Source organism: Malania oleifera, chromosome 1 (genome assembly GCF_029873635.1).
Source record: "Malania oleifera isolate guangnan ecotype guangnan chromosome 1, ASM2987363v1, whole genome shotgun sequence".
In the NCBI taxonomy this organism is placed as follows: domain Eukaryota; kingdom Viridiplantae; phylum Streptophyta; class Magnoliopsida; order Santalales; family Ximeniaceae; genus Malania; species Malania oleifera.
Genome location: NC_080417.1, coordinates 37620080 through 37692168, shown reverse-complemented (window position 1 = coordinate 37692168; position 72089 = coordinate 37620080). Strand labels below are relative to the sequence as shown.

Here is a 72089-nt window from a genome sequence, read left to right as displayed (position 1 = left end):
AGCAAACTCTCTCCTCTCTCTCCTCACTTCAGTCCTCTCTCTCTCTCTCTCTTCGATTTTGGGCCGGATTTACGCCGGTTCGACGTTCTGAAGTCACCACGACGCTCTTGGGGAAGTTCTCTCCAAATCTGCCGGAGCGGATTGTTGGTGAAAGTAAGTTGGAAATCATCCCTGAGTTGAGGTAAGGCTTTTTAAACCAAATTTGGTCTTATGGTCGTTATAGGAAATGATGTACACATGGAAATACTGAAGTTTAATACTGGAAGTTTTTAGTTTCAGAGTATTGATCAAGAAATCCTATGGGGGTAGACCAGGATATTTTAGGGGCTTTCTCAGTAGCCAGGTAAGGGAATAAACTAAAGTAGTTATTTTTCCACACGTATTATTATTATTATTATCAGCAAAGAAATGTTCAGTAAATATGTATGATTTTTGTACACTACTGAGAAAATGTGTGTTACTGGAAAAATATTGCTGTTGTACGAAAACTGGGATTTAAAAATGAAAATACATGATTTACCCAGCTTGTGTGGCATGAATGTTATTTTTCAAGAAAAATATTATGATATGAAAGATTTTATGAGTAAAGTATGTTTTCAGGAATTACGTAATAATGCAGTAAATGATAATTTTGAAATACAAGATAAATGATTTATTTTCAAAATGATATGTAGATATGTTTGGCACGAGGCCGTAATTATGATATGTTCGGCACGAGGCCATAATTATGATATGTTCGGCACGAGGTCATAATTACGATATGTTCGACATGAGGCCGTAATGATGTTATATATGATCATGTATTATATGTTATCAAAACTCGGATGTTAGTTTAAATCAGTTCAGGGGCTCGGTACTATAGCTTTTAGATCAGATGTTTATGATCAGATTAGTGCTAACCACCCCATGAGGGGGTGGGAGATGGATAGTCGATGTGGCTTTCAGTAGAGTGTGGACGTCCACCTGGCAATCCGGACCAGGGTGTGGCGGGCCCATCGTACTTACAGACATATTTGACTCGGCAGTGGTCGGCCAGCCATTGTCGGGTCTCGCCTTCGGACTGCACAACCCATCATGGGGGGTAATACATGACACCAGCTAGCTATTCATCCTGGGTATGTTTTCAGTATTATCGGTTATAACAGATGTTTCATGTACAATATGATTTTTTAGTAAATATGAAAGTATATGGTTATCCAGTATGATGTAATGAATGTTTACAGAAATATGAAATGTACAGTATATGTATAATTGTATTAAATATTCATGTTGCCACACAGCTGTATTTAGTTTATTTTCCCTTACTAAGAAGTGTTTCACCCCCGAATATTAAGTGATTTTCAGGAAACCCAGAGAGACCGGTGGGTTAAGGCCGCCGTTGAGTGATTGGAGCTTCCCTACTAGAAGGATAAGCGTTGAACTAGGATCGGGAGATTTTTGTTATATGATCCTAGTGTTATTTTGACTTTTTGGAGGTTGTATATAGTAACAGTATTTTGATGATATAGTAAACTCTGGTATTATGCTTTATGGATGGATGATTAAGATTTTATACTTGCTACTGCTTAGGTTTCCGCTGTGATTGATAGGTGTCCCCGTTACCCACGGGTTCGTGTCGACTTTTCTATTTATTACATTTCATTTTCAATTAAGGAATTTAAGGTCGTTATAGGATCACATGTGAAGGATATGGAACATACCTCCTAAGCATGGACACGTGAAACACATCGTGAATCCTAGATAATGCGGGAGGTAATGCTATCCTGTACACCACTGAACCGACTCTCTCCAAAATTTCAAGTGGTCTGATGTACCTAGGGCTCAGCTTGCCCTTCCTACCAAACCTCATTACCCCTTTCATCGGAGCAATCCTAAAAAATATAGCATCACCTACCTCAAGCTCTAGCTCCCATCGGCATGTATCTGCGTAGCTCTTTTGCTGACTTTGAGCTGCTTTAATTCGTTCTCTAATGAGCTTAACCTTCTCCGAGGTCTACTAGACCAACTCTGGCCCCAAAATCTATCGCTCACCAACCTTATCCCAGTACAATAGAGATCGAAACCTTAGACCATACAGTGCCTCATATGGTGCTATCCCGATATTGGCCTGATAACTGTTGTTATAGGCGAACTCAACCAATGACAGATATCTGATCCAATTGCCACTGAAATTCAGAACACACACCCGTAGCATATCCTCTAGAATCTGGATGGTCCTCTCTAATTGACCATCGCTCTATGGGTGGAACGCAGTACTGAACATAAGTTGAGATCCCAACGCTTCCTGAAGACTCTTCCAGAACCGAAAAGTAAACTATGGATCTCTATCTAAGACAATCAACATCGGTACCCCATGTAATCTAATAATCTCCTAAACATAGAGCTTTTCTGGCTTATCCATGGAATAAATGACTTTCACCGAGATGAAATGGCCTATCTTCGTCAATATGTCAACCACAACCCAAATCGCATTCTGCTCGTGAAGTGCTGATGGCAACCCCTTGACAAAATCCATGGAGATGTGCTCCCACTTCCATTTAGGAATGAGAAGTGGTTACAACGGTCCCGCCGGCCTCTGGTGCTTGGCCTTCACCTACTGTCATGTCAGGTACTGCTCTACGAAACGGGTGATCTCTCTTTTCATATTAGACCACCAGAAATATTTTTACAAATCCCGGTACATCTTCGTACTCCCTGGATGGACTGTGTAGAGCGAATGATGTGCCTCATCTAGAATGACTAGTTGGATCTCGGCGTCGTTCGGTATGCAAATCTTGGTATGGAATCTCAACATCCCATCATAGGAGATATTGAAATTCGGCTTTAAACCATCCTAAACCCCTTCCATAACCTCTACCAGCTCTACATCTTCCTTCTGAGCTGTTTTGATCCTCTTCCGCAAGGTTGGCTGTACCACCATGCTAGTGATGTACGTCTGGTGATTTCCTTCCACTACCTCCACGCCTAACCTTTCCAGGTCCATGCTGATCTGATGTTGAACACTCACTGCTGAAACTGATGCATCAATTGACTTCCGACTCAGAGCATCAACTACCACATTAGTTTTTCCTGGATGGTAACTAATGATATGGTCGTAGTCCTTTATCAGCTCTAACCATCTCCTCTGCCTCATGTTCAGCTCCTTCTGGGTGAAAAAGTACTTAAGACTTTTATGATCGGTAAAAATCTTGCACCTTTCACCGTATATGTAGTGCCTCCATATCTTCAATGCATATACTACCGCTGCTAATTCCATATCGTGTGTTGGGTAGTTCTTCTCGTACTCCTTGACTTGACGAAAAGCATAAGCAATTACCTTTCCCTGTTGCATTAGAACACACCCGAGACGATTCTTAAAGGCGTCACTATAGAAAAAAAATCCACCATCCCCTAACGGAATGGTCAGAACTGAAGCAGTAACCAGCCGTTGCTTCAGTTCTTGAAAACTCTGCTCACACTTATCGGTCCATTTAAACTTTACGTTCTTTCTTGTGAGTCGTGTCACTGGACCTGACAGTCTGGAGAACCTTACTATGAACCATCGGTAGTATCCTACAAGACCTAGAAAACTCATAACCTCCTGAACATTCTTCGGTCTCGCCCAGTCCACTACCGCTTCTATCTTGCTCGGGTCCACTGATACCCCTTCTCTAGACACAACATGCCCTAAAAATGCAACTTGCTCTAACCAGAACTCGCATTTCTTAAATTTTGCAACCAACTTCTTCTCCCTAAGCACCCGAAGTACCAACCTCAAATGAACTGCATGCTCCTTAGGACTCCTCGAATAAATTAGGATGTCGTCAATGAAAACGACCATGAATTAATCTAGATACTCGTGGAACACCCTGTTCATCAAGTCCATAAATGCTACCGGAGCATTGGTCAATCCAAAAGGTATAACCAGAAATTCATAGTGGCTATACCTAGTCTGGAATGCAGTCTTTGGTACGTCCTTCAATTTCACCTTTAACCGATGATACCCGGATCACAGATCGATCTTAGAGAAGACCTATGTGCCTTCTAGCTGGTCAAACAGATCATTAATTCTGGGTAACGAGTATTTATTCTTCACTGTCACCTTGTTAATCTCTCTGTAGTTGATGCACATCCTCATCGACCCATCCTTCTTCTTCACAAATAGAACTGGTGCTCCTCAAGGTGAAACACTCGATCAGATGTAACCCTTATCTAATAGCTCCTGTAACTGCTCCTTCAATTCCCTCAGTTTTGTTGGAGTCATACGATACAAAGCTTTCGAAATAGGTGTTGTGCCTGGAGTCAACTCTATAGAGAAGTCCACCTCACGATCAGGAGGCAATTCCGGCAAGTCCTCTAGAAACACATATAGGAACTCACTTACTACGGGAATCTCCTCTAACTTAAGTTCTTCTCTCGGATTTTCTTTCACAAACGCCAGATACCCCTGGCATCCCTCTAACAGTAACCTCCTAGCCTGAATAGCTGAAAGGAAATGTGGTGCAGAATACACACACAACCCTACAAACTTGAATTCCCGCTCCCTGGGAGGCCTGAATACTACCTCCCTCCTGCAACAATCGATGCTGGCATAACTGGCTGCTAGCCAGTCCATCCCCAGAATGATATCGAAGTCGTGCATTTCAAACACAATCAAACTGACTGGTAATACTCTCCCCCTGAATCTCGACTGGAAAATCCTGAATCACCCTACTACATACGACTACTAACCCTGACAGTATAGCCACTACTATGTCATCATCTAATAGTTGTGCTTCTAACCCACATAATTTAACGAATCTTTAGAAAATAAAGGAATGTGTTGCTCCTGAATCAAATAACACCACAACTTTATTTGAAAGCATATAAATATTACCTGTCACCACATCTCCTGTGTTCTCTACGTTACCAGGAGTTAGGGAATACACCCTCGCCTGGGTCGTACCCCTCTGATATCTGCCACGTGGTGCCTGAGCACCTCCCCGATGTGACTCCTATGGAGGTGCATTGCTCCCCAACATGCCACACTCATGCGCCATATGCCTTGGTTTGCCACACCGATAGCAAACACTTGATCTCCACATACACTTCCCTAAATGCTGCTTGCCACAAGTAGGACAAGCAGAGAAAAATGAGGTACCCTGAGCTGTACCACTACCAGTCTCTAGCCGCTGGCCTTCGCCACCACCATATTTCTTCCAAGTGCCCTTCCTTGTACTTGAATAAGAACTGGAAGGTGCTGGACTCCTCTTCAGAATCTGGGCCTCTGTATCTTCCTTCAGGCTCTCCTCTGCCATAATGACTTTATCCACGAGAGTAGAAAAGTCATGAATATGTAGTATCACTGTCTACTTACGGATCTCCTTATTAAGACCCCTCTCAAACTTCCAAACTTTCCTCGCCTCATCTGGTACCATAAACAGAGCAAAGCACAATAACTCATGAATTTGGTGGCATACTGTTAAACTGTCAGCTGCCCCTGAGTCAGGACTATTAACTCCTCCATCTTTGCATTCTTAAAAGTGACTGGAAAGTACATCTCAAAGAACACCTCTCTGAAACAGCCCCATGTCATCGCCACCTATACTGGCCTCTGCTCCTCTAACATCCTTACTGATTCCCACCATCTCTCCGCCTCGCCTATCAACTTGAACGTCACATAGAGCACCTTCTGCTCATCCATGCAACGCAGAATAGCCACGATCTTCTCAATTTCCCGAATCCAATTCTCTGCTCGGATTGGGTCTATACTTCTTGTGAAGGTAGAAGGCTTCAATCTGGTGAACTGATTAATAGAACCTCCCAGCTTAGCAGTGGGATAGTCCTACCCCCTAGAATTTCGCATGACCTCCACCATAAACTAGTTGGCAAAGTCACGAACAGCCCCCTCTATTGACCTTATAAGTCATATCCCTGTTTTGATTATGACAAATACTCATGTATTGAATGGCTATCTAGTTTATGTGTAGGAATTCTAAGTGAGAAATCATGATGCAAAAAGAGAAGATCAAAGATTGAAGACCCAATTTCTGTTGTATTGTATTTCATATTTATTTAAAGGGTCTGTAATAGTAAATAGGTTCTTTGGTTTGTAATAATTGCATGCATCACCTGCATGATCTAATACATAAGCTCAAACCAAGAATAACTAAAAAGCATCTAGAAAGACCTTAGGGAAGTCGACTGACACCAGATTTTTTCGGTGTCTTCAAAAGGACCTAGAAATGACCCTAGGACACTCACACATGCTTATACATGAATAGTCATTTGAATAGGGTAAATGTATAAGGGAGTTGGAACCGAAATGCATCAAAAATGCATGTTCGGTCGACCGAACTACAAAGTTCAAATCCTCCCGGTCGACCGAACCAGGTCCGAGTCAACAGTTTGACCACGATCCGGTCGACCGAACCAGGTAGTTCAAAAAGCCCCAATCGACCGAAACCCCTTGGGTCAACATTTTGACTATCTGGTTGACCGAGCCACTTTTGTGCTCCAACTACTTGGTCGACCGAGGGTCCTCGGGAAAAATCCCAATGGTCTGGTCGATCGAACCAACTAGTTCAAAATGACCCAGTCGACCAAACCTTGGAAAAATGGAAAATCGCCTTTGGAAAGGCACTTTCGGTCAACCGACCACTTAGTTCAAAAATGCCCTAGTCGACCAAACCATATGAGATCTGGTCGACTGAAACCTTTCTGGTCGACCGGACCTCTTAGGTTTCCCTGATTTTTACCATGGTTAAACATTTTTAAATAGGGTTAAAATGATTTTAAACAATATTAATAATACCCTACATGTCGTAACGGCTATAATTCTTCCAATGTCTATATATAGCCCCTCATTTGCTAAGATTAGCAAGAGATTAGCAAATTTGATTAGGGAGAATTCTTTGAAAATCCAAAAACCTATAATACTCATTTTTTAGCCTCCTACACTCATACTTACCTTCTCATACTAATTAAACCCTCTGTAAGTTGATTGAGTGTTAGTCTAAATCGGTTTGCTCACCTATTTGTATTTGATTGATTCAATTTTCTTGAGAGCTAAACCTAAGTATTCTTAGGGGGCTTCGTTCATAAGCCTATCTTAGGAAGCTTGTATTTGTCTTTGGGTTGCAAAATCATTTTCAAAACATACTCAAATATCTTTTGTGATTTATATTGATATATTTGTGAAAAGATATTTGTGTTTGTGATATTGATCTTTGTCGCAATATTCATTGACTTACATACTATTTGTTGATACAAAGATTAAATATATTTTGCAAACCAAGCATATATATTATTTGATATTTGCACGATTGAGATATTATGTTGATTGGAATATTCAAGACTTGATTGACATCTTTGTTTGAGCATTTAGATTGAATATCTAGTGATACAAAGATCATATAAGTTTGCACTCTCACGTACGCATTATACTGATAAAAAATATATCTGAGAGTTGAATTATTTTGACCACACTGAGTTTACATATTATATCATTTGTGGTGTATGTAATTGCGCGTATTTGGGTACATATCTGCTTTACACAAAAGAACAATAACTGTACCATTTTTTGTATTTCTAGGCACGGGCCTGAAGAGGGAGACTAGCCATGGAATAGTCCCGGATTGGCTTAGACTCGGTTTAGAAAGTTAGGTGCGTCGTCCTGTTAAGGCGTGTAGGTTGAGGTCAGCCCTGCTAATTGACCTGGTTAAGGTTGAGGTCAGCCCTGTGCTAATTGACCTAGTTGTAATCGGTGTTGCTCCACCCTTAAGTGAGCTATTAGTGGAATCCTCGGGCTTGCGAGTTAGAGGTGGGGACGTAGGCACACTTGGCCAAACCCTGATAACATATCGTGTATTTGTTTATATTTCTGCATTGTATATTTACCGCACATGTATGTTATGGGTGAATGATGCGTATGACTTAATTTTCACATTATATTTATCTACGTATTTGGAAATTGCATAGACTGACCCTAGGCTGTGTATATACTTTTGTTGGATAGATTTACCTAGGAGAAAAAGTTTTAAATTCTAATTCACCCCCCCTCTTGGGAATACACCAATTCTAACACCCTCACTGCTATTGCCTCCAGCATTAGCAGTATTATCCTTGGACTCCATCCTGAAGAGACAATTGAGAAAATTATTTAGAATCTTGGTACTTTACATATCTGCTACAGCTACAATACTATAAAACTCATCTTAATAAACCAACGTCCCTAATGACCATGTACTCAACCAACCTAAAACCCTCATTCTAACTCAAGTTCCGCCCCTCCACTCGAAAACAAAACCGTCAATAGATTGCCATGATTTTCTGAACCCGTCAACTGATCTAGAAAAACACAAAAATCTGCTAATGGATTTCTATCTCTAGGCTTACGAAGCAAAACTCGAAAGTCCTCTCATACCCATTCCTATCCTTATCCTACTTTGACACCTATACTCTAGTAAGATCTTTTAACCCGTCTAACCAAGTCTATAAAACCTAACAACCTAGTTAACTCTGATACCAACTGTAGTGCCTCGATCCTCTAGGTGGGCTCGGAGTGCCACTAAACATACATAACATACATCTCTCTGATACCATACATATACAACTTGCCTAAACAAGGGAAAAAAGGGTGTTCCATATTGAACTGTATAAACATACATAGCGAAAAACATACATTCTCTAAAAAGTTACCAGAGTATCTAATTGTTTCCCATATACATCCATACATAAACAAAAACATAATTTGCTATTACAATCCCCAAAAGAGATAGACATTGTCTAATATCTTACTAGCTCTGGCAAGGACTATCTACTATCTAAAATCTGCCCAACAGAATGCTAGGCTCGATCCCTCGGAGGATCTGAAACAACATTTGTATGCTAGGGTGAGAGACCTCTCAGTAAGACGGATTATATTATCATCAGTGTGTGACTAGCATGAGATTTCATGTGTACATATACTGCTAACAATTAAATACATTTAAATGGCATTTTAAAATCTATATTGCTCTGTAAATCTGAAAATACATACTGCTAGCTCAATATAGCCCTTTCTATAGTAAATATGCTCATATATGCCTAGAAGATACAACCTGGTATGTAGGACTAGCGTTGTCACGTCATCACATACACGTGCGACATACTTCCCCTTATGATGGGTTGTGTGGCCTGGAGGCTAGACCTAGCAAATAACTGGCCGACTAATGCTAAGTTAAGCATAAAGTAGTACGATGGTGCCTACTCAATTTTTACCCGAAGACCGAGTCATCCGGAATTACTCCATCGGATGAGGCCTTGAAATTTCTGCTTTAGGGAGTACTTTACGCAAGCTAGCAATCGCCTTTCCCATCCACACTCTATCTAAGATGTGTGGTTGCACCCCTACATACATATAGCTATGGTACCGTGCTCTAGTCATGAGATCATTATAACAGGGCTCTACTATCATATATGGGAATTTACATCATAATAAAACTAAAACATAATTCATTTCATAAAACTGTATACAACATAATCTATACATATCTTTGTAAAATATCTATTGGATACTGACTTGGTAAAAATCAGCGTATCATAAACTTGACATTTAGCCGTCATATCTCATATCTCAGCATATAGCCGTCATATCTCACATCTCGGCATATAGCTGTCATATCTCACATCTCGGCATATAGTCGTTACATCTCAGTATTACACAAAACCTGCTCATTTAACGCCAATTAAAAACTATACTCATGCCACACAATTTTCATCTAGTAACTCATAAATAAATCATCTGCTTGGGAACGTAAATACTGTTGTTAAAACAGGGGTATGAATATCTCCAAGTTGCTATATTATTAAATATAGATATATAGCTAAATATGAAAAAAATGGAGACAATCAACCCTACCGTCTTTGGTTGGTTTTAAAATAAGCTTATGGTTTGAATGAACAGTTTTCCAACCGGTGAAAACGTTCATAAGGTCCAAAACTACACTTAAAAAAATATCATACTTAAATTTTAACAGTTGGTTTCGAAAATAAGGTTAATTAACCGAATCCTAGGCTCGGAAACCCTAGAAAAGTTGTAACTATTTTTCTAAAAACCGTTTTAACATTTCATTTTGTTAGAACTCATAAACATAGCTGACATGATATAATCCCCTTACCTATTTCTTGAAAAATGACTTGAGATGCTCGAAAACCGAACCCTAGCTTTTTCCCAAGATCAAGAATCCACTCCACTAGACTTGTAGATATTTGCTCCCTGATCCTCGGGGTAACTTCCGATCATCGAAACGGGCAACGATCGGCAAAAAATCGAAGAGAGAGAAAGAGAGTGTGGGCGTTGGTTAGAGAGAGAAAAAGAGAGAGAGAAAGAGATATTTTAATTTCTTTACAATGAAGCAATTGAAAATCTATTTATAGAACCTTGACCCGGTCAAATCTGTCGATGAAATGGCACCTTCGTCGACGAACTACAGAAGGCCGTTCGTCGACAGAAGAGGGGCTTCATCGACGAACCCTAAGCCTGATTTTTTTGGTCGTTTTAGATCTCTTCGTCAACGATGCTCTGAATTTCGGTGACGAACCACATAAGGGTCTTCGTCGATAAGAACATGAACTTTGTTGACAAAGCCTATTGAAATCTCTTTTTTCCTTTTCTTATTAAATTTCCTTATTTTCCTTGTTCAGGTTTCTACATTTTGTGTGAGTAGAAAACCTCCATTAATTTATCTTTAAATAAAACTGCATTTATAAAACTGTAACTCACACCTATATAAATAAAAATACACATTTTCCTTTAGATAATAACTCTGGCTCAATAATAGCCCCATAACTCTGGCTCAATAATAGCCCCATTTACATAAATCTACAAATATGCATAGAAGAACTCCCCCTTTTGGACTAACGACATGTTTAACTCCCATAACAAGTTGTGTGGTTCGAAAACTGGACTTAGTCTTGGCTAGCCTACCACCAAGTTAAGTCAAGTAATTGTCTGCAAGTACGATTTGCCTACCGCATCCTAGTCCGGACATAGGAGGGTATACAACCCTTCTCAGGCCAAATTGACTTTTCACCACCTACACTTCCACAACAATGTGATTGCATTGGTAATCTCATTAGCTAAGGTACCGAGCTTTCATCACACCTGGTCCATCAGAGTTCTTAAACCATGTATTGCAATTTGCATAATAAAACAGATAAAATGATCTCATTTTTTCAACACATGATTTGCAATAGCTTTTCCACAATTTTTTTGAAACCAGCAAGCTAAGAGGGGAGAGAGACGATCAAAGAGCGAGAGGGAGACTTGAAAGAACGTAGGAGAGAGAGACACGAGTGAGAGTGAGAGGGGAGAGAGAGAATGCCTAAAACCCTAAAAAAAAAAAAGAGATGAGAGTGTTTTTTAAAAAAAATATAAAACCTCCCCACTTAAAGACCCTCGGCCGCATGAAACCGTCGATGGTTTGGTCTCATACCAAACCAATTTTTCCGTGTTCTTGCATATAGGTTTTCGGTTGTCTGAAACCGTAGATGGTTTCCCTGAGCTCCCTGAAACCGTCAACGACTTGGTATTATACCAAACCAAATTTATTATTTTATGTTATTTTTCCGGGTCCTTACAGCTGCCCTCATGTTGATGCTTTACTATGAAACCAAACTTGGTCACTTGTTCCTTCTACACCGGCTATGAATGTTATTGGTTGTAAATGAGGTTTTAAAATCAAGAGGCATGCAGATGGTTCAATTGAGCGACCTAAAGTATGATTAGTTGCAAAAGACTTCAAGCAACAACACGACATTGATTGTGCTAAAACACTTAGCCCGGTCATCAAACCTCATACCATCCGTCTAGTGCTCTTTATGGTCATGTCTCGAGGTTGGCCTATTCGTCAGATTGACATTCAGAATGCATTTCTTCATGGGCTCCTTGATGAACCTGTCTATATGTCACAACCACCAGGGTTTGTTCACCCTTAGTATCCTAAGCATGTGTGTCAACTTTATAAGTCTCTATATGGTCTCAAGTAGGCTCCTCGGGCCTAGTTTTCTCACTTGAGTTCTCACCTACTTGAACTTGGTTTCGAGGCTTCCAAAGTGGACAATTCCTTATTTATGCTTCATGGCTCTCACACTACAATTTTTGTTTTGATTTATGTTGATGATATATTGATCACGACCTCTCATTCTTCTGCCATTGATTTCTATTGTCATCACTAAAATTTAATTTTGCAATGAAAGATTTGGGCACCTTACATTATTTCCTTGGCATTGAGGCCATCTTTACTTCTGGTGGTCTGCATCTCAGCCAACATCGTTATATTCTAGATCTCCTAAAGCGCACCAACATGACTCTAGCTAAAGCTGCAGCTACTCCTCTCTCTCCATCTTCCCCAATCTCCCAGTTTGATGGGGATGCATTTGAGGATCCTTCTTTGTTTTGAAGCACCGTTGGATCACTTCAGTATGTGCTTCTCACTCGGTCAGATCTAGCTTATCCTGTTAATCATGTTTGCCAGTTTATGCATCGCCCTACAGTCAATCATTGGTCTGCTATCAAACGCATCTTGTGCTACCTCCAACATACCTCTTCACATGGTCTCTTACTCAAACTGGGCTCTTCTCCACTTCTTCATGCCTTCATGGATGCAAATTGGGCTAGTTGTCTTGATGATCGTCGCTTCACTAGTTGTTATTTGGTTTATTTTGGCTCCAGTTTGATTCATGGAGTTCCTACAAGCAAGCTTCCGTTGCTTGGTCCAGCACTAAAGCAGAATACAAGGCTTTAGCTAATGTCACGACATAATTGATTTGGCTACAAGGGTTGATTAAGGAGCTTCGTATTTTTTTGCCTCATGCCCCAATTTTATGGTGTGATAATATAAGGGCTACATATTCATCCGTTAATCCTATTTTCACTCTCGGACCAAACATGTGACCATTGATTTTCACTTCGTTCATGAACGTGTTGCTCGTGGTGAACTCTATGTTCATTTTATATCTGGCAAAGACTAGTTTGTTGATATCCTCACTAAGCCTTTGATGACAACTCAGCTCTCTTTATTGCATGACAAGCTCAACGTGTCTGCCTCCTCGTTGAGCTTGCAGGGGCATGTTAAGGTAAATCCCAATATTCCCATAAATAGTGCTCCACAAGATCAGCAGCTCCCCAATCCATGAGATAACATTGCTCTACACTATCAGCAATTCCATCTAATCCCACAAGATCAGCAACTCCCTAATGCACGAGCTAATATTGCTCTACAGATTCAGCCACTCCCTATCTCACAAGCTATTTGACAATCTCAACATCGGCACATCCCACAAGACTTGGGCTGAATTGCAAACATCTAGATCTTCCCATAATTACTATACATCTCATTTAGTGTAATTTTCATCTAATTTTGTATATAATATATGGTTGCTCTCATGTTAAGACAAGCAACCACATAAAAAGATTGATTTGGATAATATGTGGTTGCTTGTCTCAACATGAGGGCAATGCGCGTGGGAGATTCCTAATTATACTAAAATATACAATGAATGATAATCTTTTACCACTTATTAAGCTCCTTGCACGACCATATAAAAATATAATATAGGCATTTGGGCAAAAGACATTAACCTCCCCTTAGGTTTAGTAAAAAGATAAGGACCTCCCTTGATGTTTTAAAAATATCACATATCTCTCTTGACATTTGAATTTTGGGATACTTACACTTTTTAAAACACTTTTTTTTTTTTAACATTATATAAGCAGGAATTTGTATCTTTTTGGAAAAAACTCAATAGAGATTTGTGGAATTCTTGAGACTTTAGTGCTGGTAAGTATCATTTTGCCAAAACTAATAAGAGAATAGTGTTTTGCTTATATATATATATATATATATATATATTAGATATATACATACACACATACCAATTATATTTGTAATAATCTAAAAAAAAGTATATTTTAATATTAAAATGTATTTATATAATACCTCAAGTATAAAATATTGTTTTTTAATTTTAATTAAAAATAAAAAATATATAGAATAAAAGATAATGACCCCTTTTCTAACGTTTAATAAAATGATGCTGACTTTTCGTTAGATTTCAAAAGTTTAAAAGGATCCCTAAACTTTTAAAAATTTAAAATTTTCCTTAAAATATCAAAACTCTCACAAATCTCTTCTCATATTTAATTTTTTAAAACACTTACACATTTACTATTAGATGTAATGTTAGTTTGTCAATTTTTTAAAATCAGAATTAAATCGATACTTTTTAAAAATTGAACCCTCAACAAAATGGGAATGCGCGCGGCCTCTTGGTTGAAAATATACCTGCGAGGAGCGAAATGGGACTCCGTGCCCTGAGGATTCGAGCGGGTCCACTGTTTAGAACCCTAGCATGCCGTATCTCGCCGGGGCAGGGACCCGAGGTCCGGTGTCTCTTCGCGTCATCTCACCTGCAATCTCCGAGGATGTCGGCTGCTAGCTATTTTCACAATTTGTCGGACACTCGATTTTCAGAGAGAAGGCCCAGCTGTGAGCCTCGCATAACGAAAGCAAACTTAGGAACAGTGGGTGTGCTCCCCGACTCCTATATCTCATTCCACAAGCTATGGTTTTGGGTTTTCGTACTTTATGGGCTCATGCCTGAATATTTTTTCGTTCCGATTGTGATATATGTATGAAACTTTTTTGTTTTTAGGATATTTCGCGAGGGCTTTCGGAACTGAGGCAGAAGTGGCAGTGGGAGGACAAGTGATCAGTTGCCACACTCTGGAGGCCTGGAACGAACAGCTGCAGAAGGGCAACGATTCTAAGAAACTGGTATTTCTGTTGTTTTTTTTTTTTCTTGGTTATTTGCTCTTCGGTTTTTATGCCCCTTCTGCTGATTGATTTATTTATTTATTTTGGTTTTGCTTGGTCAAGTTTTAACAGTGCTCACATAAATTACTTGATTTTGTGTTGGTCATGAAATTTAATTTTTCTCATTTTGATGGTCGAACTTTCCTTGACGATCCATTAAAAACAACATAACAGTGATTGGGTAAATTATTTTGGCAGCCACTGAACTTGCTATTTTGATTCTATTATTATCATGTCACTTTAAAATTTAACTATTTCAATTATTACTTATGAGTGCATTGATGTCATCTACATGCCATCCATGGCCATCATAATGCAGGCAAGGCATCATTGAATCAGTAGTTTGTTCCATGCGTTTTTCTGTGCCATGTGATCTTTTGAGATGTCTTCCCTATCAGAAAAGCATTGCTGCAGAGAGGCTGTTTCTCTCCTTTTGATTATTTATTGATATCTCTCATGAATATATATACAATCAAAAGAAGGGAATCACAGCTTGTTACACAGTTGGAGAAAAATCAGAAAAGAAATAGAAAAGGATTCCCTAACAGACAAAGCAGTGCAGCAGATTCCCTTTCAGTTACAGACTTACAGAGAACTAAAAAACAAATTTTACAAAATAATGTCCCCCTGTGTTAATATTCCCCCTTTTTGAATAAAAAAATGCCTTCACTAATGCTAGCTCAGTGGCCACACGCCATTCACCTATTCATTTCCTCTTGGAAAATCCCAAAGATGCCCCCTACAAATCCATGTGTATGGTGGAAATTTGAACCCATGTACATGGATATTACTTATTGGTTTCACTATGAAAAATGATCTCCATTCAGACCCTAGATTTTCCAATCATTGAATCCTTCAATGGTGTCCTCATCTCTTTCTTGCTAAGAGCTAGAGCAATCTTAAGAACCTATGGAGGAGGTTACTGCTCTTTCCTGAAGGTTGGTGCGCACAAGAATACGAAAGAGAAGAAACATGACCAAGAGAGCCTGTTCTTGCATATTTAAGAGCACAAAATTTTTTTCTTTAAATTGAAGGTATGGCTTTGTTCTTACCTTCTGTAATGACTATCACATGGAACTTGAAGATTTCATCCTATTGTTAATCCTTGCTGCTGATTTGAGGTGAAATTACTTGTTGATTGGTTAAGGGAGGATTCCAATTGATGCAATCAACACCTGGTACAAGGAGGACTCAACCTTGTCTATTGAGCAGTCGCATGACAATGCATAAGCATAAATAATTGATCCACCTTGGCGCTGTCCATTTATCCTCTCCACACACTCAAATTTCCATCAATCGTAAGTCATGATCTTATCTAAGAGGATCTTTTGGCTGCAGTTCCTCTCTTGACAATCTCTTACTCTTAACCTTGGGGAAAAGAGTGGTAACCACTTCCATAGGTTGTTGATGTTGCTCTTGCTCTTCAGCAATTTTTGAAGTGGTATTGTTTGGAGATGAAGATGCATTGGAAAATTAAGACTAGCAAATCTTGAGGCTCATTTGAAGATAAGTTTTCACACGACAATAACAAAAGCCTATAAAATATCCATTCACGTGACTTCAAACTGCACCTATTTATTTGTGGAGCATTTGTAAGGGCATTCTTGGGATTTTCCTATCAGAAACAAATAGGCACCATGTGGCAACTGAGCTATCATTCAGTGGAGACAATTTTGATTTTAAAGAGAAAAAAGGCTTGGCAATAGACTACATGATGCTTAAGGTGTTGGACAAATGGATAGCTATAAAATGGACATGTTTTATTGTCTTGCAGTTATAAGGGAAGAACATGTGCTTGAATAGGAGTCATAAAAATTCGTCATTGCATGATGCAAATACTATATGCAACTAGGCTTGACCTAAAAAAGAGAAGAATAATTCTGGAGACACCAATTCTTATTTAGTTTGAGTAGGGATACTAGTCTTGTAGGGTAAGTATATTGAATATAGTAGATATTTGCTCATCGAAAAAAAAAGTAGATATTTGGTTCTAGGTAGAATTCATTTCCTTTGTTTTGACTACTAAGACCAAGTCTTGTTACAGTACTCATGATTAGACTGCCATCAGTACCACTCCACACTCCCTATGTAATCTTTGGCCATTGCAATGACAGATGCTATGCCTTTGTGAGCCAATTAGTTGAGTCAGTTGACAACCACAATGACTACCATAGTCATGACCATACTTCTTCACCTTTCAGTCATTGACACCAACCTCAGTTTTGCCACCACTTGATGCCACTCTTTTCACAGTCATCATTCAAATGGTTGTCATTAAATTTGTCAGGATCATCTCTTAACATTCTGAGAGTAACTACGCAGCTGTCACTACAGCCAAAACCCCAACAACCGTTTACAACCTTCATGCTAAATGAAGGCAACATACTGATCTATTCCTGAGGTGTAATTTAAACCAGGTTCTTTATTGATCATGGCTGTCATTTGAGTCTGCATTGTCACTTCACAACTACAACTTCTGTTAAAGCAAGGCAATATACTAACTCTATTCCTGAGGTGTAATCAAAATCAGACAACTATTATCAATCATGGGTATCATTTGAGTCAGCACTGTCACTATGCACCTGAGAAGCAATCACCATCTCTGTGGTCCAAATGCTTTGTTTCTTTGTTTCTTTAGTTTAAACAAACCCCAAATGTAATTAAGGAAGGAGGAAGCATGCGTGGTGCTTGGTTCTTCCCTCCACTGGCATCTAGTGGGCTCCTAGGAGCCACATAGGCACCAAGTAAAAGCCATGGTAGGTATTTTTTATGTTCAATAAATATATTTTAATGGGAAAGACATGATTAACACATTTATGTTGTTTTTTTTGGGTCTTTGTTTGGCTTGTTCTTAACTTTATTTGATTTGCTTTCTCTTGCATTTATAATATGTTTGTGATTGTTATGGAGATTTGATAGATTTTAATGGGAAGAACACAATTAACACATTTATGTTGTTTTTTTTTTTTGGGGTCTTTGTTTTGCTTGTTCTTAGTCTGATTTTTTTTTTCTTTCTCTTGTATTTATAATACGTTTTTGGAGATTGTTATGGAGGTTTGATAGCTCGTTAACTTGCTTTATTGATCGCGTGCTTTTTTATTGATATATGAACAATGGTTTTGCATTGCACTGACTTTCAACTTACTGTGTGGTGTGGGAATAGAAATGGTACATGGTGTTTGTGGTGGGGCTTTGTGATGCTTAGTCTTTGTGGGCATTGGCTTTCTTGTTTCTCTATTTTAGGCTTGAGACAGAGATATGGGTGAAAGGATTTTTATTACGTTTGTTTGGTTTCAATTGATGACCAAAGATTCTTGTCTCCTGAGACTCCCATCGGTGGGGATTCATGAAAGTTTATTGTTTGCTCATCCTAAACAAGGAAACAAATGTGGAAAATGAATAATGCATGTGGTTCAATTAGGCTATGGTATTCTTCTTCTTCTTCTTCTTCTTTTTTCCTTTCATTTACTTTTGGTGCATTATGCAAGGTTTCATTTGAAAGCCTTTGAATGAGAAAAGAATTGATTGCAATTGAGTTTTTTTTTTTTTTTTTTTAATCTAATTTTGGAGTTTGAAACAAAAAAATTATAAGAAGTGAATTGATTTAGGAATAGATAAATAAGAATTTTGTTCAAAAAACTAATCTGACCAAAACAGGCCTGATTTCGTTTTGTGATAATTGATTTAATGGTTTTTGAAAAAAATTTCTTTTCCAATTCCTCTTCTCCTTTCCCTTTTCAAGAATTTATTTATTATATATTTTAAAATGAATTATTAGCAAGAGATTGATATGAATACTATCTTAAATTATTACGGATGTTTTGGTTTGATTGTTCCGTGCTTGATCTCAAAGCTCCATCTCGCAAGCCCTAGCAGCTTTGACTGCTCCTTCCTTGTTCTCAAAGCTCCATCTTGCAAGCCCTAGCAAGTTCAACTGTTCAAAGCTTCATCGTTGAAGATTCTACTTATTTTTCTTTGTTCAAAGGTCATCTTCTTCTAAGACTCGAAAGCTGTCCTTTGAAGGCTTGTTCGAAGTTTTACTAGGGTTTGAAATCGAAACTTCTTCTTCTTATCTTCAGCAATTCCAAACTTCAGATACTATTAAAAACTAAGGATGGGTCTCTTTTTCTTTAGCGTAAAAACTCTCTCATCCTCGGGTGAACACAGCTATGTCTGTGTTAGCAGGAGGTGACGTTAAAGCGTTTGGTGCAGATTGAAGGAAAATCATTGGATAGGGGGGGGGGGGGTCTTTACTGTGTGTGCTTGAGAATAACGTTTCTTGAAATAAGTGGGTTAAATTTGCAAAGGAGGCAATTTCCTGGCTCCCTAATAGTCTATCAACTTTCGTTCGGTTGGAAAGTGGCTTCAGAAGTGTTCACGAGGGATACCTCCATTGGTGGATGGCGATGAACTGGATGAGGGTGGGGAAGATTTTGGAATTAGGGCTGAGGGGGGAAGGGTAAGAATTATTTGATGTTCAGTCCTGGAGGAGTAAAAGGAATTGGATGGCAAAGCTTTGGGAATGAGTTCTGTAAATTTGTGAAGGAAATTCGTCACGACTTTGAAGGAGCAGGCATTGCGAGCACTTCAGTTTCCAGATCATGGAGTAAGGTGGTGATGGAAGGAAAGATAGGCGAATGCTGCTCAAATAGTCCACAATCAGAAACATTGTATCTTAGGTGCAGGGCTGATCTGTGATTGAAGGAATCATGGGTGCTGTTACCAGAGTACAGTGTCGCTAGATTGGACGTGAACATCCATAAGATGCAGGGAAATAGGGTTCGAGTGGTTGCTGCTAATATTGCAGAGGCAACTAGGACTGTTATAGGGGTGATGAGCCCTAAGAAGTCGGACCTGGTCATCTGGTACTCATCCTGGATTTGGGTCTTTGCAAGAAAGGTGGTGCTTCTTTTTTAACACAGTTCAGCCATTTAGTAGAACAGGCCCCGTGTTTTGACAAGAATGCGATGGGCCATTCTCTGGATTCAAAAGAAGTCTCTTATAAACTGGGGCTTTCACAGGCCTCGTATGTAAAAAGGCCCAGGGCGAGGATAGGCGTTCAGGCCCTTCCCTTGCATGAACCTGTTTCTGAATGAGCCCACTTTCCTATCCAAAATTTACATACAGAAGAGGTGGGTGTTCAGCAAGATGTTAACGAACTGCAAAATCTCTCTCCAGCTCTCCAAAATAAACATGGAATGGACCAACTTTCAGAGTGTATTCAGGATGATTTTAATTTGGTTTTGACATCAGTTTGTGAAGAAAATGATGATAATAATATAAGTGTCAGTTTGGCTGTTGATTCTGGTTTTGCAGAGGGATTAGAGGCTGGTGTTGACAGGATTGATAAAAAAGAAGAAGATGGATTGGGTAGGAAATCTGGTGTTTCAGGATTTAATTCTGAAAATCCTAAGGGTCCTAAGGTGTATGCTCGTCAGAAGGCTGCAATGATTGGTGCAGAAATGAAGAAATTATATGAAGCAAAAAAAAGCATTCCGGTGAGATAAGGCCAACGATTATAAAGAGAGATTCTAAAGGAGAGTTGAGCATTGTGGAAGATACATTTGCTAAGATGAAGGATATAGCAAGTGATGGAGTTAGCAAAGGAAAGGAGGCTAAGAAATGGGGAGATTTTTCTCAGATAACGATAATGATTATATCAGTGAATTTGACTGTGATGGTGGTTTGTTGTTGGATAAGATTCAGGAACAATATGATATGCTTCTGATTCCTGTGATGTTCTTGGGGACCTATCATTTGTACAACCTGCCCTGTTGGAAGGATTGGAGGGGGTTACTCTTTTCAAGAATAATGGGTTGGGTTATAAACTGCAGTGCAATGATGGAATTTTTTACCTACAACTAATGGAGGAGATTTCTAGGAAAGACTGAGAAGCCCAAGATATAATGGATAAATTGGATTTAAAAATGTGTGATGGGGGTAAGTATAAAGTGAAGAATGGTCAGAGGGAGCTTGCGAATCTAAAGTGTTCGGTGAATTATGACGGAAAGGGATTGAAAAAGGGTTTTCTTGGTTAGTAGTACTTTTTGATTATTATTATTTTTTGTTGTTTTTTTTTTATTTTATTTTTTTCCAGATGGACCTCTTGCCCCCTTAGGTTGTAACTTCTCTTTCTCAATCTTATATGCCTTCTTTTATTACCTAAAAAATACTGGTTTAAATTGTGAGGGGTAAGTCTTTACTCTTTATGCATTCAGTGGGACTCACAGGGCTTCCTTAAAAAATGGGTGTTGATTTCATGTAGTCTGGACAAGATCCTAGATAACAGCCTTGAAGGTTTCTTTTCTTATTGATCACATCAATGGTTACAGGAAAATAGCGAATAGAAAAAATATTGGAGAGGGTCCATTTCCCCTAGTTCTGAGAGAAAATAAACGAATTTTTCCCGTTCCTTATCACTGCTAGAATTATTACTTCATTGTCTGGGAAGTATTTAAATCTAAGAAATAGCAGGGCAGAAAATAAATTTAAGGCCATCAAGGCTACAGTTCTACCTATATTTGAATTTATTTGCATTTATGTCTACTGGTAAAGTGTTTTTTTATGCCATGAACAAGGAGAGTGCATAGGTGTTTATTTTTGGCTATGGAAACTTGTTTTTTGTTTTTTTTTTTGGGTTTTTTTTCTTCTAAAATTTAGCATTTTGCTCAGAGAGATTTTATTATTCTCTTATATTATTTCCTTAAAAATATATTTCTGTGTATTTGATACAGTTGGTAGTTGATTTCACTGCTTCATGGTGTGCACCATGCCGTTTCATTGCACCATTTTTTGTAGAGTTGGCTGAAAAATTCCCCAGTGTGACGTTCTTGAAGGTGGATGTAGATGAATTGAAGGTAAGAATAAACTAAACTTTCTTTTTTTCCTCACCCTAAAAACTATATTTAAAATAAAAAAATAAAATAAAAAATTAAAATTCTTTAAAGCAGACACTGCCAGTTATGTGTGAATTTATATTCTTGTTGCAGTCAGTTGCTGCTGATTTGGATATTGAGGCAATGCCAACTTTTGTTTTCATGAAAGAGGGGAAAATCTTGAGTAGAGTTGTGGGAGCAAAGACAGAAGACTTGCAACTCACACTTGAGAAACACCAGTCCACTGCCTGATTAGGATAAGCTTCTCATATTGCTTATGGTGCAGGATAAAAGTATCACTATGATGCTATTAATGTGGACTTGAGTTTTGTATTTATTTTGTAGTTGCCAGATCTTCTTGTGTGGATTTGTTGTTTCTATTAAATAAAAGCTCATGCTATGGTTTGCCCATTTGCCTCTTCTATGGAATAACATTGTTTATTTGTTTATTTATCTTTAATTTTTTGCTTTAGATGTAATTGGATGGCGTTATGTGGTGCTATAATTCCTAGGAGCAGTGGAATGTACGTTGGGCCTGCTGCTGCTTCAATTTTTATTTGTTTGAGCCGGCTTTGTATAAGCATATGTTTTATTGGATATTTTATTGGTTTAGGGTTGTCTTGACAGGGATTTGCTGCATCCTTCCACACATGAGTTTGAAAGAAGCTGCAGGACTAGTTCCTATGGTCCAAAAATTAGGGGTATGGACAAAAATCTTAGTTCTAACTTGAATTTAGGTTGAGCTTGGGCTACTCTAGCACTGTTACGATTTGACTGGTCTGAGTATTTTATTTAGAAGATTAAGCACCTACAAGCACCTAAAGTTACTTAAAACAATGCATATTAGATCAGTGTGATCATTGAGCTTTTAATTTAATTTGTTGAATGTAGTAATTATTGTTTGGTTTATGTTCAAACAAAGTTGGTCCGACAAGCCTAGGGATGACTCTGCAAATGTGGATTGCAAGGCTTAATGCAGTAAATGCCACCAGACCTCAAGCCCACCATAAACTAGGTCCAGAGGTTTTTGTATTATTTTGGGCAACTTGGGATGGTAACCAATGCATTTGGGGGCACCTATACTCCATGCATCCAGAGTCATTATTTTCATTGCCCAAAATTCTTTCTTGCACTGAGAGGTAGAGAGGGAATTATGGGATGCAATTCTTTGAGGACCTTAGTTGGTCCCCTGCTATGGACCACTGTGTGCCACAGTTCTTGTTCCTGGCTGGCAACGATTCCCGCAACCTTATTGGTCTGATCCAAGCTCTGGATTTCTTCTGGTCATTTCATCGTTAATTTTGTTAGACGCTGGCTGCAAGCTATTTCCACAGTTTGACAGAGACTTGATTTCCAAAGAGAAGGCCTGGAGATAAGCGTTGCAGAAAGAGGGCAAGCTTCTGACCACCAGGTTTGTAAAGTGACTGCTCTATTTCTCTCTTCTTTAATCTTTTCCACAAATTGGGGTTTTAGATTTTGTTCTATGTTTCTGTGCCTGAAGGTTCTTAGATGTAAGTTGTGTTTCAAATGTTGTTTAAGCAGAACTTGTTTTGTGAATTTTATTAAAATTTATTTTCTCCCTATGATTTTGCTTAGTCAATTAATTCATAAATAAGTTAAGCCTACAATTATGATATTGCAGCACCTTTTGCTGCAGACAATTCAGTACTTCTGAATGGGCCTAACAAAGGAAGTGTTAAAGCAAGGAATCTTAGAAGAAGCGGATGAGGCAGTGCCAGTCATTCATACTGGTGTGTATTCTCTTTTCTATACAGCTCTGTAGTTCCATTTTGATGCCTGGAGAACTTTATTTTTCTCATAACCTTCTTGCCATGTATGTGCAATGCCTTCCAATAATAGGACCATCATGACGCTTCATATCTGTAGGGCCTGAATCAAACAAGCAGTTAAAAAATCCTCAATTGATAACAAAAACTAATCTCTAAGTCATAAATTAAATAGTTCTAGCTTTACAAATAGTGGAAGCCTCAAGTTTTCAGAAGAACAATGTCCAACTCTTAAAATAAACAAAGAAAAATCCAGTAACTATTTCTGAATCTAAGAAAATAGAACTCAACTATTTATTTAAAATCCAATTAAAGAATTAATGAACCTGACTCTTCAAATCTAAAATAAATAGATGAATATCACTGTCACTGCACTGCCTGAGGTGCCCCATGCATACAGCTGTTCAAAATTGCAAAATGTGAAGGAAAGAATCAATTAACACAGGCTTAGTAAGTGGCAGTCTAACCAAAACTAATCAGACCATGTATGTATAAAATAATTATTTGCATCATCTGTGAAGTTCAACTCAAAACCAGGGACTTCCAATTCAAGCACATCCAAATGAATTAAAGCAGCATATAAAGTCAAACACACAAGATACTCCAACTCAACAACAAACAAAGGAAAATCTCTCAGATTTAATTTACAACTTTAGTGTAATTTAAAATTCGATGTTCATTTCAATTCAAATAATTTGATAACCTTGAACAATGACAAATTCAATAGATGAGAATCCAATATCCAAATGCATAAGCTGGAGTCCTAGTTGATTATAACCATGATTGGTGTTGTGAAAAGGCTCAAAATCACCTTTAGTTCTGTTGATCAAATAAAAAAGGAACTAGATTTCTTTCTTAATTATTATGATTTTTTGTTTTTAAAAAAGTGAATGTTTCTTGTCAGTGATACTGTTTAACTTCTGCGACTAAGAAAATTACAAGTAAAAATTTAAAAAACCTAATGTTTTTTTGTCAATGATACTGTTTAACTACTATGACTAAGAAGATTACAAGTAAAATTTGAAAAATAATTCAAATACAATTTGCAACTACTTGTTGGTCATTCTAAACACAATCTTAAATTGATTCAAGTCTGAACCATGCTAGAAAATAATCATAACATGACAAAATTTAAATGATGTTCATGATCCTAGATGCAACTCTCAATTGTTTTAGAGAGGTTTATGTTCAAGACCTTAGATTTTTACTTGGTTTAGAGCGGAGCATTCCTTAATCCTTTCATGTATACAAGTGGCTAAATTTTGTTGGACCTAGTTTACTAACTAAATCTAATTTAAATTTCACAACTCCAAACTCTGTAAGTTTTAATGTAAGAAAAGCACAACACCCATTTTGAGCAAATGAGTAAGCATTGCTGTATTGTGTTACACTTTACAGGAGTTTGGTGTTTTAAACATTGCTAGCCATTCCTTGTCTTTAGGCAGGCCTTCATGTGCCTTTTAAAACATTGAGGGGAAGGAATTTATCTTATCAACTTGGTCAGGAATTTTATCAAGATTTAAGGATATACTTGATTTAGTTTTTTCAGTTAACTGGAAATATAACCATCATATTTGTAAACTAAAAAGTTCATTTGTAGTTTAGAAGCAAGTGAGCATTGAAGGCAGTTATCTTTTGAAATGGCTGCTTAGAATGTAAATATTTTGGCTGCCTCACTTTTCTGGCCAATTTTTTTCTTGAGTAAAATTGTAGGTTTGAATTTACCAGTTGTTGCTGCGACTCATAACTAAGTTCTTTTTTACGACGGATAGCCTTGAAAAACATTAATGCACATGAACGAGGTGCACTACCTAATTGAGCTAAAGCCTATAGCCCTTGTGCTCGTGATACATATTCTGTCATATGAATGGTTTCTTGAATATTCCATGATCCAATATCATAGCTTGTTGATTTGTTTGATTGGTTTTGCTTATAAATAGTGTTACATCTAAAATCCATCCATGGGATGGATCCCATTTGTTTTTCTTTGTGTGATGATAAATGACCTACTTAACTTAGTGACTAAAGTATTGCCTTCATATGGTGGGTTTAGCCTGTAAAGAAAAAGACTTTTTTGGCAGCACTATTGTATCTCATATTATAAAATGAAAGAGTTTATTATGTCCCTAATTGACCTCTATCGATCCATTCTTATTGCTCTGAGAACAAAAGTCATAGGCGGGGCGGCAGAATTTTAAGTTTCAAACCCATGGCATTTTGTACCCCAAAAAAAATGAGGTACCAAGTCTACATCCCTTTCAGTTGTTTGACAATGTCAATGTAGAGAATGTTGTGTGTCATGCTCTTTGCTTCCTACTTAAAATATGAAATTTCTGGTTGAAAATATCTGCTGTTTAACCATTTCAATGGCTACAGTTACCATATGTGGTGTTTCAAACTCTGCCGAATCAATTCTTTGTTGACACCATGCTATTTGGATATGGGCATTTATGTGTTTCTCTAAGATTAATGGGAGTTGGTACCATAAAAAATAGGAAAACTATATGATATGTTTCCTATTCTTCATCTCCTTGTAGAATCTTGGCAAATGTCGCTGCTTTTCCATAGCCAGTTGCACATCTGCCTTTATTTTTATTTTTTTCAGTTCATCCTTTAATTAGGATGCTCTCATAAATTCCTTTGCCTCTAAACAATTATTGACAACACAGTGAGCCTAATTGCTTAGGCGTCGTAATAGAGAAGCTTATGTTTGTGAACTGGGTTTGTACCACATGCAGGCAGAATCAAAGAGGCCAAAGGAATAATAATTTTAAATGCATAATGTGTAATATGGCTGCAGTTGCAAGGTAAAAAGCATGGGCTCAAAGACTGGCAGAACTGCAGCAGCTTGAAGAAGAAAAAAAGGAACTCACGGCTTGTCGAATACCTTATTGCAAAACTTCATTTGCATCGTATTGCTACTATAACTCTGTTTGCTATAAAGGTGAATATCGAATTTAGTGCTAATATTTCTATTTGTAGGTTGTGCTCCACTTATTTTTGTGTTTTCGCATTCATCCTTTTTAATATACTAATAATTCTTTTCACATGTATTACACATGAGTGGTTGCAAGTGAGTGATTTTTTAAAATAATGATCCAAGATGAAACTGTAGTAAAAATTAGATAGAACTATGAACTTGTCCATGGAAATATGTTTAGGTTTTGAAATATATATTTCTCAATAAAGATTGATTGATACAAGTTATAAATATGTTTAGGTTTACAGGAACTGACTCAATTTTGCTATAAGATTGTTTGCATCAGCTTTGAAATAAAAAAAATTTTTGAATATAAAATGGGAGGTGCTATTCCCAATCTGAAAAGGCCACCAGCTCTCCTTTTTTTCTCAAACATGGAAATGACGAATTTGCTCGTTCTTTCCCTTTTTTCTTCTCCCTTACAAAGTGAAAATCATGGAACAAATTTGCTCGTTCTTTCTCACTGTACTCTACTATTTGGAAGGCTAAGGTTCCCCCTAAAATAAAGGCTTTCACTTGGTTGGTTGTGTTTAATAAGATAAATACAATTAATTTGTTGCAAATTAGGATACCTGTGAAGACTCACTCTCCTGATGTATGCGTGCTCTGTTTCAAGAATTCTGAGACAAGTTCTCACCTTCTTTTGTTATGTGAATTTGCTTGGAGTATTTGGAATATGCCTTTTGGCGTTATGGGAGAAAGCTGGGTTTGTCCTCCCTCGTTGGAAGACTTTTTAGGAATTTCCTTCGTAGGCTTTGGTAGAAGAAAGGACAAAGCAACTTTTATAAAAGTGTGGCTTTTTCTCATTATTATGGGGTTTATGGATGAAACGTAATACTCAGATATTTTCTGAGAAAAAAATTAAATCAGATGCTGGTTTGGGAAAAAATAAAATATTTGGCCTTTGTGTGGTGTGTCGGGTATGGATTTTTTATAGAGGCAAACTTTCAGGAGTTTCAAAGAGGTTGGAGGAACACATTGACTTGATGACTTTTTTCTTGGGCATTTTTATGTGTTTTGTTTTTTCTTGAAGTGTCTCAGTGTGGCTTGGGATCTCTCAGTCTCCCTCTTGTAAATTCTTTTTCAATTAATGACATCTTCTTTTGTTATAAAAAAAAAAACATTAAAAATAAAAGTGGAGTGCTAGTGGCTTTTCTGAAGTGCAAATTGCTCCTCTCTATAATATTACTTATAATAACTTGTTTGGAGTGTGATTTTCATTAAAGTTAACTTGGAGAAAGCTTTGGCAATAAACTTTTGTTGTGAAGAAATTTTCGGTTTAGAATTAAATTTCAACTCCATGAATGGGATTTTCTAACTAAATTACTAAATTCTATAAATTAATTATGAAAGTATGACCTAAAATCTTTTTCATCATATAACCACTTTTATTAAGAATGGTCCCAAATGGGCATTGTCTAATGTTGCAGACCAAGTTGTAATTTGTTGTATAGTTTACCTAAGACCAAAATAATTGTGGTTTGATTTTCATAATCTCCACACAATGAAACCTTCCCAATGGTTTGTTCATTGACAAAATTAAGGGAAAAAAGCTAAATGTGACGTGTTTTTAGCTTAATTGGTTTTTGAATGTGTGTGTGTGTGTGTGTGTGTGTGTATTTACAACATTTAAATTTTGTGAAATTGAGATTAGAAATTGTATCACTGGCAACATGACCAGTTGAGGATGGTTATTCATATTTCTAGTTCTTTTGATTTATCATGCCGATTTAATTCAAAAAAATTGTATTATGAGTTCTGTAGCTTGGATAAAGTAGGTGGTACAATAGAGTTCAATTTAATTGAGTATTAGGTAAATTTTGTCTAGACATTAACTCTGATTTGATATATTTCATAGAAATGTGATTATGTGTGTGTGTGTGCATATTTATTTACTTTTTCTTTGGAAAGTAAAGATATATTAAGCAAAAGAGAAATGTACATCAAAACATAGAGGCTGATTAACAAGCATACAGCCTCAAAGCTAATAGAGGATTGCAAAGAAAGGATTTTTAGTTTTCTCAGCTCTTTAGTTTTCTTAGCTCCATATGTTTGCCTGCGACTTCAAAGATAGTTCTTTGTAATGTAGCATTGATGTCTACATAAGAGTTTTCATAGAGATTGTGATTTCTAGTCTTCCATAAGTGATAGGCTGCTGCTGCCCAACTAGCTTGCAAACCTGTGATGAATTAGAATTACTGGAATTAAAGAGGTAAGCCATTGCAACTCCATCTGCCAGTTGTGGCAGTCCCTCTCTAGTCGCTGTAAAAGTAGCTAAAGATCTGCTGTAAACTTCCTTTGACCATCTGCGGTGGAAAAAGGGCAGTCCTTTGTTTCCTCAGCTTCCTGATATAAAATGCTACTTACTCCATTTTACCAATTTATACAGTAGTAGTTCTGTTCAATATAATCAACTAGCTAATGAAGGGTTGTTGAGGGATGTGATTTTTAAACCATACTGCAACTGTCCAATTATCAGAGGAGATTGTCTTAAACATTTCCGAGCTCAATTGAGAGAATGCCATTGGAATTTGGGTCCCATACAGCTTTATCTCCTGCAGTTTTATCAGGAGTGAAATCATTGAAAATCTGAGATACACTGTCACTTAGTCTTGATATAAGAGTCTCTGGCTCCAGTTCTTATTCTGTATAATAATAGCAGCCACTTTGACATTGCTTTGCTGACCAAGTTTCAAAAGAGAAGTTAAGGAACAAAGGGCTTGAGGGATGCCAATTATCATGGAGCAGAGAAGTGGATTGACCGTTACCTACATGTGGTTTAATAAAGGTACAAGCCTCATCACGTGGAACCTAAATTTTTCTCCATGTCCAGGTACATTACTGTTGAACACTTGATTTTATATAATATTAAAGTAATATTTAAAATTTTAAATTGCATAATAAAAAGATGTATACTAATTAAATTATTATATTGTTATATTGGTGAAGAATTCTCTAGTGCACGTGTGCACACATTGCTTATAAGTTACTTATTTTAATTGTTTTAGAGTTTTGTTTATATTTTTGTGTAATGATGTTTGATTATTAGCTATGTATATTTTTGGATAAGGACACATGAGAATAATTCAATGGCGGATTGATAATAAATCGTTCATACTTCTATTGTGAGAAATTATGTAATCCTTTGCAACGTAAACAAAGTCCATCTCAATGGTCGTGCGCAAAAGTTTCAAGTTCAACTACTATCTAAAAGAAATATTATAAAGGCAATTTTGTGTACTCTCAGTCCAAGTTTTTTCTTTTCAGTAATTGTTTGTCTCATTTTTGAAAGATAGAATATTTTTGTCTACTAAATGGTATTCTCTATTTGTGCCAACATGCACACACACACACACACACAGAGTTGTCAAATTGAGATTCGTATCATGAATTGAAATTCCAATTTTGGGAATTGAGAAGCGAATTGAATCCTATGACTAATGAAATAAAATTAAATTTTTACAATAAAAAAACATATATTAATCAATGAAATAATAAAATACATTTAAATTTTGACAATAAAAAAACATATTTCATGTGTATATTTCCCTGGATAAATGAAAAAAGGGAATGAATCAAGAAATGCAAATAAAAAAAATAAACTTTATGTTGTTTAAGGGAAGGAATTGAGAAAAAATAATAAAAGCTAAACTTTTGGTGTTTATCAATGATTTTAAAAAAATAATATTTCATGCATATTCTTTCTTGAATTATGAAGGGAGAAATAATAAACCTAAAAAATGGTGATAATTGAAAACTACTTAAAAGAAAAAAACTTTTGAATCTTATCAACACATCGAAACATTAGTATCACCTTAGCCATGAGTGTTCTGGCCCCCTTCTCAATGACAAAACATGTATGCCTTCAAGAATGAAGAGTGGTTTTGTGAGGGTAGCATAAGATAGTAAGTTCTATTTTCTCCTCCATTTTAGCATGAAACTTTATAGAGATGGTATGGAAGGTAATCGTGTACAAATAAAAGCAATAAAAAAAAAGATGTTTTTTCTTAGGGATTTTAAGGTACTCGGGTCTATAAGGATATTATAGGTCTAGAATTGTGTGAATTGGTGGATTCAAATCAATTTGTTATTCACATGGTGCAGAGATAGATTCGGCAACAATTCAATTGTTTTTAGATTTTCTAGTAACATTCAAATTGTTTTGTTGTGGAAATGATACAAATCTTATGAATTGAATCGCAAATAGTAAGATTCTAACAATTATATATATATATATATCAAGGCTCGCTTCAAGTCAGGATGCCCAAAACATCTTAAGCCTCAGTCTAAAATAGCAAATCCTAGAAAGGCGACTGCACTCTAAATTAAGACTTGTGCATTTGTACAAGAGGCACAACTTTTTGCCTTTTTAGTTAAGACTTATGCTTTTAGGGTGTGTGAATCTCAAGCTAGGTGCTAGAAATTTTTATCACTTATTTTACAAAAAAAGAATGTCCTAACATGAGTTGATATCTATAACACTTGAACCTCGAACCCTTCCAAAATAATTGGTAGTTGTATCTTAAATCATGAAAATACTTTAAAATTTGTAATGTTATAATTATATCTTGGCATGATTACTTAATAAATTCAAGTGATGTTTTTTGAATGGTCAACAATTAGTTTACAAATTATATTTGATTTTTTAATTTGATTTACAATTTTCTTAGTTTAAAATATATATTTTTGTTTTTAAATGTTTTATCTAGAAAATAAAATTCTCCAAAGGGTCACTCATCTACACCTTAAGGCTTATGTCTTGCCTCGAAAGATTACATTTAGTTTGTGGAATACTTATTTTTGAGAATAGGATGAAAATATGGAATACAATGAGATTATAATGAAACTGTATATGAATGCAGTAATTTAGAAAGAAATTACTCTTGCAGAAGTTTGTGTTTTTCATCCAATGTGAAAAAGTAAAGGAATATAAGTAAAATTTGGGAATATTCTTTCCTTTTCTGTTTCTTATTATGTGTCCATTAATTTTCTTTTCATTTTTATTTGGTTTATGAAAAATAACACTTTTTTCTGTAACTATGAGATTTTTATTGTTAGATTACCACTTTACCTAAAAGCTGAGCTATTAGGTTGTGGGCTAACAATGTTTATCAACCTTTTAACATTTTCCACACGTGCAGCCTGACAGCATGTGGAGAAATGCGCACGCACACACAGGCTCACACAAAAAATAAATGTAGGTAATGATACTAAAACCTAGGACCTCTTGATAACTAGTTCTAATACCATATTAGACAACCATTTTACCTAAAAGCTTAAACTGTTAGAATGTGGGCCAATGAAGTAAATCAACCTTTAACACTTCTATTATAACCACTTCATTCCTAGGAATAGACCTTTCGTGAACCTAGGGGTTAAAATGCCTTACCTTGTGCTTTGAACTTGTAAGAAAATGATAAATATAGATTTGGAGGGTGTTGTCTAGGATATTGTGACATGTTTTCAACTATCTTTGGAACATCTCGCTCAACCACCCACAACATGAAGAATAGAAGAAAAGAGCACTTTGATGCTATGAACAATACAAATTTTTTGTTTATTGCGACAAATGCATTGCAATCTTCCAAAAGTACAAATTTATTGTGATGAACACATTGCGGCATGGACTTTTTTCCATCCAAATCATCTGTTTGATTGTACTCATTAAAATAAATGAAAAAAAAGGAGGAAAAATGGAGGGAGAGAAACTTTGCATGACCAAAATTTTGAATCAATTAAAAAATGAAGATATTTGGAGAGAAAATAGACCAGCTTTCTACATTTTTGAAAATACCAGTACACATTAATTACAAAATAAAAATAGAATTATTTTTATAAAAGGCGAATTTAGTAAAATATTATTAAATCTTTTCCTTTCCCATCATTTATTCCGACAAAAATACGAGAGAAACCACACTCATTTCTCTTTGTTTTTCCCCAGTTTTCTGAACAGAAACAATCTTTTCTTCTCTTCATTAAAAAAAAACCACTATCATTTCTGTTCTTCTTTTCTACCATCCAAACATAATATCAGGTTCCCTTAAGCCGAATGCTAAAATTGATCTGTGCCTCGTATTGTGTAATTCTGATAACCTCATTGATAACCTCGTATGCCTTTATCATACAATTAGTTCTTCCTGTAATTATGTCTTGCCAATATTTTGGATGTGCAGCACACCAGCCACGGTTGTATTTACTTGGTACTTGTCACCAATAAGTAGGCTTTTGGTAAAATGTTACAAATTATAACATGCAGTTTGATTTCCATAATCAGCGGGTGAGTACTATTTTCACATTTGAAAACTCAGTTTACACGAAATGAAATAATTGTCCCGATAGTTTATATTACTGTATTTCCTTAGATAATTGTCAATTTCATCTAGATTGTCTAGGTTTCAAATCCTCTTGAAGAGGGATTTTTCACTCATGCATTTCTATTTGTTTTAGTTTGCTTAATTGCTCTGCTGTCAGGCTAAACATATCATCTAGGTTGTCAACTTAACAGTGGGGGCTGAAAATGACAAAAATGTCAAGTCTCTTTCGTGGAAAGAGTCTTTAAAACAATTACGTAATGTTTGGTTTGTGGAACAGAATGAAATGAAAATTTGAATTGCAGTCATGACAAAATCAAGTGATGTTAGATTACCACTTTACCTAAAAGTTTAAGCTGTTAAGTTGTGGGCCAATAATGTATATCAAGCTTTAACACTCCCCCGCACGTGCAGTCCGATAGCACGTGGAGAGATAAACACATGATAAATAGCACCCATAATAAGGAATGCAATATTTATTTTTAAAATTGTGGGCAACAAGATTAGAACTCGGAACCTCCTGGTAACCTGCTCTGATACCATGTGAGATTACCATTTTACCTAAAAGTTTAAGCAGTTAGGTTGTGGGCCAACAATGTATATCAAGTTTTAACAAGTGATAAATTCGATTTCATTCCCCTCCATTTCATTCCATTCTTTAAGACCAAATGTGTAGTTGGTTTCATTTGTGTTTGTATCAGGAAAATTGGATCCAGTACTCGTTTTGGAAAAGACATACTGTCATTAGCACTTGCAACTCAGGATGAACTCGATTGCAGCAGTATTCATCCTCCAGACCTCATGTTGGGCCACGTGCACCAGGAAAAGTTAACTTTGGAGGTCCTGGAGTTGGCATATGGGGGATCTCTTTGACGCTCAACTGCTCAAGTTGGAATGAGTGCAGGAGGTGATGAATGGTGATAAGAGTTGGGCAATATGAATGAATACCTCTACTTCCCATGGCTGACCTTTTCATATCTCATAGAGGCCTCACATGACGTGGTCTGATGGAAATAGACAGCTACAGACATTGGTTTATTTTGGCAATTGGTTGTTTGTCTGTATCTTTTATGGTATGGTAGAGCTTCAATTGGTTAACTTGTGGTTCGATTTTTACTAGCAATGTGTGGATCTAGTTATGATTCTAGGGAGTACTCGTGCTACCACTGATTTTAACTCGAGAAGAATAGTACTCTTGATAACAATTGGATCCTCTTTGTTTGATTTTAAATCCTCCATAGGACATGATCATGGGGATCTATGCCAGCTGGGGAAGCATGGCTAGGGGAGGACCCCTAATGGGCAGTCCACTGACTGCAGGGCCCTAGCATTGGGACACCCTATAACATAAAGATAGCTTCATTGATGGCATTACAGAATGAAGCTAGAGGCTTGAGATCAGATTAAGTCATGCCATGTCTGGCAGTAATGTTTTAATGGATTCTGTTAGTTTTGTTCATTGTTCTATTTATCTAATGCAAAACTATGAGGATGTATATTTTTTATGTCAACATAACCCTCCCAGTTGAAGGAAAGTCGGTTCCTTTGTTATTTTCTGATAAGATTTTCAGGGTGACTGGCAGATTTTTTGAGTCTCATTTGTCTATTGTTATGTTCGTCACTGTCCCAGCGATACGTTCCTTTTTCAAAAGCATTATTTCCGTTTTTTCCATATATATATATATATATATTGAAACTTGGTAAAGTAGGGATGAACAGTTACTGTGCTTGAACAGTTTGACAGGGTGAGTGCATGTTCTAATTCTGCTAATAAATTGAGGTTCCCTTGTTATTTATTTCTCTATTTTACGTTGTTGAAGTGATGGATTTGTTATTTTTGTTTAGTTTATTTATTGGCCTAGTTTTCCTTTTGCATATGCTTTCATAAGGGAGCCATAATTCTAACGTAGCCTCTACTCTGTCCCTAGTTTCATCAATCAGTACAATATCATATGCAAACAACATACACCATAACAACTCATTTGGAATGTTTTTAGTTAGTTGGTCCATCACTAAAGCAAAAAGATGAGTATTCAAAGTAGATTATTGATGTACATTTACGGTGGTTAGAAATTTTCTAGTTTCTCTATATATATAATTCTTACACTAATCATTAATTTTACATTGTACATATCCTTTATGGTATTAGTATATCTACTACATGCATGTTTTTTTTTTTTCTAAAACTGATCATAGAACTTCTCTTATCCTATGATATGCTTTCTGATAAGTCAATAAATACCAATGTACTTTATCAAAGTTTAATATAAATTCAAGATCTTTCTAAAGATAAGATTATTAGCTATTTTTTATTTTTGATAGTTTATGATTATGCCGAGGCCTCATTGATTCATCACATGCATTATATAGAATAGAGCTTGGTGACCTTTTTGAGTGGACAAACCCTTCTATTTTTAGGGAAGTTATCATTTCTCATCATGTTTCTGTGCTTGTATTTTGGGTGTTAAAATACGATAAATTAGTCATACATTTATTAATATATAGCCACATGGATATGTGGAGGAAAACATTCTCTATATAATTTTCCTTATTTTTACCACCCAAAAACCCTATCTTGCTTTCCGATTACTCAAAAAACTTCAATGCGCCATTTGGCTTGGTAGCAGCAGAAGTAAAATCTTGCTAAAAACATGAGGCCGGGCATTTTTCAGGAGAGAGAAAACGTTCAGAAGGAATAGAAAAGTTGAGTAAGAAATGGAGCTTGGCTGCTTGGGAGACACCTTTTTGGTTGTTTGGTCAAGCAAAGAAATATGGATAAGTCACAAGTGATTGCAACTCAACGGTAAGAGTGTTTTTCCACGTCCCCCCCCCCCCCCCCTCTCCTTTTATTTGAATGATGATAGATTTTTATAGGATAAGTAATATAACCCCACTGCCCAGTCTGCCCTGGCCCCGGTGGGATAGATGCTGGCAACCAAAATGGGACACACCACGTACACTTTACATAATATAAATCCCACAATGACTTGTCCATTAATTCATGCGCACTACATAACATAACATATATATGTGGTGGGTGTGTGTGGGGGCATGCACCGACGACGTATGAGAGGATAGATCCCATGCATGTCCAATAATATCTATATATATATGAGAGAGAGAGAGAGAGAGATGTTAGAGTAACAATAGGCAAGGTATACATCATCAGTTTAGTTTAGAGGGGTGGAAGATGCGTAGAGAGAGGTCATGATGAAGTAGGAAGGGGAACGAGGGTGATGGGCAGCTTCCTCCTCATCTTCACGGTTGGGAAATAGACAATCTCGTCTTCCTCCGCCACCCACCTGCATCCATCCCCAACACACGCCTTCAATAATAGCCATTAAAACTTTTATATGCAATACATTTTTTCTTAAAGAACCGATTAATAACGCTGTATGAATCTGTCAGAGATTTCTTATAAAGCAACACCACATGACAATTAATAAGTAAAATGATACTTGTTGCAGAAATCATAACCGACTATCTTTCATTGTAACAGGAATTAAAGTTTTGATAGCAAATAATTATTATAAAACATTTCTTTCTTTTCTCTTTAAGTGCATTAAATAGGTTATATAAAAATATCAGCAGAGGCATATTAATTGACCTTAATATCTACCCTGTCCTCCCCACCTTTTTTGCAGGTTATTTATTAAGATTGGGCATCTAATTGGATTGTTGATTTTTTTCTTCTTCAAAATATCATAATTAACTATTCAATTTCGTTGATCAACTTAATTTATGATATCAATGTTATGTTGCTAATTTAACTTATCACAATTAAATGGAATATGATACAAAATTTCATTTATTAACAGAATTAATTTTTCATATAAATACAATGGCTGATTAAAGAAAGATCCTTAAATCTTTTGGTAATTTTCAAAAATTCAAATGATGCAGTGTTATTAAAAAAATTCAGGGTATATTACTGAATTTTTGATGGTGCAGCATTATAGGGTATGTTCGGATGGAAAAGATGATTTAGTAAATTACCTGTAGGTGGTGACAAGATGATGAAGGAAAATAGAGATTTCGAGCCTGGAAAGTTCCAAACCAGGGCATAGCCTCTGCCCTCCTCCAAACGGGGTAAAGCAACTATTGTTCACCCCACTTCTCTTTTTCTGCCAACACAAACACCAAACAGATGTATTTCCAGTATTAACTCATAGCCACAGACCATCTATGGCATGTATCTAAAATATTTCATTAAAAGCTGAAGTACTCTTTAATTTTAGTTGTGTTTGAATTCAAATAGAATGGAGTCTTGTTGAGGTATGAAATGAATTAACCGAGGGGCCAGATCAATGATTCATCCACAGCTCTAATCAAGATCATGATGTGGCTATTGCCGTTCTTGAAAATTTTAAGGCCACGTACGCATGGGCTGATGCATGCACTACGTACTTACCTCCCATCTCCAAGGATCAAAATCGCAAGGGTTGTCGTAGTTCTCCTCGTCCATGTGCACAGAAATAAAAGATGCCAACACACTCCATCCTTCCGGTATCAAATGACCTGCATGCCCAGTTGCACAGTGCACATAAAATTATAATCAAAATTTATCCATGGCTGATGCAAGGACGAGAGGGTTTTAAAGGTGATCTGAAATTGCTGGTTAAGTAAAACTATAGTGACTGGCCTTTGATTTCTACGTCTTTGACAGCTTTTCTCCACACCCCATTTATGATATTCGCAACTCTGAGGGTCTCATCGATCACCTAGTAATGAAATTGAAAATAATAATTAACAACGAAAACAAATGTTCAGCTCATAGATTTAGAAATCTAAACAAGCATTCAATCACTTACATTTTGAGTAAAAGGCAATGTCATGTAGTCTGTCCAACTATACTCATCGCCCGACTTTGTCTTCTGTTTCTTCAGTTCCATGTTTTCCTCCTATAAAAAATTAATTAAAATGTAATTACTAATATATACAGGCGTAAATGCTAAATTAACACACACACACACACATATATATATATATATATATATATATATGTTGTAAATGAAATAAAAAGAGAAAAAAAATTTAGAGTTATAAAAAGTCAAAGTAATTAAATGTTGCTAATCATCTTATTATCTCATTTTGTTATAAAGCATATCCTTATATAGGCAAATGCATTGACATCCCAAAGGTTAACCACATGTGTGTATACCAAATGTTGTAACCTATTATCTAGATAGTCATCTATATAAATATACATATTTTACAACACTTCCCCTTGGATAACTACATACTATGAATATGTCTTGTTAAAACCTCCGCTAAGGAAAATCCTGTAGGACAAAACCTTAACAAAGGAAAAATAGTACAGTATTCATACATTCTCTCAAAAATACAATCAATTAAGAAATGTCTCAAGTTGTCGCATTCTTATATTATGTACATGTTTTTTGAAAATTGAAGTTGACAATACTTTTGTGAATAGATCTGCTGAGTTGTCACTTGAATGAATTTTACAAATGTCAACATCTCTTTTCTTCAAAAGTTTATGTGTAAAAGAACTTTGGTGAAATATGTTTAGTTCTATCACTTTTTATGTAGCCACCTTTGATTTATGCAATACATGCTGCATTGTCATCGTACGATATTGTTTGGAATACTGGTCCAAATACCTTACGTTTGGCTAATGAGTCTAGCTAAGTTTGTATTACTTCTTTTTATTTTGGCCAATCATTTTGATATCGACATTCTTATACAGTTTGAGGCTCAGGTTCATTATCATTAATAATTTCTTAAGCAATCACATATGCTAACACATTCTCAACAACAACTTCATTTCTTCTTCGCATATTTCCAAATTTTAATGAGATCTCATAATTTTCCGGTACCAAAACCACTTTTGGTGTTACTTTTATGGAAATATGGGATTGTTGATCTATATTTCTTTTAACCTCTTCTCGAGTGTTAATGAACTCTTTTGGAGCGTCATTTTTATTCTTTTTTTTTTTTTTTTTTTTTGAGGAATAGTATCCTTTGCACCACTTGGTCTACCACGCCTTTGGCACACTTTAGATTCATCATCTACTATTCCCATTGGGTGTTCTTCAAGAACAATCAATCTAGCAGGAATATTTGCAACGAGAACATGTGATTGAGTGACCCTTTTGGTGTCTGTAAAAACATATGCCAATTGATTTGCAGCATTCTGCAAATGAATTATTCTTTGAACTTCAAGTTCACATTGATTTGTGCGTGTATCAAGATTAGACAAAGTTGGTGTATTCCAATAAATTTCTTGTGTTTTTAATCCTTTACCTTTTCCTTCTCCTAATGACGAGAAAATTGATTCATCAAATGGACAATCTAATCTTGCTCTAAAAAGATCATTTGTTAGATGTTCAAGATATCTAATGATAGAAGGAGAATCAAAATCAACAAAAATACCAAGCCGACGTTGTAGTCCCATCTTACTTCGTTGTGCAGGTGCAATAGGAACATATATAGCGCAACCAAAAATTCTAAGAAGAGATATATTAGGTGGTGGTTAAACACAAGCTGTGAAGGTGAAAACTTATGATATGCAGTTGGTCTAATTCTAATAAAAAATGTAGCATGTACTATAGCATGACCCCAAGCAGATGCAGAAAGCTTTGATCGCATAAGCATAGGTCTAGCAATAAATTATAAACACTTAATGAAAGATTCTGCTAAAACATTTTGTGTATGAACATGTGCAATAGAATGTTCAACACTTATTCCTACTGCCATGCAATAGTTATGCCTTTGAAGAAAATTCACCTACATTATCTAAATGAACAATCTGAATGGAATGATCAAGAAAACTTGAACTTAACTTTATTATTTGAGCAAGAAATTTAGCAAAAGCAACATTACGAGTTGAAAGTAGACAAACATGTGACCATCGAGAGGAAACATTAATTAAAACCATGAACTATCGAAATGGTCCGCAAGATGGATGGATTGGATCACAAATATCTCCTTTACTCTTTGCAGAAAAGATGGAGACTAAAGATAATTTAGATGGAAAAGGTCTAACAAGTAGTTTTCCTTGAGCACAATAAGTGCAAAAATAATCACCAGATAAAAGAACTTTCTGATCCTTTAATGGATGTCAGTGTATTTTTAATGATTTGTCGTATCACAGTTGAACCAAAATGACCAAGACGATCATGCCAAAGTATAAAACTTCTAGGCTCGGAACACTTTCGGTGTATAAAATTTGATTCAACCATCCTTACTTTTGTGAAATATAGGCCAGATGAAAAACTTGAAAATTTTTCTAACATGATCTTCTGGTTTGAAACTGTAAATGTAATTAAAAGATATTCCATATTTCCTTCATTTTTTGTTTCAACATGATATCCATTGCGACGTATATTTTTAAAACTTAGAAGATTTCTTTAGAATCTACTAGAATACAATGTATCATCAATATACAATTTTGTCCAATTTGAAAACATAATGTGAACTCTTCCAGAGCTCTTTATTATATTTGTAGAACCAGATATTGTATTAACATTAATTTCAACTAATGTTAATTGCAAGAAATATTTTTTAACATGAAGAATTGTATGAGTTGTGGCATTGTCCACCAACCATATGTCATCCTCCATTTTAACTCAGAATATTTTGTAAATCTACGCTCTCAATATTACTGCTGTGGGAGCACATTCTAGACATGAAAAGTCGAATATATTTTTTCTAACATATCATCATCGGTAATTTTTTCTCCACATAACTCAATTGAGAGCTAATTTTGAACAAGACTGAATTATATTCAGTTACAATTTTAAAATCTTGCAGTAGTAAGTGTATCCAATCATATCGAGGTTTTGGAAGAATTACCGTTTTTTGATATTCATATCTCTCCTTTAAATTGTTTCAAAGGATTAATGGATCCTCAATAGTAAGGTCTCAATTTTCATTTTTTCGTGTAAATGATGTCGAAGGAAAATCATTGCTTTAGCGTGATCTTGTAAGGATATTTGATTTCCTTTTTCAATTGTACTTCTAAGATTCATAGCATTAAGGTGAATCTCAGCATCAAGTACCCATGACAGATAATTTCTTCCAAAAATATCAAGAGCAACGAATTCAAATTTTGTGAGATTTGACATCATAAAGTCCATGTTCACAAAAGGGAAGAGGAAGAGATAAGAAACATAGCACAGTGCAAGCATGAGCATGTACACCATAAAACAGGAAAGATAGCTACTCGGAGAGACATGACTAAGCCCATACTGCACAAGGACCTGTTCCTTGAGCAATTTGCTGTGCGAGGCAATCCCCTATCAACTACTGTCACACAGGTCCTTAAGAATGGCGTGCTCTGAGGGGGAAAGAGTAGGAGCCAAATGTCGCAGCTGAGTTGAAACAAAGAGAAAAGATTAGAGATAAGCATACAAACACAAACATAACCTAGACAGGCGCAGAAAAAAATAAAAAACAGAGGAAGGAACATCACCATCAAGAGTAGTAGCCTAGATGCGAGGCCCATGATAGTTTAGCTCCCTAGAGGTAAAGACAATCGAAAATTCCACTCGTGAATGAAAGAACTACCGAGTGTAAACAATTTATACTCGAGATGGGAGTTGAAGTAGTACAACTCCTCTATGAAATGCGTCCTCATTTGAAAGCAACTCCGAAATAGAAGCACTGTGAGCTAGTGACCTTGTTTTAGGAGGAAGATGGCAAACGACACCAACGATAGGTATGAATTGGGGACAAGCTGTGAGGGAACTATGTTATAAAAGCGGAGGACGTTCGAGAAGAAAAAATGAAAGGGTAGCCGAAGACCTAGATCCAAGAAGTCAGTATACAAACAAATCTCATTGGGCCCGAACTCTAGAGCAGACTTGGAGCTATTGGGCAACCTAGTATGAATATTATCAGGAATAGTGAATAACCAATTAACATTACACATATCTTTGGCAGAAAGGTAACATCGAGCAGTCCGTATAATATAACAAGAGGCTTAGTCTGAGCCCCCGAGGGTTTCATGGGAATCAAGACTGAAAGACAAGCATAACAAACAACTTACGCCACTCAACAATCTGGATCAACCAACGCCTATTTTCTATAGGTTTGCTATAAATACAATCGAAAGAAAGGAAGACCACAAGGAACAATACAAAGAACACCAAGAACAAGCGAGGAACAAAGCAAAAACTTAACATATAAATGCTAAACAAAAAACAACAAAAGACACAAAGAGAAAGGCGCAAGAAAAGCGTACCTAGCAGAAAGTCTGACAAAGAGCAAGAGAGCAAATGAACGTCTTTTATAGAGGAAAGCTTGCTTAAATCTCGAGGAACTGCGCATCCAGAGAAGGCGAGAAGGTATTAATTAGTTGGCATTTCCAAGGAAAAATCCCAAGTCGTCGTATGGGCACACTGCCCAAGAAAGATAAACATATAGCATTTCTAAGGAAAAATGCCAAACCCCTGTACGAGCACACTACCTAAGAAAGATACACATATCATGCCAAATGCGAAAGCTAACTAGACGCACGCAAGAAACCTCTTACGTGACTCGCGTCCCAACTTGAAGGGACACCTAATTGATGTGACCTCGAGTCCCATGACGTCTTAGATTCCCCATGTATGACACAAATAACAAGAAATTTTAATTCCTTGAAGGTGCAATCACGGAAGACCTAAAAAATCTACCAAATCGACCCAACTGACGAGGAAAGCTCCTAAGACCAGAAAGATGCCCAGCAAGTAAACGAGCATAGCTTATTAGGCAGCTTCGACTCAACTGACGAGCAAAACTCGTGAGACCATGCCCAACAAATGAGCACAGCTTATTAGGCAGATACGACCCAACTGACGAGCAAAGCTCGTAAGGCCATGCCCAACAAACGAGTACAACTCATTAGGCAAATACGGCCCAAATGACGAGCAAAGCTTGTAAGACCATGTCCATCAAACGAGTATAGCTCATTAGACAAATCCACCCAACTGACGAGCTGTTTGGCAAGAACGGTCGTATGAAGATCAGCTCGGCAAGAATGACTATGAAGATCAGCTAGGCAATAATTGTCTTATAGAGCAACTCAGTAAAAATGCCCACGAAGAGCAACTTAGTAGGAACAGCCACGAAGGTCAGCTTGACAAGAATTGCCTTGAAGAGTAGTTAGGCAAGAATGCTCACGAAAAGCAGCTTGACAATAATGCCTATGAGGAGCAGCTCAATAGCTCAACAAAATTCCCATGAGAAGCAGCTCGGCACGAATGGCCCACGATGAGCTGCTCGACACAAATCCAAATGAAGAGCAGCTTGACAAGAATGCCTATGAGGAGCAACTCAATAGCTCGACAGAATTCCCATGAGAAGCAGCTCGACATGAATGCCCTATGATGAGCTGCTAGACACAAAGTCCTTATGAAGACCTACTAGGCACAAAATACCGGATGCAAAGCTGCTCGGCAAAAATAGCTCAACAAGAATAGAAACGAAGATCAGCTCGATAGAAGGTGCCCACGAATAGCTGATCGAAAAAAAACGACTCAGCAAGACTTGCCCTGAAGAGGAGCTCAACAAAATCAGTTCAGCAATAATTACCTTGAAGAGCGGCTCAGCCAAAAACAGTTTGGCAAGAATTGCCGTGAAAAGCAGCTCGACAAGAATTGCCTTGAAGAGCGGCTAGGCAAAAATAGCTCGGCAAGAAATGCTGCGCAGAACAGCTCGATAGAATTAGTTAGACAAAAATTGTCTTGAAGAGCGACTCAACAAAAACAGTTTGACAAGAATTGGCTTGAAAGGTAGCTCGGCAGAAAATACCTACGAAGAGTTGCTCGGCAAAAACGACTTGGCAGAAAATGCCTATGAGGAGCTGCTTGGCAAAAACAACTCGACAAGAATGGCCACGAAGATCAACTTGGCAAAAGGTGCCCACCAATAGCTGAACGGCAAAAACGGCTTGCCAAGAAATGTTGCGAAAAGCAGCTCGATAGAAATAGTTCAAAAAAAATTTCGTGAAGAACAGTTCGGCAAGAAATGCCCCTAAGAGCAATTTGATAAGAAAAGCCACGAAGAGCAGGTCGACAGAGACAGTTCAGTGAGAAATGCCGTGAAGAGCAGCTCGACAGAAATAGCTCGGTGAGAACATCTTACGAAGAGCAGCTTAACAAATATAGCTCAGCAATAACGGCTCAGCAAGATTAGCCTAGCAAAGATAGCTCGGCAAGGGTAGATCGACAAAATTTTAGCATTGGCTCGACAAGACCAACTCAGCCGAACATCGGCTCAGCAAAACTAACCCAGCCAAACCCCCTGTGTCATTGACTCGACACAGTGCAACCCGGCTTGACGGAGCCAAATAGAATTCCAACCGGCTTGGACCAACCAACCTAAAAAAAAAAGACAGAACACTAGTTCGAAATTTTAAAAACAAGTTTCGAAAATTCAAAACTAAGGGGGACAACTGATATGCCATAAATGTATTAGTTTATAAAAAGAAGTCAGAGCCCAACAATCATTACCCAAGTCAAAGGTTCTGACAAGAGTAATTAGCTCTCACCTAATAATGAAGGGAGAGATCCACGCAGGCACTTTAAACCTTTGGAGTAATCCATGCCCCCGCATCATAATGATGGATCAACCTAAAAGTCATACTTCGCCACTATAAAGAGGGGTAATGCAAACAAGCCAAGACAACTCACTCTTAATCCACTTTACTGTTACATTTAACCTTTTTGAAGTGTTCTCTTACTTAGGCATTAGAGTGATCTCACAGAATACACCTCGAATCATTCAAACCTGCTTTGTTTTCACCCTTTTTAGGTCATCGAAAGTCGGGGAGTCACATCGCAGGTCATGACCAATTTTTATCCCACAACATTGCTAAATACATAGAATAAAACATAAAAAAAAAAATTTATCAGCATTCAAATAAATACTATACAAACTCTGCATTTCTTTGTTCATTAAATGCTAATTTTGCATCTTATATTGACATTAAAAATTCATTTCTTCTTTTTTTCATCTTCTCACTTTTACTTGTAAAAAACACGAGCATTTTATGGTTCAGCCAGGTTGGCTCAAATGATAAGAGCGACTTGTGACTTTTGTGACCTCCAAGGTCACGAGAAATTATACTAGGAACCTTACCCTCCACGTGTCCATATGTTTGTTTCCTTAATGTTAAACATGTGTCAAATTGGTCTTATATTCATTAATATCAAAGAGAGACCCATTTTCAGTAAGTGTACAATTAAGGAAACAGACACACCAACACGTGGAGGAGGTCCCCGATATAATGTCTCTAAGGTCACGGGTTCAATTCTCCTTTAAAAGTTGACACTGGTGAATTACTATGGGTGCATCAATTGATAGGCGACTTTCACCTCCTTGAGTTTGATGTCACATCATAACGTCCAAAGTGACGTGATGGTATTGGAGTTTCCAAATTATTTATAATAAAAAATGAAATACAATTTTATTTTGATTCTACGAAATTTTATTTTATTGCCAAACATGAAAGAGGGGTGAGAGGGAAGGAAGCAAAAGTGAACTTATGTTGGTCAAAAGAGGAAATACGGACGTTATAAATTAAAAGGTTAGAATGACGGTGACAAGATGTAGCAAGTTGTCACGACTAAATGAAATTCCACTTCAACACATTAAATTAGTGGTCCACACCTCAGAACCGTTCATTCCAAATCAATCGTACGGCAAGGATTCGTTCACACGAACGAACTCCATGTGGACCACAATCACTCGTCCTCTGTCCCGCTCGTGCGTCTGATGAAAATAACCCTAAAAGTCAAACTCTTCTACGGCCTAGACTAGCGCTGATATTTTTAGCACCCAATGCAATGCGCGCACGTCATCGGAACACAAAAAGAAAGGACGGTCCTCAATCCTCGACCGTCGGATTAAAAGTTTATACGGCTTAAAAACTACAACGTACCCTGAGTCTTTGTAGAGCGACGGGGCAGTCACTGAGAAATTTGACAGCCAGAGTCATGGCCATGGGGACGGTCTCCTCGCCGGGGATCATCATCTCGATAATGTTGCCGGTGATGAAATCCAACGGCAGGTGTTGCGTCTCGTTTGAATCGCCGGTGTCCCGCAGCAGCGCCTCCACGGCGTCAACGGCTTGGCCGACCTTCTCCTCCTCTGTTCTTTTCTCCATTGCCATCTTTCTCTCCTCCACAATCCTTCCCACCATCTTCAACAACCTCTCCTTTGCCTGCGAAAAACAAATTCAAACCTAGTTTGAAAAAGCTCGGTTTTAAGGAGAAATTATTAGATAATCATTGTATGTATACCCTGAATTAAATATGATTTTGTTATGTATATGTATTTTATCTAAATTATACAGTTTTAAGCATGACAAAATTATATTAAATTGGTGTATAACTAAGTCGACATAACATTTTTTCCGTCTTTAACGATATTTTTAGGAGGATAAATTGCAGATTTTGAATTTAAATTTTACCTTCAAGGATTTATACAGTCTAGTGCCTGGAAATTTAAAGGGTACGCAAATCAAGCCTTTGATGAACTCTTCAAACTCTCTCTGGAGGAAGTCCAAATCTTCACCAGGGCCAACACTCATCAGCACTCTAACCAGCACTTCGAACGTAATCTGAGATGCCCATACACAATTAATAAAAAAAAAAAATGTTTTTTTAGTGTGTGTGTGTGTGTGTGAGAGAGAGAGAGAGAGAGAGAGAGAGAGAGAGAGAGAGAGAGAGAGAGAGACCTTTTTGGTTTGTTGTTGGACGTAAATAAGGTGGTGCTTGTTCCAGGCGGTGAGGGAGGGGATGACGGAGGTTTGAATGTGGCGGGTGATGCGGGCCTTGAAGTGGGGAGATCTCAAGAAGCCACCGATGAGTGCATGCACTCTTTTCTGGAGGCTGCCGTTGATTTGAAGGATGGAGGATTTGCCCAGAAGTTCTCTGATGGATTTGGGGTAAGAAGGGATGAAAATATTGCCGTGGTTCTGCAATACCACCTTGTTCACCTCAGGGTCCGTCGACACTATGATGGGTGTTCCCAACAGATGGCTTCTGAACACCTTCCCGTACCTGCACCATACACAATCAGAGAGAGAGAGAGAGTTACATTTCTGTTTTTTTGCTAGTTTTAAGTATTCAATGAGGGAAGATGGAAGGAGAATGTGTGAACAAAATCAAGAAAGGAAGGAAATGGTCCATTACAATTTAGGTGCATTGGGAAGCTGAAATGTAATCTATATATGAAGATTGATTAATAAGGGGCTGCATGCGTTTAATGTTTGCTTCCTGCAAAAGCAATAACAGTGCTACTCTTCCCATTGTCCACACACTCCCGCCTCCCTATCTGCCTAGCTACCTACCTACTCACTCACTACTCAATCTCAGGCAATCCAGATTTTCTTTTTCCACCCCGCCCCCCCCCCCCCCCCCCCCCCCTATTTACCTCTGTTTGTAATAACCTGGAATTTTAGAAGAAAATTAACCAGAAAATAAAATAAAATAAAATAAAATAAACATGATCAGTCTCTCTTACACACGCATAGACACATATATTTTCATGATCTAATCTTCAGTGTATTTTTGGATGAATAAATAGATCAACAGTACCCATGCGCAGTTAAAGAGGCTAGCCGTGTAGCACAGTACAGTACTACAGCTGCTCTGATCCGAGTCATTAAATTAAAAGTGGGGGATTAATATATATATCGAGGGAGAGAGAGAGAGCGTGTTAGTAGCTGCTCTCTCACTGATGTCTTCCTTGCTTTTTTCATGCACCAGCTGCCAACTGCAGCCAATGCCAAGATCTGGCGACACAGCCCACAGGGCCAGTGCAAGAAAGTACTTTTAACTATTTAACCAAGAAAAAAAAGGAGCGAGCGCAGAATAAAAATATACATGAAAGGACTGATCGAAGTAAAAAGAATGTTACACATGACACTATCATCTTAGCTTCCACTCGCCCACTTCTCTCCTTCGTATCCCAAAAAAGAAAAGGGATGCTTGAGCTAATATTTCTGTTTATATTCCAAGAGGGGGAAAAAGTGGTTTAGCACCTTGTTTGGTTTTTAGGGGGGCGGGGGGGAATTGTTACTGCATGCTATCGACCGCAGGAATCCTCTTCTCTAGTTTTGCCCACTGAAATTTAAACTTTTAATTTCTCCTACACAATGCACCTTTCTATAACATTGTGCCAATATTGATGGATTGATGGATTTTAAATCTTCAACGATATTGTGTGTGACAGATGAATTTCAAATTTTAATTGTGCATCATCCATCAGAAGTTCTCTCACTTAATTGTCTAATAAAAACCATTTAAATTAATTACCCAACTATATAAACCTTTGGTTTACTAAAACTTTCAATTGAAACTGAACCATTTTGATGAATTACTTGATACTTTGACCTAATTTCCAACAGCGCATAGAATCAGATAGTTTGAAAATTATTTTATTCATGCTAATTTTTTTTTTATATATATTTAAAATATATGCAAAAAATGGTTCATCATTTAACTGTGAGCATGCATTAGATTGTCAACTGAAAACGAATTAAGAAAGTCAAAACAAAAACAAAGGGCGAAAATTAATTAACCAAAATTTCCCAATTTTCTTGTCCATTCCTAGTAAAAATAGTAACGTTGTACAGTGATGTTGACAAAAAAATTATCCAAGTACACGGCCATCAGCTCAGCGCGCACACAAATGAACACACATATTAGAATGGTAGAATCAGAAGGCAAATTGATGATCACCCACACCCACACACATAAATACATACATACATGCATTCTTTCACTTGCGTGGATGGATCTAGTCTGAAATAGCTATATATAGTTACTTTTCAGAACTAGTGATCAGAAGGAAAGCAAACGGAAAAAAGAGATAGACCATGAAAGGACCCAAACAAGAAAAAGAAAAGCTACAGAGAATTGAAAGAGGATGATGAGAGTGATATGATATATGATATTAAAGAAAATGAAAGAAAAAGGCTTACAGGGATCTGCGGGTGTCCATGAAGGAGACGGGTCGAGAGGTATATCCAGAAGCGATAAACTCCAGAGTTTCCCCTATGAATGGCCACCCACAACTCCCCCTCGGAAGTACACCGACGGCCTTATCACCACCTACCACTGCCACTGCATCTTCATCCTTCTTCATCGTCATGCTTTTCTTCTCCCTCTGATACTTGCAGTACCAACACCATCCTCCCATTACCATCAAAACCCAACATCCGCCTATTACCCAATGCTCCATCATATCAGTCCTCAGATATGATTAGCACGCCAGAAATCAATTATAATGGATTTTTTAATTTTCTGATGAACCCTAGCCAGCTAGCTAGTTTTCCAACAGCCAAAAGAGTGCAGGATTTGCTCTATGTAATATATATATATATATATATATATGTATGTATATACTACTATTTAAATGGGTGTCTTGGAGAAAGAGAGAAAGCACTACTGCATCTTGAAGACGAAGGGCGAAGGAAGAAATTGAAGTGGTGGCGGGTTTGGATGATTGGGGGTTGGTGAGGGCTAGGAAGAGAAGATAGAGATCTGAGAGTAGTGTTGATTTGGGAAATGAATGTAGAGAGCATATGGGAACCCTCAATAAATGAGAGGAGGCCATTTTGGGTGTACCTAGCTTATTGTCCTCCTCTGCTTGCTTGGTTGTTTTTGTCTTCACCCCCACCCGACCCGACCCCATTAGTTTAGGCCATGGGACCCGAATACTCAAAGTGAATCCCTAAAACGTGTATCTATTTAATTCACCAATGGGTTGATTTTATGTTTATATAGCATATGCAAACTCCAGACTAACAACAATACTCCCAAATTTTCTTATGCTAATCTTATAGTTGATTTTAACAAAAGCACATTTTGGTTTACGACACCTCCTTTCTTCCCATATTGACCCTCCTCATAACTACATTATTTTTTTTCCTCACAATTCATACGAGTAAGGACATTATTTTCTTAGACTAGTTGACTATCTCATTTTATGTTATTTTAGATCTATCCCTATCATTTTTATTACCAAATACAATAAGTAACATGTCCTTATCAGTCATACATATCACCAAGTATTAGTATTACTTACCCCCAGGGTGTGATTCAGGTGGTAGTGTGGGCTGCGGGAGTACCTCTCATGAGGTCAGGTGTTCAAACCCTCCTGGACTCATTTCCACCCTTGAACTCCTGAATTTATCCTCCCTTTAGAGTTATGGGGTCAACTTCAAGGGGCGCAGGATTAGTCACGTGGACCGTAAAACGGACACGTGGATACCCGGTGCATAATCCAAGTATTAGTATTACTTTTATATATATATATTTAATAGTTTTTCTATGTAACTAATTTGATTGATTCTATTTATGCCTAAGGGTTTTGAAATTTTTTGTCTTTAAGTACTAAAATTTAATTTCAATTAATGCAAACTGATAATTATATACAACAAGTACAAACTCCACAAAAATTAAAAAAAAAAAAAACTAGATATGTGTCATTTAATTAAAACTGACTAAAGGATTGATTGAACTCAATTGACTAAGACGTTTGCCTCCAATTGAAATTTTATAAAATAATAAACCTTATACCAAAATGTAGTTTTTTTCTAATAAAAAATATAATCCTCACAGTGACATAGCAAAGCAAGAGTTGAAATTTATTTTCATAAACTTTTTGTTGTTGGTATACATTTTATTTTTCTTGTACATACATATTCTGCCTTCAAGAGGGTTTTTTTTTTTTTTTTGGCATTTCAAAATGTAATTAATATACCTAGATTAATGTTTGTTTTTAACTTGGGGCAACCCCAATTTCGAATTAAAAAAAGAAAAATGTACTTTCACTTAGATGAAATTATAATTTCTGTGTATCAAACAATCTATATATATATATATATATAATCCATTTTATCTTAGATTAATGAATGCATTGACTCCTGACAACATATTAAAGCTATTAGAAAGGATACAAATTTGAAATTTGAAAAAGAAGGAGATTGATCTTGATGGAGGGAAAAAACACAAAAATGTTAAGTGAGAAGTTTTAAGAAGGGAAAAAAATAAAATAAAGGAATGGGTGTGTGTGTGTGTGTGTGTGAGAGAGAGAGAGAGAGAGAGAGAGAGAGAGAGAGAGAGTGGAAGAGGAGAGGAAGAGATAAGTCTTATATTAAAAGAGAAAAAAGAAACAAAAAAAATTAAAACGAAAATATAAAGAAGAATCTTTTATTTAAAAATAGGAAGAAAAAAATAAGTCCTACTTATTGAAATAGAGGTGAAACTTTTAGATAGACCCAACCACACATGGCCGGCCATAGGGTAGGACTATATACGTAAAGTTGATTTAAAAAGTCAATCTTTATTAGCTAAGTCAACATTTGATTGAAAAGATAATGCATGTTCAGTGACATTGTTTATGTATAGTTCCATAATATATTAGGTCCACTCAAAATTTTATTCTATCTATGTAAAATTAAGAAATATTTGACATGTAAATAAAGATTATATATTCTCATAATATGTTGACCTTATAGGTTACACCTGATTTTGATAATGACAAATACTTATTATATTTAACGGTTATCTAAGGATACGTGCAGGTATATAATTGGCAAATCAAAATGATGGCACATGAAGTAGAACTTGAAAACCCTGAAGACCATATTTGTATTGTACTTTAAATTCATTTTATGTAATGCGGGTCTATAATAGTAAATAGAAGAAAAGTGATCTGTAATAATCAATTGCATTACATGCATGATATGATAGGTAAGCTCAACAAGACCTATAATGACCTTAGGACCTACATGCAAGTATAAACATATGTGCTTATATGAATAGGGTTAATGTATAAGGGGATTAGAACCGAAATGCATTAAAAATGCATGTTCGGTTGATCGAACCGGTCAGAGGTCAACATTTTGACCATAGCACGGTCGACCGTACCTTACCAAGTTCATACAACTTGGTCGACCGAACTCCGATTGGGTTAACGTTTTGACTCCTCGGTCGACCGACCAGATTTATACGGGTAACGCTCTGGTTGACCGAAACTCCATGTGGGTGATTCCAACTACCCGGTCGACCGAACTACTTAGTTCAAAATCACCTGGTCGACCGAACCGCGTGGATTTGGGAAAATCGCCTTTAAGTTAGTCTAGTCAACCGAACTCTCAGTTTATTTTTTCCACGGTCGACTGAACTCTGTCACTTGGTCAACCAAACCTTAAGTTGGGTCTACCGGTGCTCTCGGGTTGGACAAGTTTTTTACCGCGATTAAAATTTTTAAACGGGGTTAATTGTGCTAAAACGTTTTAAAAAAATCCTAATAATACCTTATGTGTTTTGGATGGTTATAATTTTGGGGTATTCTATATATACCCCCTCATTTGACTAGATTAGTACCTAATTAGCAATCTTGATTAGCAAAATTCTCTAAAATTCAAAAATCTCATATACTCATTTTGAAGCCTCCTACACTCGCTCTTGCTAGTTCTTATTGCTAAAATCCCTTTGTAAGTTTGTGCTTGAGTGTTCTTATTATTAAGCTATTGCTCTCCCTTGCTTGGTTGATTGAGATTATTTTCTTTGGGAGCAAAGTTTTAAGTTTTTCCTAAGAGACTTTATTGATAAGTTTTTCTTATGAAAACTTCATTTGAGCTTGTGAGTATTGCATTCTCATTGCAATATCTCAGGGAGTTCACATTGCATTTTGATTGCTAAAAATATTTTTGAAATCATCTTCAAATATCTCGTGTGGTTTACTTTGAGAAATCTTTGTTAAGATATTTGTCCATGTGCTAAAAGATCTTTGTAGTAATATCTTTTGATTGATTTTATCATCTTGAACACAAAGATCAAATTGTTTGTGTAAACTAAATCTGAATATCTCTTGAGGTTTATATTTTGAGAAAAATATTTGTTGAGATATTTAAAGTGTGTTAAAGATCTTTGTTTGTGCATTGTGATTGAAATCATTATTTTGACACAAAGATCATATCACTTACACTCTCACGCATTGATTGCAATCTTTGCATAAATATTTGAGAGTAGACATTTAGACCACATTGAGCTTACTTCATTATATTGTTCGGTGGTGTATTGATTAGATTGATACATAATCTTCTTAGATAAGAAGCATTCTTATTGTACGCAAAATTATTTGAGAAATCTGTTGTATTCTAGGCGTAGTCTGAGGGAGCGGTAATCCAGCCCGATAAGGATTGTTTGTAAAGGTTGAGATTAGTCCTGTGTTAATTGACCTGATTGTTTAGGTGCCGCTCTACCCGTTAAGTGAGCCTTATAGTGGTAATTCTTGTTATTATCTTACATATTTTTCATTCATCTTAGAGAAAGTATAATAATATCTAAAGATCATATGGCCAAAAACTAGTAAATGGATTCACACAAAATTAAGATTGTCCCTTTTTACAAGTAATAATTTTCTTTAAAATGGGTAAATCTTTATGTATTCCTCAAAGATGTAACTTTTAATCAAATTAATAATCAATTAATGTGGCTAATGCAATCTTAGAAACGAAGGTGAATAAAGTCAAACTGTAATGAATTAATATCAAAGTTAAGAGGCAAGACGTTTATCCATGAAAAAGGAATATATCAATTAATTAGGGAATGGTTTTAGTAGGGGGTGCTCAACACTTCGTCTAACCTGACCAATTTGATCAACCCAAGTTGAATCAATCCAAAAAATTGATTTTAAATAGTTTATGGGTCAATTGATGAAATTTCATTTTGCATAATCCGATTGTACAAGTTAATTTGTGATTTTAGTGTCTAATCTACGTAACCAAATATTAATGCATATATGTCAAAAGAAGAAGAAGAAGAAGAAGGTGATAAGGGTCTACAACTATAACTATTCGAGATTTACGAAAGAAAAGTATATGTTGGATTGTGGGATTGACACATTTTGGAGTGTTTTAATTTTGTTATTTTTAATTTTTTTAATGTAATGGTGTTTATGGATGACGTTTTGATCTTTTTAGAAGACAGTAATATTTTTCATTTTATGGTTTAATGTGGTTGATAATGAATATGTTATATAACAAATATAATATTTCTTTACTTCTTTTCATAACATTGTTTGAATTGTATTATTAATGAAAAATAAAATTGTAAAATACTTATCATGTTGCATCTTATTGTTATATTGATATATATATATATATATATATATATATATATATATATATATATTTGTGTGAGAAATCTACCAATCTAATATATTTAAGTAGTGTTTTTAATGTAACATACATTATTATGTTTGACAAAACTCTCTCATATATATTCCTTTATATGTGTATGTGTGTCTATATATATATATATATATATTCTACTTTGCCTTTACACAACATAAACTGTCAATCCAACACAACCCATGTAATAATCAAATCGACCCAAATCGATCCAAAAAAATACCTTCAATGGTTTGACTTAAGATTTACCCTTTTCCAAACTAATAAGATAGGATTGGTTGCAATTTTAAGCCCAGCTTGACCCATGAACGCCTTTAGGTTTAAGTCTAGTTGTAATCAAATGCATGAGGAATTGAAAAACTACTTGTGTTGCTATCAAAAACCGGATGATTGATGTAGACTAATCTTTGACCGTGACCACCTGCAAGGAATTAAATAAGAATGACTTTGATGACACGGGGTACACTCTAGGGGATCACTCTAATGCCTAAGTCAAGAATTATAAGAGGTTTAGATTACAACCATATGAAAGAAGTGGATGAGAATTAAATGCTTACCTTTCCTTCGAATGTCCCTTTTATAGTTGAGATGACATATCCCTATTAAATTTGGCATTTATTAGTGAGTTATTTTGATGAGGGGAGGTTTCATCTTGGTTTAATGTATAATAATTGGAGGTTAATTGTTTGGGAGGTTTTATTTTGGTTTAATGGTGAAGGTGGAGGTTAATTGCAAAACCTCGATTTGCCTTTCATTAATTCACCTTCCTAATCTTGTTTTTATATCATATTAGTTGTCCCCCACCTTAACTCTTGAGTTGAAGAAGTTTAGCTTAAAGAATCGAGAGTTTGGTTTGTGTTGATGGCTTTGGTTCAATTTAATGGGGTTTGTGTATTTTTTGAGAAAATCAAGGTTTAGCCCTCTTTACTAGACCATGCGTGTTATTTTGGACCTTGGGGCACAATTCATGCTAATTAAGGGGTTCATGTCTCAATTTGAGCTAATTAAAGAGGCTTTGGCTTAGCTTGAGGCGATTTACTTGTAGCTCTAGCTCAATCCGCGTCACATATGGAGGAGCAAGTGGCTCACCCATGCCATGTGAGGGAGACACAAGCTTATCCAACCCGTTCACTGATGATTCAAGTTGCGGGCGAAAATTTGGCTAATTTCGAGCCATTTATGTGAGGTTGGCTCCTTCGAGCCGTTCACTGAAGATCCGAGCCACAGGAAAAAAATCCAGCTAATTCCAAGCCATTTTAACTAAAATAATGGCTTATATGAGCCATTTATGTGGGGTCGGCTCCTCCTAGCCATTTTAGTAAGTATTCAAGCCGCCTCTTCCTTTCATTCAATGATAATTGACTTTTTGGAGTCGTTTTTGCAACATTCCAATTTTTCTTTTTTATAGAGCAACCTCCTTTGTTAGGCCTTTAACTTTGCCTAATGATTAGTAGATGTTCGTATTTTTGAAACCAAGGAGCAATGTTCATTAAGTACTTTACTTTTTGGTGACTCATGCTCACCCTCAATTTGCCTCATGAGTTATGCTTATCGAGTGGCCATGTCTTTAGGTCTCATAAGTGGTGCTCATCAGATGGGCCATTTTGGTGATCCATGCTTACTCCTGAGTTACCTCATGATCCGTGCTTATCAAGTGGGCATGTCTCTAGGCCTCATGATTAGTGCTCATCATATAGGCCATTTTGGTGAGTCATGCTCACTCCTGAGTTGCCTCATGAGTTGTGCTCATCAAGTGGTCATGTCTTCGAGTCTCATGAGCAGTGCTCATCTAATGGGCCATTTTGGTGAGCCATGCTCACACCTAATCAGTTGGCTCATGAGTTGTGCTCATCAAGTGTGTATGTCTTCTGGCCTCATGAGTTATGCTCATCAGATGGGCCATTTTGGTGACTTGTGCTCACTCTTGAGTTACTTCATGAGCTATACTTATCAAGTGGGCATGTCTTCGAGCCTTATGAGCAGTGCTTAATAGATGGACTATTTTGGTGAGTTATGCTCATTCCTAAGTTACCTTATAAGATGTACTCATAAGATGGGTCATTTTGGTAATTAAGCAGTGCTCACTTATGAGTTGCCTCATGAGTTAGGTAGATATTCATAAGGGATTGTAACTTGTGCCATCACTTCTCTATAAATAACCTTCTTCTCTATATCATTTTTCTCTCTTGGAAGGAAGTAACTTCTCTAGAGGTATGCTCTCTTTTCTTCTTTATTTTTCTTTCTTCTTTCCTTTATAATATTATTTGAATGTTAGAATCTTCACTTGGCTTGAATGCTTTTGGATGTTCTTTGATTGTTCTTGGTTGTTCTTCATATGTTTTGTGCATTAATCTAGATGTTCTTCAAATGTTCTTCATGTGCTCTTTATGTTTTCTTCAAAATTTTAAAAAAGTCTTCTTTTTTATCTTCCTGGCAAATAAAAATGTTGATTATTTCGTTATTCTTTCTTTAGCAGCATATTGCCTTGTATAATGGAAACCTCCGAGGCTTAATCTTCAACTGTAATTAGTGTAAGGAGTGCCAAGTTTTGTTTATTCAGATGATCTGTGTTGTCTGCATACCTTATATTTTATTTCAGGCACTATTCACCTCCAGGTGCCTTCCAGCTCTGAATCAGCTTTTTAGCCAAGTCTAGATAAGGTCTGCTTGTATGTAGATTACTTTGAAACTAGGCTTAGGCTACCCTTCCACCCTTTTATCTCTGACACTCTACGATTTTACAACCTATCACCTAACTAGTTGGCTCCCAAACTCCTACCTTACCCTAGTGTATTTTTCTGCCCTACTCATCCAGAAGGGTTACCAACCCACAATCAGGTTGTTTCTATTGTATTATCAGAAGAGAAAACATTCTTTTGAGAAGGAGGTTTATTATTTTAATTGCCTTCTAGAGTACAAATTCTTCATCCCTGGCCCTTCTTCCATTCATTAGTGGAAGTCTAAGTTCTTCTTCTCCTTTGGGGAGTTGAATTTTCATAGGCCTCAGACCTAGTCAATATCTCCTGATGGTGATATCCTCTTTCCTCCTTTCCTATACTTCACCTTCCTTATATATATATATATATTTAACGTTTTATCCTCTAACTTGCGCAGCCTACCAACATCACCTGCTCCCCAATTTGTCACCAAGGGAGCAGGGTATTATCGAGGAGCTTTATTATATGGCTTGTTAAGGAATCATTCCTTGCACTAAATTGATGAAGGAGCAAAATCTCGTTCGCTGTGGATTTAGCCCAGTTTCTCCTAGTCTTGCACTTTAGTTTACATAAATTGGGACATACATATTTTTCAATATTTCTAACTTCCATCTTTCCTTTTTGTAGACATGGATAGGGCTAAATTCAAACAAATAATTAATAATAAGAAGAAAAGGAAAAGTGGTGTTAAGAAGAAAGCTTCTAAGGGAGAATCATCCCAAGTGCATAATGCTCCTAAGGCTCAGGAAGAGGCTCCTCTTGTAAAGACTTGGAGAATTTATGGTAATTAAATAATAAAAGAAAGGATGAAGTAAAAGAAAATTCTAAGAAGGTCAGCAAGGCCTTGTTCAAAAACGTGGAGTGTTCGTCAACGAATAGGTTGTTGGGATCGTCGACGTGGACACGTGTCTCGTCGACGAGAAGATACTGAGAGGATGGTTTCAGGACCTAAATTTCGTCGACGAAACTCCTTCTTGGACTCATCGATAAGGTGACGTGGCTCGTCGACGAGGCCATGTGTCAAGACACCTATAAATATGTAGGAAATGGGTTTCAGCGTAGGAAATGTTTCTCTCTCTCACTTGCTCTCTCTAAAAATGGGATTCTCTCACTTCTCTCTAAGTTTTCGGCTCCATCTCCCCCAGTTCGATGATCAGAAGCTACCACGGTGATCTTGGGGAGATTCTTTACAACATAGCCGGAGTGAAATGTTGATTTGAGAAGTTTGGGAACCATCCCAAAACCAGGGTGAGTGGATTATTTGAGCATTTTTAGTATTACCCAGTTCATTTGAGGTCAGATTTAGTATTATATGCGAATATACTAGAGTTTTGTGAAGTAAAATTTGAGTATTATATTTTCAGGAATAGGGCGTTTTGGGACCCTACTGACATGGGTTGGGGACCCCAGTGAATATTTTCAAAAGCCCAGGTAAATTACAATCCAGAAAATTTACGAGTATGTAGGTTCAGGGTAATATAGTTGATTTACTAGGAAATATGTATATGTGTATTATTTCAGGATTTTGGGGAATAGTACGCCGTAAGCATGAGGATTAAGTTGGAGGCGAGTCTCCCAGCTAGTTAGGTAAGGGAAATATGCTATGTTATGAATTTTAGCAAGTTTAGCAGGAAATTATGTATGTATGTATATATATATATATAGTCTATTGTTCAATTTTTCCAGAATATGAGTTGTATTATTTCTGTGGCCTAAGTAGATATTTTCCTGATATAGAATCTACGTAGTTTTTCAGAATATCATGATTTATAGTATATATACATACAGATATTTAACAGACAAGTATTACAGATATTTTTTCAGACCAATATTTTATAGTAATTACAAAATGCCATGTTTTCCAAAACCATAACACTCGGACTTTGCAGATTATTCAGTAAGACATACAGTTATTTTATTCAGATATTACAACATTTATAGATCAGATTTATAGTGTTTTGGTTATTTTTGAAACATAATGAAAATAGTAGGGTAATTATAGTAATAGTATATACAGTATCAGATCCCTGATGAATTACTTCAGATAGATTCATTCAGCAGAGCATGGTACCGTTACTATTTTCAGATCAGAGTGCAACCACATATCTCAGATAGTATGTGGATTCCGTCAACTGTTGCTTAGAGAGTTTGCAGTATCCAAAGTACTCTAGGTTGAGGGGGCTCAGTTTGACGAGGTATTTTCTAGTTCTGTGCTTAGGAGAGGATGTAGTTTGATAGGACTAAGGATTTGTTGAGTACAATTGACTTATCTGATAGGCCAACCAGGATTAAGTCCCACCTATGGGCCGCACAATCCTATCATGAGGGGTTAAATCATGACATACAATTTTCCAGGGAAAAATCTCAGTTATGAATATGTATACAGATTTACAGAATTTTCAGCAAATATAGTATGATATTAGAAGTATGAAAAGTAGAAAACCCAAATGATACAGTTATGTTTTAAACTATGATAAATGTAAGTTATACTTTATATTGATTTGCCAACTTATACAATTTCAAATATTGTCATTATAGTATTTATACAACTCGGTCGCCACACACTAGTAATAACATATTTCCACTTATTGAGTGTCGTCTCATCCTAGCAATTTAACATTTTTCAGGTGAACCAGCTAGGCGAGCATATCAGGCTCGCAGATAGAGAGATCTTTTGTTTTGCCCTGCTTATAGGGTAAGTGTATTCAAGGGATTATGTTTTGAGCAAATGATACTGGGGTGATATGTAAATATGTATATATGGTTTGGAAACACTAAATTTTGGTATTGTATATATGGGTGTATGACTTTATTTTTTCCGCTGCATAGGTGTGTTAATTTGTGTACAGGGATACCTTAGTGCCCATCTGAGGCCTGAGATTCTATAGCAAGTATAATAGAGGTATCAGGTTAATTTATATATATAAAAAAAATGGTGTAATTTTTGGGTTGTTACACCTTTACCCATTCTGTCTGATAATGTGTTTGAGGGATCAAGCTTGCATGATTCAGTTATTTTTGGTGTTGCCCTCCAATGCGCCATTCTTCTAAAAGATTCTTACAAGCTAAAGATGATGCTCTTCGAAGCCCTAAGCTCTACTCCCTATTGGGTATGTCATGTGTGTATATATATGTTGTACATATATTTTGCTTAAACTATTTTTTTTTGCTTACAGCAATCAATCTCACTCTGGAGGACAAAGTTAGTAAGATGCATTGGGTGACTTTGGAGTTGAAGAAGCAGGCAATGGACTTATAGATGCATTGAACACCAGTGCTGCTTAAGAGAAGGCTTTTCAAGAGGAGATTGCCTTGATCCATAATTTTGAAATTCCTACTGTTGCCAATTCTGCTATTGCTGGATATCAGAACTCCAAAAGGCATCAAAAGGAAAAATGGAAGTTTAGGATCAAGTTTTATCGTGGGAGCTTTCATAGATTCCGGAAGTAGTTTAAAATGAAATATCCCAACATCGCTGTCTTCGGTATTTTTTTTTGTTGGTTATGGCAACATGAGCCCCCCCTGAAGGGGAAGAAGATAAGGACGAAGATGGGGAAGAAGATGAAGCAGAATATATAGGCAATTTTGGGGAGCAAGACTCTGACTTGTAGAGCTCTTATTTATTTATTTATTTACTCATTTATGCTAGAATTGGTGTATTCCCAATAGGGGGGTGAATTGGGTATTTAAAAATTTATCTCCTAGGTCTAATTAACTAGCAGCAGTATTACACAAACCTAGGGTCTTTCTATATAATCATAAATCTAAACAACACATGTACAACATATAATGAATTAAACATAAAACATACATGTGCTGAAAATGAAAGTGCTGAAAATAAATTGCCAAAATATAAAGTACACACATGATATGTTATCGGGGTTCGGCCAATACTGCCTACGTCCCCGCCTCAGGCTCACAAGCAAGAGGATTACACTAAAGGCTCACTTCAAGGGTGGAGCGGCATTGTATACAACCAAGTCAATTAACGGGGCTGACCTTAACCTACAACTGCACTTTACCAGGATGGTGCACCTAACTTTCCTAACCGGGTCTAAGCCAATTCGGGACTATTCAGAGGGCTAGTCTCCCTTTTCCGACCATACGTTGGGAATACAACATATATGAATAATTTGTGTGCAATCAAATGTGCTTCCAACACTAAGTAGATGTGTACAACAATACAACTCAAAATACGCTCACGTATGATGTGAAAATAATCTCAGTGTGAGAATGTGATTTTCTTACTAAAAATAACCCTTAAATAAAAATATATATGATGGATGCTCAAGGATTTAAACCCTAACAGAATTTTTCTCCAAATATGTTTTTCCCAAATAAAGTGTAGGAGAATCTAGGGTTTTTGTTTGCTTACAAATGAACTTGCAAAATAGTATGAGTGAGTGTAAGGACGATGTTGACCTTATAGGTCACACCCTGGTTTTGATAATGACAAATACAATTGTATTTAATAAATATCTAGTTCATGTGCAGGTTCATATTAACATATCTTCAGTGGCACGTGAAAAGCTTAAAGACTTGAAGACAATTTCATACTCTTAATTGTAATAGTTTTTAAATGAAATTTGTCTGTAATAAGGGTTTTCGGTTTGTAATAAGCTCACACACATCACATGCATGATTTAATTTGCAAGCTCAAATCGAACCATAGAAAGACCTTAGGGTGGTCGACCGACACCGGAGTTTTTCGGTGTTTCTAAATTGGACCCAAGTGACCTTAGGACACTCACTTTTGCACTTGTATGTAATAGGCACTTGAATAGGGTTTGAATGTTGCAAGAAGGGACCGAAATGCACATTTGGTGCACTTTCGGTCGACCGGCTAACTCAGTTCAATTTGGCCCGGTCGACCGAAACCGGTCCGGGTCAACTATTTAACCCAGGCCCGGTCGACCGAGCCCTTTATAGGTCATTTAACCTCGGTCGACCGAACCTCTTGGGAGTCAACTTTTTGACCTCCCGGTCGACCGACCATATTTGTACTACATCTACCTAGTCGACCGAGGGGTATTGGGAGAATTCCCAACAACCTGGTCGACCGAGCCCTGTAGTTCAAAAAGGTCCCGGTCGACCGAACCTCGGTATTTTTGAAAATCGCCCTTTCCCAGTCGACCGACCACTCAGTTTAAAATGCCCCCGATTGACCGAGCTACTTGAGTCCCGGTCGACCGAAACACTTTTGGTCGACCGGACCTCTTGGGTTGCTCCTATTTTTATCGCGGTTAATAATTTTTTAAACAGGGTTAAATTATCCTAAGTGTCATTAATCTTTTCCAAAAATCCCTAATAAGTCCCCAAATGTCAAAATTTTTAGTATGTCTATATATACTCCTTCATTTGGTGATTTAAGCACGGATTAGCAAAAAGATTAACAAAATTTCTCTCAAGCCAAAATACTAATTTTTGCCTCTCATTACTCACACTTCTTTTGAAACCTACTCAAGCTTACACTCTTCATTCATCTAAATCATTTGTAAGTGTATTGAGTACTTTTACTTTAAGGGTTAGCTCTCCTTATTGTTGCAATATTTGAATCGATTTTTGAGAGCATAACCTAAGTTTTCTTAGGAGGCTTTGCCAATAAACCTGCCCTAAGAAAGACTTGTTGTGACATCCCAAGTATTGCATTCTCGTTGCAATATCTTAGGAAGTTCGTTTTTGTTTGGAGATTGCAAAAATACTTTCAAACATTACCAAATATCTTGTGGTGCTCATATTGACATATTTGTGAAAAGATATTCGTGTGTGTGATATATCAATCTTTGTGGTATTATTTATACAAGTATATATATCATTTTCCAAAAACAAAGATTATCCTTTTTGCAATCCAAGCATATACACATTCTATTGATTGGTAATATTGAGGCTTGTTTGATATTCTGTGTGAACACTCTTGACTGAATATTACGAAGTACACAGATTATTATTGACACTCTCTCATGTACTTGCTACACAGATAGAAAACATTGTTGAGAGTTGACATATTTAGACCACACAGAGCTTACATTTTAAATCATCTGTGGTGTTTGTGTTTGTGCGCATTTGTGGTACAAATCTGCTTTACGTGAAAGCACTCTTGTATTGTACCTTTGATTGTATATCTGAGAGATTCCAGGCGTGGCCTGAGGGGGCGGTAATCCAGTCCGGTAAGGATTGGTGTAAAGGTTGAGGTCAGCCCTGTGGTAATTTGACCTGGTTTGTATGGGTGCCGCTCCACCCGTTTGAGTGAGCAAGGTATTGTGATAATCCTTGTGCTGGTTAGCCAAGGCGGGGACGTAGGCAGTTGGTCGAACCTCGATAACATATCTCTGTGTCATCCTCTCTTTACTACTTTCTAGTGCACATATGATTGTTTAAACTGCCTTATTTAATTTCAGGTATATTTACATTAATTGCATTAGATTGACCCTAGGCTTGTGAACATACTGTTGTTAGAAAGGAATACCTAGGAGGTAAAATTTAAAAATACCAATTCACCCCCCCTCTTGGGATCACGGTAAAGCTAACAGATGATTGCAATAAGACTTTCCTAGCACAAGTTATATGTGCTCAAGTCTTTCAAAAATAACTCATATATATTTTCTCCTAATGATATTTATCAATAAACTAAATGGGAGATCCAAGAAGCTAACTCTCAAAAATAAATTTTCAAAAATAAAGAACAAGTGAGAGTATAAGCTTTGAATGAAGAAAATAAATGCCCAAAGATTTAAGTGCACTCTTTCAAAATGATTTTTCAAAGATATGTAAAAGAGAGAGGAAGTATGAGTAGTATACTTTGAAAAAGATTGAAAGAATTTGACCATAATTAATTTAAAAATTTGAGAGAAGTGTCTTAATGATTTTGCTAATCAACTAATTAATTAAGACAAATGAAGGGATATATATAGAGTTGGGGAAAAATATCACCGTTGGGGAGATAGAGGTCATTTTAGAAAAAAGATTAATGATGTTTAATTAAAAATAACCTCGTTTACCTGCGGTAAAAAATTGACCAACTCGAGAGGTTCGGTTGATCAGATTTGAGGTTTAGTCGACCATCTCACTAAGTTCGGTCCACCGAGGCATTTTTGAACTAAAAGTTCGGTCGACCGTCCAAAGGTGATTCTGAACCCTTCGAGGTTCGGTTGACCAGACATATGTTCGATTGACCAAAGTTGGGTGTTCGGTCGACCAGGTCAATTTTCTACTGAAGGTTCAGTCGACTAGGGCTTTGGGATCACCCCACGTGTCAGTTCAGTTGACCAGAGCATTGCAGCTCATTTTGAGGTCGGTCGACCAAAGGGTCAAACCGTTGACCTGGGGAGGTTCAGTCAATCGAAGTCCTTTGTGTATTAGAGTTCAGTCGACCAAACATGCCAACATTGGGTCCTATGGTCAATCTAAGGCCTTTGAGCATATACCCCAAAAAATTCAGCGTCAGAGTCATCACAGAGCTTTTATCCATATCATACATGCAATGTATTATTATAGACCAAATTAAAAATTAAATGTAATACAATGAAATTTAAATGTCTTCTTCTTGATTTTTTGCACTTCTCTTCATGGAGTACACCACGTGTATGTGCATTAAGATCCATCTTGGTCTCCATTTCCCTTAAACCTTATGTGTGTGCTGAAATATGAACTTGTTCACAAACTAAATACACACATAAAGTACAGATGCTTTCTCAGCATCAAAACAGGGATCAGACTCAAAAATTCAACAATTTATATATTTATTTATTATGTAACTGCATCAAATGGATTTATTTTAAATAAATCATACAATTATTGATAACACTTCTTTAAAATTTTAGAGTTCCAAGTGTTTTGAATCTCCTTTCCCGCTAAGTCTTTTAATTCCTATGTCCCTCGCTTGATTTTTGAGTATGAAAAGTTTTTTCGAAATTGTCAATATAATGTAATAGTATGATTAGGTCCGAAGAATCTTTCATGATTCTATAGAATTTTTGGATTGGTCATAATACTATATGAATTAAATACTATTGAATTATTAGAACTACTTCAATAATTTTTTTTTTTCACATGAAGTCTTTGTGAATTCATACAACTTTCTTTTATCTGGTAATGTCCTTCCCAGTTAGGCTTTAGTTTGTTTGGTCTTGGTTCACTAGTTTGTTCGGTCCTAGTTCACCGGGGTTAGTCCGAACCTTCCTTAGTACTAAATCTTCTAGCTTAAATACTCAAACTTTCACCTAGGTGTTGTAGTTAGCCACTTTTTGCTGGTATGTTGTCATCTTGATCTGAGCTTGGTCCCGTTTTTCTTCCAATAAATCTAACTCTGCCCTTAGTTCTTCATTGTTCCCTTCATTATCAAAGTGTTGTCTCTGCCACAAAGGAACTCCAACTTTGGCTGGGATGACTATTTCTGTTCCAAATTCGAGCAAGAAGTCTCCCTAGTGGTTGTCCTTCGAGTGGTGTTATATGCCCATTGTATCAAGGGGAGCTCTTCCACCCACCGGCCCTCTGCCGTCTCTAAGTGAGTCTTCAACCTATGCAAGATTGTGGGGTTCATATTTTTCACTTTTCCATTGCTTTGCGGACGTTCCATTGATGCGAAGAGCAGTTTTACACCTAAATTAGAACAAAAACCCTTAAAATAATGTTTGTTGAATTGTTTCCCATGATCTGCCAGTATAGACTGGGGCACCCTATGTCTACATATGACAGAGGTCCAAATAAATTTGGTAGTGTTCCATTCTGTGATGTGGGAAAATGCTTATGCTTCTACCCACTTCGTAAAGCAGTCTATGGAAACTACTAATAATTTTTGTAACAACTTGGGGCAAAGGGCCTAATCTATCAACTCCCCATTGCACAAAAAGGATATGGGCTGGTTAAGGGGTATAATACACTGATTGGAATGTGAGGTATATCAGCACACCACTGGCACTTGTAATGCCGCTTTACCAATTCTAGTGCATCTATTCACATGGTTAGTCAGTAGTAACCCTGTCGTAGAGCTTTTTGAGCAAGTTCCCTTCCCTATAGGTGGTCACCACACACCCCCTCATAGATTTCTCTCAAGATTTTATCTGCTTCTTTCCTTCCCAAACATCGTAAGTATGGCAGTGTGACGTAATCTACTTCTCTCCTTCTCAAGATGTAATCTACTTCTCTTAAGATGTAATCTTCTTAATGCTGAATTCGGAGAATGCCTTGGCATACTCTAGTACTTTTGCCAGATATTTTTTCATCTTTGGCTCTGTAGCTTCAAAATTTCCTTTCACTTACTCCACCACTAGCTGCGAGTCACTCAAAACTTGGAGTTTCCTCACCTCAAGGGATGTAGAAAGCCACAACCCTGCAAATAAATATTTGTATTCTGCATCATTATTCATTGTAGTAAATTCCAATATCAATGCATACTGCACCTTAGACCCATCTAGTTTTGTTAGAATCAACCTTGCTCCTCCTCCTGTACCATTTAAGGATCCATCCACACAAAGTGTCTAAACTTTTGCATTTTCCATTTTTTTCAAAAGTTAGATCAACGATGAAGTCGGCTAAAACTTGTGCTTTGATTGCGAGCCTCGGATTTTTACTGGATATTGAATTTCCACAATTTAACTAACCACTTCATCATCCTTCTTGATAACTCCAAATGTTGGAGGGTTTGTCTCAAAGGCATATTGGTCAACACAGTGACTTTGTGCGCTTGGAAGTAAGGCCTCGACTTCCTTGCTACACACAGGACTATGAAGGCAGCTTTCTCTACTAGTGAGTAGTTGATCTCCGCTCCTCACAAGAACTCCTAGGGACTACTCAAATTACATCTCCTAATATAACACTTACCTTGCAGCTAGGGCAGTACTAAAGTTCCCTCTATCTCAGAGCTCGCTCTACACGTCGGTCTGGATTTCCTGAAATGATTGAATTTCTAGGGTGAGACACTTCTTAGTAAGACGAAATATATTATTACCAGTGTGTGACAAATGAGTTTACATGAATAATACATTTACTAATCAAACTGTATCTAAGATAACATTTTAGTGTAAGACATATCATAACTCACACCTATGTCACTTAAAATACAAGTGTTCCTGAATTTTCTATTTAATCATACTTTTAGCTATAATATTTATAGTTTCTGTTTTTTGTAAATGTACATACATATGAAACTGTAAAAATTTCCCTGGATGGATAATTGTATATCATGAATTAACCCCGCATGATTCAGGTGAGGCCCATGGGTTGGACTTAACTTTAGCTGGCCTACCAGGCTAAGTCAAACTATAAACCTTTGTAGTACGATTGGCCTGCTCAACCTAGTCCTGACTGCCAAGGAGCTCTTTGTCTCTCCTCTGAAGCACAATCGACTGTCATTCCACACTCTATCTAAGATGTGTGGTTGCACTATCTATACTGTATTAGTTAGGGTACCATGCTCTATAATCTATTCTGGTCCATCAGGGATTTGATACCATATAATACTATGTCTATATATTATTGTTTTACCATGATTCTATATAATTGAAATAACCATGATTCTGTAAAACTGAAATAACCATGACTCTGTATAAGCTGAAATATCATGATTGTATAATATCTGTAATACCATATTTATGAAATATCTGTATTTCATGGTTCTGTAATATCTAAATAATCATGGTCCTGTAAAAATTGTATAATCATGGTTCTGTAAAAATTATATAATTATGGTTCTATAAAAACTATATAATCATGGTTCTGTAAAAATTGTATAATCATGGTTTTGTAAAAACTGTATAATCATGGTATTATAAAAGCTGTGTAAAACTCCGTACTAAACTGATATTTCTCATGCCACACAATTAAATAAACTCATATACTATAATCTGTATTTTTCCACTGTATAAGAAATATATATAATCTATAGAATTTTTCCTGAAATCCAGATTTCTGAATTTTTTTGAAAGTACATAATTTCATACCCACAATGTCATATTTCTAAATTATCCAAAAATCATATTATCAAAGCACATAACTATATATATATATATATATATATAAAATATTTTACTGGTAAAAATTTCTAAAATAACTGGCATAACATATTTCCCTTACTTGATTACTAAGAGGCTTGCCAAACTTCCTAAATTCATGTTCGCGGCGTTCGAAACTCCAAAACCCTAAAATCACATTTTCTCAGGCGCACACATTCTGTTTCATCAATGAAATTCCAACTAGTTAAGTATTTATCACCCCTACCTAATTTCCCGAGGGAACGCTCGGAGGGATCCTAACCCAGTGCTTGCGGCACTTGCACAAAACCCTGTATTCCAAAATCTCTAATTTTTTTCAGTTCGACCCTAGAATGCATAAAAATTGAACATTACTAAATCCTCTTAACTCAAATAACTCATTAAATTTAAAAGCATCTCCCTTACCCTAGTTTTGGATTAGTGCCCAGGATCCTCAAAACATAATTTTGCTTATGTCAAATTGAAGAGGATTGCCACTAGGTGTTAGATACGGAGTCTGATCATCGATGGGGCGATTTTAGAGTGAGAAAATGAGGAGAGAGAGGGAGAGAGTTTGCAGTTGAAAGAGGAGAGAGAGAGCCTTTGAAATTTTAAGAAGAAAATTTAACATGCAGCTATATATAGTGTTCTATCCCTGGCAAAAACCATCAACGATTTTCTTGGGCTCTCAGAAAATCGTTGACGATTTGGTCTTTAACCAAACCATTTTGACCATTTACCCTTTTACCCGACTGCGGTAACTACAAAACTGTTAACGATTTTTCTGCACCCCCACCAAAATGTCAACAATTTGGTCCACACCAAACCAAAAATCTCCTTTTTCTTTATTTCCTTATTCTTATTATTTTTTGGGTCACTACATTCTCCCCTCCTTATAAAATTTCGTCTTCAAAATTTGCTATCTATCGCATTTCCAACTTTAAGGGAAAACATTGCAATTTTATTAATTACCCGCACTTATGGCGGGGAAATACCGTGGTTACAAGGGAGGGCTCTGGGAGATTACAATCATTCAAAGCAAATTCTCCCAAAACCATTCATATCCTAAAACCAAAAACACTACCTATCCTACCTTACACTATACAAGTCAAAATACATACATTGTCATTTACCTTTTCTTTTACTAGCTCAGCTCCGAGCTCCACTGAATAGATGTGGATATCTTTAGTGTATCTGTTCCTCTAATTCCCACGAAACTTCGTAATTTTACTAGTGGAATCCTTTTTGTATGCAGTTCTTGTTCTTTTCGATCCAAAATATGCACCGAATTTTCTTTATAATTCAATGCATCACCAAGCTCCAGTGCCTCATAACTGATCACATGGGAGGGATCTGGGACATATTTCCTCAACATGGATATATGGAATACGTCATGGATTCTAAATAGAACTCCTGGTAAAGTTAGCCTGTAGGCAACTGCACCCACTCTCTCAAAAACTCGAATAGCACAATGTACCTAGGGCTCAGCTTACCCTTCCTCCAAAATCTCATAACCCCTTTCATTGGTGCCACTTTTAGGAATACATGATCTCCTGCATCAAACTCCAACTCTCATCAGCGAGTGTCTGTATAGTTCTTCTACCGACTTTGTGCTGCCCTGATTTTGTCTCTAATAAGTCTGACTTTATTATGAGTCTGCTGTACCAGCTCTGGCCCCAAAATCTATTTTCCCCTAATTTCATCCCAGTATAATGGGGATCAACACCTCCTGTCATATAACGCCTCATATGGTGTCATCCCAATGCCGGCCTGATAGCTGCTATTATAAGCAAACTCGACTAGTGGCATAAACTGTATCCAACTGCCCTCGAAGTCCAGCACATATGCTTGTAGAATATCCTCCAGAATCTATATTGTCCTCTCTGTCTGCCCATCTGTCTGAGAATGAAATGATGTGCTGAACATCAACCTAGAACCTTTGACCCTCTGCAAACTCCTCCAAAACTGTGATGTGAATCGTGTGTCTCTATCTGCTACAATGGACACTGGCACATCATGCAGCCTAACTATCTCCTATATGTACAACTCTGCCAGTCTGCTCAAGGAGTAGTTAATTCTGATGGGAAGTAAATGGGCAATCTTCGTCAATCAGTCCATGACCATCCAGATGGCATCCTATCCATGTAATGCCGGTGGTAACCTTGTAACAAAATCCATATAAATATGTTCCCACTTCCACTCAGGAATGTGGAGTGACTGCAGCTATCTCGCCGGTCTCTGGTGCTTAACCTTTACCTGCTGGCACGTCATACAATGCTCTACATAGTCAGCTATTTCTTTCTTCATATTACTCCACCAAAAGGACTCCCGAAGATCCTTGTACATTTTAGTACTTGTAGGGTGTATGACATCTGTAGGTATGCATAGTTTGGTACAAAATCTCAGAGCACCATCATCAAAAATATTAGAATCAACCCCCTGTCAACTTTGTACTCTATCTATGATCTTTATTAATTCCGTATCGTGCATCTGAGCGATCTTAGTTTTCTCCAGCAAAGTCGGTTGAAGTACTAGACTAGCAATAAATGCTTGGTGATCCTCCTCTACTAGCTCTACCCCAAGTCTTTCTAAATTCATTCTAATCTGATGCTGCATCACCACTGCTGACATTGAGGCACTGCCTGATTTTTGACTCAAGGCATGACCTACCACATTTGCTTTCCGTGGGTGGTAACTGATGGTACAGTCGTAATCTTTAATTAACTCCAACTATCCCCTCTGCCTCATATTCAAATCTTTCTGTGTGAAGAAATATTTCAAACTTTTATGATTTGTAAAGATCTCACATTTCCCACCGTACAGATAATGCCTCCAGATCTTTAAGGCATACACTATTGCAGCCAACTCTAAATCATGCGTTGGATAGTTCTTTTTGTATTCCTTGAGTTGCCGAGAAGCATATGCCACAACCCTCCTTACTGCATTAATACACACCCAAGTTCTTTCAGGGATGCGTCATTGTAGATCACAAAATCTCCATCCTCTAATAGAATGGTCAAAACTGGTGCGGTGACTAGTCATTGTTACAACTCTTGAAAGCTCTGCTCACAATCATAATTCCATTCAAACTTAGCATTCTTCCTGGTTAGGCGTGTCAAAGGCCCTGATAGTCTAGAAAATCCCTCTACGAACCGACGGTAATATCCCACTACTCCTAAGAAACTTATGATCTCTTGAACATTCTTCAGTCTCACCCAATTCACCACTGCCTCTATCTTGCTAGGATCTATAGAGATTCCATCCCCGGATATCACGTACCCAAGGAATGCAACTTTCTCTAACCATAATTCACACTTCTTGAATTTGGCATACAATTTTATTTCCCTGAGCATCTGAAGTACCCGCCTCAAGTGCGTCTTATGCTCCTCGAAACTCCTTGAATAGACCAGTATATCATCAATGAAAACCACTATGAACTGGTCCAAGTACTGATGGAAGACTTTGTTCATCAGATCCATAAATACAACAAGAGCATTTGTCAGTCATAATAGCATGACCAAACACTCATAGTGGCCATACCGGGTTCGGAATGCTGTCTTGGAGTTATTCCTTGCCTTGACCTTCACTCAATGGTACCCAGAGCATAGATCAATCTTTGAATAAACCTGTGTACCCTAGAGTTGATCAAACAAATCATCTATATGGTGAAGAGGATACTTATTCTTAACAGTGACTTTATTTATTGTTGACCTTATGGGTTATTTCTAATTTTGATAATGACAGATACTCTTTGTATTTAATGTTTTCCAAGTTTGTGTGCAGGTTCATATTGGAGAAATCAGTTGATGGCACATGAAGACTTGAAGAAAAAAAAGACCCTAAAGCTTTCTCATTATTGTACTTTCTATTATTGCTTTATTCGGGTCTGTAATAGTAACATGGGGCAAATGTCTTTAATAATCTGCATTGCATGCATGTAGGAACTTATAAGCTCAAGACCTTAGAGAGACCTTAGGGAACACCCTTTGGTCGACCAAGGGTCGAGCGACACCAGTTTTTTTTGGCATACTTAAAAAGGCCTTAAAAAGACCCTAGGTCCCAACACTTGCACGTAAGAAAGTTCCCAACATCACTTAAAATATTAGGGGAATTAATTAAAGTTAAAATTGGACTTAATAGGGACTTAATAGGCAAAAATATGAGAGGTCAGGCGACCGAACCCTTGGAGTTCAAAACTCCTCGGGCGCCCGAATTGTTGAAAAGTCAACATTGACCTAGCTCTCGGGTGACCGAACCGTTTTAAAAATATCTTCCCCGGGCACCGAACCCTATGAAAGGGACCCCTCACCAACTCGAGCTACCGAGAAAATCTGTTCAAAAATGGCCCGGGAGACCGAACCTCTGTGTTCGGGCTACCGACCCACTGACCGGGCACCCAAACCTACGAACAAATGTTTCTGACTTTTATTTAGGCTACCAAACCTAGACTCGAGTGACCAAACCATTTAAAATTTTCTT

General features: G+C 36.9%; 2 protein-coding genes across 2 annotated transcripts; one reads left to right on the top strand and one right to left on the bottom strand.

Moving 5' to 3' along the window:
• The first annotated feature begins 14237 nt into the window (after positions 1-14237).
• LOC131155919 (thioredoxin H1-like) lies at positions 14238-22102 on the top strand. The gene is made up of 4 exons (XM_058109374.1): positions 14238-14528; positions 14656-14777; positions 21551-21673; positions 21806-22102. Exons 1-4 carry the CDS (start codon positions 14300-14302, stop codon positions 21941-21943), a joined length of 612 nt encoding a protein of 203 aa, XP_057965357.1. The 5' UTR covers positions 14238-14299; the 3' UTR covers positions 21944-22102.
• A 13633-nt stretch (positions 22103-35735) lies between these two features.
• On the bottom strand, positions 35736-49311 carry LOC131155914 (3-epi-6-deoxocathasterone 23-monooxygenase CYP90C1). Its single transcript, XM_058109364.1, has 9 exons — positions 48704-49311; positions 46454-46778; positions 46187-46336; positions 45656-45937; positions 37581-37670; positions 37412-37490; positions 37181-37287; positions 36766-36893; positions 35736-36071 (listed from the first exon to the last, which is right to left on the bottom strand). The coding sequence occupies exons 1-9, from the start codon at positions 48964-48966 to the stop codon at positions 35975-35977; spliced, it is 1521 nt and encodes a 506-aa protein (XP_057965347.1). The 5' UTR covers positions 48967-49311; the 3' UTR covers positions 35736-35974.
• Positions 49312-72089: the final 22778 nt, after the last annotated feature.

Bases quoted from the DNA above. Each gene is read 5' to 3' on its own strand.
- LOC131155919 (XM_058109374.1), top strand. From the start codon at position 14,300: ATGGGACTCCGTGCCCTGAGGATTCGAGCGGGTCCACTGTTTAGAACC. The intron at 14,778-21,550 runs GTATTTCTGTTG...TATTTGATACAG, and splicing joins GCAACGATTCTAAGAAACTG to TTGGTAGTTGATTTCACTGC. The intron at 21,674-21,805 runs GTAAGAATAAAC...TTCTTGTTGCAG, and splicing joins TGGATGTAGATGAATTGAAG to TCAGTTGCTGCTGATTTGGA.
- LOC131155914 (XM_058109364.1), bottom strand. From the start codon at position 48,966: ATGATGGAGCATTGGGTAATAGGCGGATGTTGGGTTTTGATGGTAATG. The intron at 46,337-46,453 runs GTCTCTCTCTCT...TGGGCATCTCAG, and splicing joins TCCAACAACAAACCAAAAAG to ATTACGTTCGAAGTGCTGGT. The intron at 36,072-36,765 runs GTAATTTACTAA...GGATGGATGCAG, and splicing joins CATCTTGTCACCACCTACAG to GTGGGTGGCGGAGGAAGACG.